The sequence below is a fragment of the Azolla caroliniana genome, unplaced genomic scaffold, assembly GCF_043228905.1.
Source record: "Azolla caroliniana isolate FFs.n. ecotype wild unplaced genomic scaffold, voAzoCaro1.0.p SCAF_10, whole genome shotgun sequence".
Classification (NCBI taxonomy): domain Eukaryota; kingdom Viridiplantae; phylum Streptophyta; class Polypodiopsida; order Salviniales; family Salviniaceae; genus Azolla; species Azolla caroliniana.
In genome coordinates, this window is record NW_028230445.1 from 2295190 (window position 1) to 2367278 (window position 72089).

The window sequence follows — 72089 nt, forward strand, 5'->3', positions numbered from 1 at the left end:
ATGGAGTGGGTTTAGCTTCCCGGCAAGGGGAGAAATACTATGGCACTTCTACAAGAATTTGAGAAGTGCTTCGCGCTACTCTCAGCTCTCGATAGGATGGTGCTTGACACAAGCAAGGTCCTACTATTCATAAAAGTTGTTGATCACGAGACCGAGAGAAGGTGGGGCTCCTCCTCGAAACTGATGATGGGCTCACGACGGATTGGGCTATGGTAAAGCGGGTTTGTAGTCGCTTCGATAAGAGAAGGGAATGGAACGATGGGTCTCCATTGAGCGGCCAAACATCCACGGGCTCCATTAGTGAGACACACGAACCCAAGGGTGGTAGAGCACCTCAAGAAAGAGAGCAAGCAAATGCAAGGTTCGTCCCCGAGAGAAACGTGGTTGAAGCACCATCGGGAGGGTCGTCAATAGACGAGCTCACAAAGATGGTGCGAGATCTCCAAATAGCACAAGCTAGGAGAGAGAGTGGCGGCCCTCAAGATCGACGTCCCCCATTCGCGCAAAGATGTATGTGGTGCGACAATCCCAAGCACCTACGAAGGGAGTGCGCAGACTTACAAGAGGACCTAAGAAGGGATATTGTCTATCTTTGGAACAATAGGGTCTATTCGTTGGAGACAAGGCGCCCCTTGGGATTGAATCAAGGCCGAGGGGGCATGAGAAGGCTAATGGAGGCCAAAGCACGACATGTTGAAGTCGTCCACTACTCGGCAACGGTTGGGATCCGAGTGGGGAAAGAGGTGAGAAGGCAAGAGGAGAAAGAGTTTGAATTTTGGTCGTCAATCCTTGGAAGCCTCTCTAGGGGAAAGTTCAAAAGAGAAGAAGCGGATGAAGCGGAAAGAAGGGTCGAAGAAGCAACCGGGTGGAAGGATCCGATGGAAGAAAAGACAGGCTTAGTGGAAGCCGCTTGCCAAAACTATGAAGTAATGGTAGAAGAGAAGGTAGGAAATGACGAGGGAGCTGGTCTATCAAGGAAATACGACACTCGAGGTGCACGAAGAAGGAAAGAGCCGAACCAGTCTCAAGCACACAACGAAAGATGGAAAGAGAAGGGGAAGCCCCCCAACTTCAAGCTTTTCTCGGAGATCGAACAAGCAACGGACTTGAAGAAGGTAATGGAGGAAAGGATCCTCGATAGTCATGTAGAGTTTACATTGCGAGAGGTCCTCGGAATTGCCAAGAAAGAATCTCACGAGATCATCATCGACCTAATGAAGAGGAAACGGTTCTCGACGGAGCAAGAACTGGCAAAGCCTGCGATTGTAAATGCATTGTGAACGGAGGTTCCCGAGGAAGACGAAGACTATGCGGACAGTCACTACACAAGGCCGCATTGGGCAAGAGCGACAACGGAGACACCGGTACAGGTCGGAGATGTAAAAGAGCCGGTTGTAGCATTGATCGACCATGGCTCTGAGATCAACCTTATGTCCATGGACTTTTATAAATAGGGAAAGTGGTCGATCAACACGAAGCACGGGTGGAAGATTAGAGCGGTGACTTCAGCAACCGATGAGCTATACAAGGCTTGCCCAAATGTACGTGTGAAGGTGGGATCGTAGAAAGAGATCAACATTTCTTTGTTCAAGAGACGTCCTCGCACCCAGTCATCTTGGTTGAACCATACATCACGGCGGCTCGCATGGAGACGAAGGTGCTAGACAACGGGTCGGCATATGCGAGAGTCAAGAGCCAAAATGGGAAGCATTCGGTCCAATTCCTTACGGTGAGGCCCAACCATGAGTGCAATCAAGCCTCCCTCAAAGGGGAGAGCCGAGAGGATTTTTGATACGGGCTATTAAAGAGTGGGGGCGCAATAGCCCGAGGCAAACTAAGACCCTAAACCCTTGCAAAACAATTGAATGTAATAGGAAACAATTTTGGTTCTCCGAAAATGGAGCTTGTAAAATTACTAGTTTAAGTGATAGAGATAAGCCTAACGCCAAGAGATACGAAAGGTATCTCAAACAATGTAATTTATTGGGGGAAGATGACACCATAAGCGGCGCCATGGAGGCGGTCTCATTCGACGACACTCTCAGAGAGATGGAGAGGATAGTCATTTCGGGCCTCAATGAAGACAAGGTAATTCCAGTCAACTCAGTTGACGTGTACACCGCCATCGAAGGCTTGGGCGGTTGATTAAGGAAGCGAGGACGGTCAAGGTGCAAACAAAGTACAAGACCATGGACAAGAAGGTGAAGCCTGTGGCTGTTCCATTGCCTAACGATAGTTGGGATCGGATAAAGGGGGTCGAGGTTGATCCTAGCTTGCGGGACCCACAAGGCATAGGGCACCGGTTCACCGACGAGACGCGACAGAAGCTCCTGATTGGTGGGGGTGGCTTCCTATTGCCTAGGGAGGAGGAAAGATTTACAAGGATGATCGAAAGCCACGGAAGGGCTTTCGCCTTCTCGTCGGGTGAGATAGGGTGCGTAAACCCTAAGATCATGGAGCCAATGGTGATCTTTACGGTACCGTATGTACCGTGGAACATCAAACCAATCCCGGTTCCGAGAGCTCACATCCCGAAGTTGATTGAGCTACTCAAGGAAAAGATCGAGATGGGTATCCTCGAGCCATCAAGCACCCCATACTCGAATCGGTGGTTCAGTGTGCCAAAGAAGAACGGCACCTTACCCTTCATCTAGGACCTAAAACCTGTTAATCAAATGACAATTCAAAATGCAGGGGTCGGGCCGAGCGTTGACGAATTCGCCGAGGCCTTCGCTAGAAGGTCTATTTATTCGATCGATGATCTATACTCGGGGTATGATCAATTCCAACTAGTTGTGGAGAGTAGGGACATCACGACGATGTGGGCCCCTATAGGCCTAGTGCAAATGTGTTCCTTGCCACAAGGAGGCACTAACTTTGTAGCCCACATGGTAAATTCAATGAACAAGGTATTGAGAGATTGCATCCAAGACATCACCATGCCGTTCCTCGATGACATCCCCATAAAAGGGTGCTCGGAAGCGGAGAAATATGAAACCTTGGACGAGGATGGGTGCAGACGTTTTGTGGCATATCACATCTCCGATTGTGAGAAGGTTCTACAAAGACTCGAAGATGTACGCTTGACCTTCTCGGGTGAGAAATCGTCTTTCGGCCAACCGAAGATCCTTGTGGTGGGACACTTCTGCGGGGCGTACGGACAGAAGCCAGGTTCTACAAAGACTCGAAGATGCACGCTTGACCTCTCGGGTGAGAAATCGTCTTTCGGCCAACCGAAGATCCTTGTGGTGGGACACTTCTACGGGGCGTACGGACAGAAGCCATCCCCAGCAAAGGTGGACGCCATCACAGACATGAGGGAAGAATGTAAATCGCAAACAGAGGTGAGGCGATTTCTTGGTGCCTGTGCATTCTAGCACATCTGGATCCCGCACTACGCTCACCTACCCTTGGATGGGCTACTCAAGAAGGGGCGGAAGTTCAAGAGGGAGGAAGAGCACACAAAGGCAATGAAGAGGCTCAAAGGAATGTTGGTAGCGGTGTCGAGGTAGTTGTGGTTCATGCGACGAAGTCGCGGGGACCAAGGTTAAGGGGAGTTGAAGAAACTTAACTTTTAATAAGGCTTGTATGGTGATGATAGAATGGTTAAGGATAGTAAGACGAAGAGTTACAAGTAATGTGTGTGTGTGTGTGTGTGTGTGTGTGTGTGTGTGTGTGTGAGAGAGAGAGAGAGACGAGCATAGATAAAAGATAGAGACAATGTATGATTCAAGAATTAAGAAGATTTAGACAAAGTATGATTCTAGAAACAAGAGTATATGATATAAACATGATGTATATTAAAAATATAATATTTTACCAACTTTACAATCCTTGATCGTAAGATGAATCTTTTCAATACCGACCCTTGATTTGAACCCGCGACTTCCACTTTGAAACGCAAGGCTCTTCACCGAATAAGATATCTTTAACACTTGCTTAGATTCCTCTTTCTTCCTCTTTCTCTTGATTGATCCCCTTTTGTTTTCCTATCCCCTCTTTTTATAAGTATTTCCATGCATATGGTAATGGCATGCATGTAATGCATGAGTTACATCTGATGCATGATCGCCATTTGGCGCACATGCATTGCATGTGATGCATGATAGCCATCATGCTCATTTGAGCTCCCATGTATTGTGATAAGTATAATGATGGATATAACCCTAAAACAAATAACCTAGCTTAGTGGTGTATGCTTTGTGCTTGATATACAAGGTTGAGGGTTCAAGTCCCTCAATTTTACTTAATACAATGTTTAAGTTTATTCTTATATAGTGAAGCACATTCTTGACAACATTTCTAAAAACAAATAGCCTACCCTAATGGTATATACGTTGTACTTCGTATATAAGGATGTGGGTTCAAGTCTCTCAAATATTATTAAATACAACATTTAAGCTCATTTTTTATATCGTGAAGCACATTCTTCACAATATCGGCACCAGCTTTACGAAAAGTCGTATACCAGGAAGGGGTGCCCATCTACGTGACGGTAGATACGAATCCAAGAGGGATTGGATGGGTCATCAACCAAGAAGGAGAGGATGGTACACGCTACGCCATCCGGTTTGGAGCCAAGGTCTTAAGCTAGCGACAACGAGGATACACCCAAGTAAAACGTGAGCTTTGGGGTATTGTGTCCGCAGTGAAGGTGGATAAAGATTACCTAATCGGGTCAGAGGTGGTAATAGAAACGAATTGCCTTCCAATCCTAGGGATGGTTTCGGGATGTGCAACACCTGACCTAGCTATGCTAAGATGGATTGCTTACATCAAATCAATGAACCCATAGATTCACCACATTTCAGGGAAGAACAATGTCATGGTAGATATGCTATCGAGGGCGAAAGCGACATGGTGTCTGAAGATGAGGATGTCACTCTTGACTTCTTTAAGACGGCCCAGGCGTCTATAGATGATCAAGATGTGTGAGTACTCCACACCTTCAACGAAAGTGAACACAAAGGGGAGTGGCTACACATTGGCAAGTTCTTAAGCTCAATGACGGTGGATAGTTCATGGTCGAAGGAGGAAGCATAGAGAGTCTGAAAGAAAGCGTACAAGTACTTCCTAGGAGAGGGATTCCTATGGAGGCACCCAAAGAGATGGACGGGGACGCCACAACAAGTGGTCATAAAAGAAGAGGACCATACAACATTGGTGTCTGAGTTCCACGAGAGTCCTTGGGCGGGCCATAGAGGAACGTGGGCCACATTTGAGAAGTTAAAGGAGAAGTATTGGTGGCCGGGAATGTACAAGGATGTCGCCCATTTTGTGGGGACGTGTGAAAGCTGTTAGATACACTCAAACTCACCATACACTTCAAATGGATGGTGGATTTGGTTTCGATGCCGATGGGAGTGGGCCAAATGAAATATTTGGTGCTAGCAAGAGAAGACCTAACAAACCAAGTAGAAGGGCGAGCCTTAGCAAACAAAACGACAGCGGGGGTGTGTAAATTCTTACTTGAGGATGTCATCTGCCGGTACGAATGTGTGGGAAAGATAGTGGCCGACAGAGGAGAGTTGAATGCTCGCGAAGCTACAGAGCTCTTTGACCGACTTGGAGTGAAGCTCTCTCTCACGACCGTTTATAACCTAGAGGCTAATGGAAAGATAGAACGTGGACACGGGCCTATCGTAAAAGCCATTGTAAGAGCTTGTGATGGGTGAGTCAGGAATTGGCCTCGGCTACTACCTTATGCCTTGTGGGCCGACATAACAACTCATTGCTCAATTACAAGTTTCATGCCAGCTGAACTCATGTACGGACAAAAGTCGGTGATGCCCATTGAAGACACGATCGCTTCATGGGTAGCGATGTCGTGGGAAAACGAGAGGAGTCGAGAAGAGCTTTTAGCCACAAGGATAAGGCAACTTGAGAGAAGACCCAAAGGCTTGGAGTTGGCAAAGGAGAGGTTCGAAGCGGCTAGGCTAAGTAACAAAGCCCGATTCGACAAGACACACCGACTACACCCTCAGAAGATCGAAGAAGGAGACTAGGTGATTGTGTATTATAGTTGTCTCGACAATCAACATAGCTCGATGCACAAATTCGCAAAGCAATGGTTCAGTCGTACGTGGTAACGAGTGCAAACGATAATACTACCTACCACCTCGTTGAACTTGATGGGACTAAGCTGGCAGTACCAATAGCAGGGAAGCGGGTCAAAATTTTCAAAAAGCAACACGATAGGGAGCCAAACCTCGATGACCTTGACGGAGATAAAGGTGAGCAAACAACAAGTCGCGGGGTCAATGAGGAGGAGGAAATGAACTATTGACCACCCTCAACCCGCCATTCTTGGCACATACCGGAGGATGTGCGGTTTGGTGGGGGTGGATGTCGTGATGTGGCGTGCTTGAGAGTGGGAAAAACCGGCGAAAGGGGGGGGGGGTCAAAAATGTGCATGTGCAACGTGTGTGCACACAAAAGCAATTAGTTGTGCATATGCAAAATAAAAGGGAAAAGAAAGGGTGGAAAGGATGCATAGAAGCCCGTGCAAAAAGTAAGAGAGAAGAGAGATAAAATGTAGAGCAGATACAGACTAAGAATTTATAGAGATAGAATTATATATTGTATAAGAGAGAGTTAATGGGCTAGTGGGTAGTCACATTGACTACTAGCTAGAGGTGCATGTTTCAAATCTAGTTGTATAGTACAACGTGATTTAAGGAATTTTATTCCTTTTTCATTGAAGACAAAATTGGCGACCCCCCCTTCTCTTTTTCCTATAAAAGGAGGTCGAGGGGGGCTCATTCGAGAGGATGTTTTGTGGAGGAGGAGACTATCGCCAATTTTCCTTCAAAGCTCTTCATCTTCTTATTCACCGCTTCTCTTCATCTCATACCCCTTTATCCCCCCACCGCCACGTGCTCGTCTTCTTCGCGTCGGGACTCGAAGTGCTCGTGAGCCCAAGCTTCGTTGGTTCGACGTTGCTCTACCCCGTTTGTCGTTGCAAGCTCGTGTTCTCGTCATTCGAGTGGTCGTGGTTCGTTGGGGTTGGCATTTTGGTGGTGCTCGTGTGTTCATCTTCGCAGTGGTCACTTTTGCTCTTATCTCTAAGGGCATTTAGTATTTATGTTTTGATTGAGCCGGTGGTTAGCTAGAAGTTGCTATTGTAATCAAACCCTATTTATAAAGGGGCCTCTTGCGTTGGAATCAAACACGTATTTACTCCTTTGGCCAATATCATTCGTGTTTGTGTTATCGTCCCCTTGGGTTCATAAAGAGGATTCGTAGAGAGAGTTCGTAGAGTGGGTTCGTAGAGTGAAGATTCGTAGAGTGTTTGAAGAGAGGATTCGTAGAGTGGGTTCGCAGAGAGGATTCGTAGAGTGAAGATTCGTAGAGTGAGGATTCATAAATTGAAGATTCGCAGAGAGGATTTGTAGAGAGAGTTCGTAGAGTGAAGATTCGTAGAGTGTTTGAAGAGAGGATTCGTAGAGTGGGTGCACAGAGAGGATTCGTAGAGAGAGTTCGTAGGGTAAAGATTCGTAGAGTGAGGATTCATAGAGTGAAAATTCGTAGAGAGGATTTGTAGAGAGAGTTCGTAGAGTGAAGATCCGTAGAGTGAGGATTCGTAGAGTGAAGATTCGATTCGTAGAGTGAGGATTCGTAGAGTGGGTTCGAAGAGTGCTTTATATTTAAATTAATTATTTATTTATTTATTTATCCCTTGAGTACTCCCTAGTCCAAGACCCCATGGTCCTGCCCAAGTAACACACGTGTGCGAAACTTTGCGACAACGTGCTCGTCTTCTTCGCGTTGGCACTCAAAGTGCTCGTTTACGGTGCTCGTGAGCCCGAGTTTTGTTGGTTTGACATTGCTTCGCCCCGTTCGTTGTTGCAAGCCTGTGTGCTCGCCGTTCAGGTGGTCGTGGTTCGTTGGGGTCGTCATTTTGTGATGCTCGTGTGTTCGTGCTCCGTGTTTGGATTTGCTCTTGTCTCTAAGGACATTTAGTATTTATGTTTTGTTGACCTTGTGGTTAACTACAAGTTGCCACATTGTAATCAAACCCTATTTTATAAAGGGCCCTCTTGTGTTGCAATTGAACACGTATTTATTTCTTAAGCCAATATCATTCGTGTTTTTCTTTCTTTCTTTCTTTCTTTGTCCTCGTCCACTTGTACGTTCGGCCACCTTGTGACGAGGGAGCGTTTCGGGCGTGCCCATGCACCTCTACTCCTCATAAAGGCGTACGAGCATTTTGTGCGTGTGCTTGTGTCTTCCTTGTACGTTCAATCATCTTGTGACGAGGGAGCATTTCGGGCGTGCCCATGTACCTCTCCTCCTCATAAAGGCGTACGAGCATTTGTGTGTGCGTTTGTGTCTTCCTTGTACGTTCGACCGTCTTGTGACGAGGGAGCGTTTCGGGCATGCCCATGCACCTCTCCTCCTCATAAAGGCGTACGAGCATTTGTTGCGAGTGTTTGTGTATTCCTTGTACATTCGACTGTCTTGTGACGAGGGAGTGTTTCGGGCGTGCCCATGCACCTCTCCTCCTCATAAAGGCATACAAGCATTTTGTGTGTGTGATTGTGTCTTCCTTGTACATTTGGCCGTATTGTGATGAGGGAGCGTTTCGGGCATGCCCATGCACCTCTCCTCCTCATAAAGACGTACGAGCATTTGTGCGTGTGTTTGTGTATTCCTTGTACGTTCGGGCGTCTTGTGACGAGGGAGCGTTCGGGCTTGCCCATGCACCTCTCCTCCTCATAAAGGCGTACGAGCATTTGTGCGTGTGTTTTGTGTCTTGCTCGTATGTTCGACGTCTTGTGACAAGGGAGCGTTCATGCGTGCCCATGCACCTCTCCTCCTCATAAAGACGTACGGACATTCGTGTTTGTGTTATCGTCCCCTTGTGCATTCATCTTGCGTGTTCATCTTTGCTTGTACCCGTTTGATCAGTGGCTCATGCGGTGATCTTGAAAACTCGACTAGTCGTGATCAACAAAAGCCACTGGCCTCACAAAAGGGGCAACGAGCAAGACCAAGACCCTCATGGTCCCGCCCAAGTAACGCGCGCACGAAACATCACAACGGGAAAGTGAGCATATTATGCATTTGAGAACACATGCAATCATGGATATATTGAGTGTTGGGTCCTCAAGAAATACCTTTTCGAAACTTTGGTGACATAGGTGCTTCTCTATGGGTTGGAAGTATGGGGTGATAGCATCCCTAAATCTACTTGGAAATAGTTTGAAAATGTCCAAAAACATTTTCTTACAAAGTTTCTACAAGTTAAGAAACAAACGCCATATATCCTCCTCCTCCTCCTTGAGATGGGATCACTTCCCATTGAGATCATGGTTATGGAAAGGGTTGTTGAATACATGCTTAAGGTTCAAAAAAGTCCCTCGCATCGACTTCCTAGAATTGCATGGGAAGTAAGCAAAAAAGACCAAAAAGACGCATAAAAACAAACTTTTGTGTTTTGATTAGATGCAAGATATGAAAAAGTGGTTTGGTAGATGGGATGCAACACATTTTCTTCATGATGCATCACTAGATTCCTTTGTAAATGAGGTCTTTTTGTAATGACAATGAATCATGACATGGGAAAAATGTGGAGGCTCACACTTCACACATTATATTGCACATGTTGCACTTAACCACAAAACCATATTCTTCGCAGAACGGGAAAACCGTACACATCAATACATGTTAGAGCTCATCCCGTTGTTTGCCATTCGAACCATTGCTTCTATGTGACTTAGCTCACATGCATTGCGATGTGAGATAGGGTGTTGGGGCACAAGTGATGAGAGTGATCAACCTTGCACACTTTGTGCTAAACAAGTTCGAGAGTCTGAGCATCATACTTTGATACAATGCTCTGCCTTTGATCATATTCGACAATGCTTTCCACACATCTTTGACCAAGCCCAATCCTTGCACGAATTTCTCTCACAACCACAATGTGCACTCTCGATTGCAACATTCATGGGTAAAGTTCTTGAACATCAAAGTCGCTACTCACTTTCACACGTATCACGTGAAATGTAATATTTCTGGTCTCATAGGTCATATTTAACCTCCGAAGATGATAATATAATCTATTTATCTATCTTGAATTTCTCTCAAAATCACAACGTACACTCTCAATTGCAACCTTCATTGGTAAAGTTCTTGAACATCGAGAGTTGCTACTCACTTTCACATGTATTACGTGATATGTAATGTTTTTAGTCCCATAGGTCATATTTGACCTACGAAGAGGGATAATAGAATCTCCATATCATCAACATTAACGTTGGTAACAAAATGGAACAAACCCTAAAACATCAAACACCAACAAAACAACCATACCTACTTACCTACGCATGCATGCACATACTTACACACACACACACATGAATCCTCAAATGTCCCTATTTTAGAAAGGATTGCACTAATTGGACATCATACATCCCATCCCCCTCCTCATAGTTATTGAGTTAAAAAACAACCCCCATTATAATAATCACTTTCAACAAACTCTAATCTCCATAACTTCAATGCACCTTTCCCCCTCCTCAAGTGAGAAACAAAAATGTAACCTGAATTGCTATTGAATACACGTTAGTGCGAGGTCTCTAAAACAAAAACACAAGAACAAAAGGAAAGGAAAATATAAAACTCTTCCAAAATTTCCCTCAACATCAACAACAAGATTAATTGTTCTAGACTCTTTATTATGTTTAGTTATCATGCTTTTGTTATATGCAAATGATGTGGTGCTTTCTATGAATACTTTAGAAGGTGTCCAAAAGATTATGAGTGTATTGGAAAACTTTGTATGCATAATAAGCCAAGTGTGAATAGCTCTAAAAAGAAGGTTATGCTTGTGAAGACTCAAAATTAAGGTAAACCACGCGTAGTGTATAATAACAAGTCACTTGAAGTCGTATAAAGATCCAAATATATTACGCGGGAGGTTCCCTCCAATTGTAGATGAAATGAATGTACTGCCCACTATTTAGAAGTGGGAAAGAGGTCTAATACATTGAAAAACATATGCAACATTTGGTGAAAAAGTAGAACATTGGGTTCTCAAGAAATAGATCATTCATATGTTGGCCATGTCATTGGTCTTTCCCTATGGTATTGAAGTATGGTATGATATTATCCTTAAGTTTACTTGGAAAGAGTTTCTAAATGTTTGAAAGGCTTTCTAAATTCTTATAGAAATGGTTTAAGTAAGCCATAAATACCATACATGCTTATGATTCTTGAGATCGTATGGTTTCCTTTTGAGATCATGGCAATCAAAAGGCTTATCTAGTATAAGTTCAAAAAAATCCCTCAAACTTCCTAAGCTCATATGAGAAGCAAGTGAAGAGATTCAAACAAAACACAAAAGCAAAATTTTGGGTTCTCGATGAAAATAGAATATGAAGAAATAGTTTTGTTAAAAAGGGTTGCATCAACTTGGTTCGTACTGCGTCATTAGGTTCCTCCATGGATGAGGTTTTTTTGCAACACCAAAGTATCACAACTCGGGGAAGGTGTGGAGGCTCATGTTTCACACATTACATTGTGACTACAAAGCTAGCTTCTTCTTCGAATAGGGAAACCACACCGATGCATGTTTGAACCCATCCTTTTGTCTATCATCCAAACCATTGTTCTAGTATATGGCTAACATTTTCATCAATGTGAAATGGAGTATTTGGGGTATAGGTGAGAAGACTCAATTATGATGCGTATTTTGCACTAAACAAACACAAGAATAAGAGTATCACACTTTGATTCAATATAGTGCATTGGACCACATTTGAGTTTGCTTTCTTCGCATTGTCAATCTTATCGACTCCCTACACACATATATTTATCTCACAATCCCAACAGGCACTCTCCACTGCAATATTTATTAGTAAATTTCTTGAGCATCATGACTCACTACTCAATTCCACATATATACTATGTCAAAATGATTCGTTTATTGGTCATATTTGATGTTTGAGGATGGTAATAAAGTCTTTTGGTCATATTTGAGCTTTTGTTATATAGGGAGTGCCATGGGCAACGAGAGTTATGTTTTGGCCACCGAAGTTGCGGCGTGGGCAAATAACATACCGAAACGATCCTCTTTGTCCATGGTGATGAGAGAGTGCATTTTTGGCCGCCCAAACTCACACATACACACACACACACACACACACACACACACATACATACATACATGGATTGAGCCATGCGTGATATTCTTGAGATTCGACATCCGTAATATTCGTGGTATTCGAGAATAGAAAATGGCCCTAAGAATATTATAAAACCATTCGTTTACATATACATATACACACATACATACATACACATACATATATACACACATACACAAACATATATATACATATACACACACATACATAGATACATATATACACATACATAGATACATATACACACATACATAGATACATATACACACACATACATAGATACATATATACACATACATAGATACATATACACACACATACATATATGTGTACACAGACATACATCAATAATTAATTAACTCATTAATATAATGATTAATTTACTATTAACTAATTAATTCACTTAAACATTAATTGATTCACTAATACATTAATTAATTTACAAATACATATCTTAATTCATTAACACATTAATTAATTCATTGGAAAATATTAGTTAATTAATTAATAATCAATTAATGCATTAATAATTAATTAATTAGGGCTTTGGCAAAACTTAGGGTTTCAGTGAAACTCTGAATTTGTAGCGGACAACAGGATGTAGGATTAGGTAGAGCATGAGAGGGAGTCGATGACGCAGGCCGAAAAGAAGAAATTTTGTCGAAATTAGGATTATGACAGAAATTAGGGTTTTCTGTCGAAACCCTAATTTCTGGCCGAGAACAGGATATAGAGGGAAGCGAGGGTGTAAGTAGCACGCAGAGGGAGTAGGGTGAGGCGTCTTTGCTTCCTGTTGGCCACTGTTCACTCGCTCGTAAATAAAACACAATTTTTTTATTTTTTTATTTTATTTTTTTCAAAAAAAAGAAGAAAACGAATATATTTACGTGTATTCGTATTCCTATTCGTATGGATTCGTGGGGCAGGCCCCACGAATGCGAATATTTCAATCTATGCATACATACATACATACATACATACAAAGCACAAGAAATATACTCTGTTTCTTACACACATCCATACAAAGCACAAGAAATATACTCTGTTTTTTACACACTAGAAATATACTCTGTTTCTTCTTCTTCTTCTTCTTCTTCTTCTCTCTCTCTCTCTCTCTAAGTAGAGAGGGGGGGGGGGGGGGGGGGCGCTTATTCAAGCATATCGAACAACGAAGATTTCTCAGTAACTCTCTCTCTCTCTCTCTCTCTCTCTGATCTGTTTCTTCTTTCCTTGAATAGCAATCAGAAAATGATGATTCCTTTACGTTGAGCTCTCAGTTCCATCCCGTCACACAATGCCGATCCTCTCTTCTATGCTGACCGAGATCGTGATCCCGCTTGTCTGCATTCATCGGCATTGTGTTCGCACTCCTGCAGTGGTACTTCGTCTCATTCGTCCCCGTTTCCATCACTGCCTCTTCTTCCTCCGTTTCAAATTTTCCCGACAACGATGGTAGTGGAGGTTATCTCCTTGAAGAAGGGCCCGATGGCCCCGACACTGTCCTTAAGTATGCAGAGATTCAAGAGGCCATATCTTTAGGTATGCTAATTTTCCATCACCCCGTGACTTTCTCATACAGTTTTATGAAGGCTCATGTATCTCAGTTCCCAAAGCATTTGCAATTGATTCAAATTATAACGAACTAAAACATCTTCTCACTAGCTACGCTCTCACTTCAAACCACTTGCAGGTGCCAACTCTTTTCTTCTCACAGAGTACCAATATATGGGGATTTTCCTTAGCGCTTTTGCAGTTATCATATTTGTTTTCCTGGGATCTGTGGAGAATTTCAGTTTGGAGCCTCAGGCTTGTGTATATGATACATCAGCAACATGCGCCCCAGCTCTTATAACTGCAGCTTTCACAACTGCTGCTTTTGTTCTCGGAGTACTCACTTCTGTGTTATCTGGATATCTTGGTATGAGAATTGCCACCTATGCAAACGCACGTACAACCCTTGAAGCTAGGAAAGGTGTATGAAAAGCTTTCATAACTGCCTTTTGATCCGGAGCGGTTATGGATTTTCTTCTTGCTGCGAATGGGCTTCTTGTGCTCTATATTGCCATCAATCTTTTTCAACTTTACTATGGTATGGAGTGGGAAGGTCTTTTCAAAGCGATTACTGGCTATGGACTTGGGGGTTCATCAGTCGCACTCTTTGGACAAGTAGGTGGCAGAATTTACACAAAGGCAGCTGATGTGGGTGCCGATCTTGTCGGAAAAGTTGAGAGAAATATCCCCGAGGATGATCCCAGAAATCCTGCGGTAATATGCTCATGGAATAAAATAACTCTGCAATACCCTCAAGTTTTTCGATATTTTTACCTTGGTCAACCCCTGAAAGCAAGAACTTTGGGATTACTTATTTGATCAGATAAATTTTCTGCTCAAGAGGGGTTGACCAATGGCAGTTCAGAAAATAATGAGAACGTAGGTACATTTGGGGAAACAAAGGTAAACACAGGTTGTTTTTGAGTTTCCAATCCTCATTTATCATTCATTGAATTCAAGCATCATGTTATCCATGCTTTGCCAATTCAAAAAAGCAATTGCTGCTTGATAGAGAAATTTGAAGATCACCCTTGTAATGATTTGGATTGCATGTCTTGTGGTTTGCTTTTACTCCCTATTTAGGTAATTGCGGATAATGTTGGTGACAATGTGAGCGATATAGCAGGAATGGGATCTGATTTATTCGGATCTTTTGCCGAGTCTTCATGTGCTGCTTTGGTTGTGGCTTCCATCTCCTCCTTTGGAACAACTCATGATTTTACTGCCATGTGTTTTCCACTTCTGATCAGTTCTATGGGTATTCTTGTGTGCTTGGTCACAACATTGTTTGCTACTGATTTCTATGAGATCGATGATGTGAAGCAAATTGAGCCAGCATTGAAGAGACAATTGATAATCTCGACCGTGTTGATGACGCTTGGCATTCTCCTTGTGTGCTATCTAGCTCTACCAACATCATTCCACATTTATAATCTTGGAAATACACCAAGGCTTGTGCAGTGGTGGTATATGTTCTCTCCTGTTTTCTTATATACTACCATGAGATGTCTCTAATTTATTTACCTTTTATTCCTCATTGTCATTAAATGTGGATCTTTTCCAGGGAGCTCTTTTTCTGTGTTGCGGTTGGGCTATGGGCCGGCCTCATTATTGGATACACAACAGAATACTTCACTAGTAATGCGTATAGGTAAGTTCTCGTGATGTCTCATTGTGGGAATGTTTCAATGTGAATTGAAATTAGATAGAGTTTAATAAGACTCTTCTCATTTGTTTACAGCCCCGTGCAAGATGTTGCTGATTCCTGTAGGACAGGAGCTGCAACAAATGTTATTTTTGGTTTAGCGCTTAGTTATAAGTCTGTTATAATTCCTATTTTTGCGATAACGATCACTATCTATGTGAGCTTTGCATTAGCAGTCTTCTATGGAATTGCTGTAGCAGCTTTAGGGATGCTTAGCACCATTGCTACAGGTCTGGCAATTGATGCATATGGGCCAATCAGTGATAATGCAGGTGGCATTGCCGAGATGGCTGGAATGAGTCACCATATTCATGAACGTACTGATGCCCTTGATGCTGCCGGCAATACCACTGCTGCATTTGGAAAGGTAAATGTTAGTATGTTATCTGTTGAGGCATGGGTTTTAGGGTGAGAACACCAAAATACTTCCTGAGGCTTCAAATATGGCAAGAATACAGCCATAGGGGCTTTCAAAAATTTACTACCATAGGGTTTTAGGGTGAGAACACCAAAATACTTCTTGAGGCTTCAAATATGGCAAGAATACAGCCATAGGGGCTTTCAAAAATTTATTACCATAGGGTTTTTTTGGCAAAGTTTCCAAACTTAGGTGTAATCTGATCAATATCCAGAAAGTTTGGGGTATTTTGGTGTTTTGACCAGTTTTTATTGTAAGGAATATTGATTGAGCGAAGTCATTGGTGAAGTCCCTGAGAAAATATTTTAATAATATTCCCTTATACTCATCAGGCAGTGGAACAAACCAATATTGTTGATCAAACCAAGCCAATCAAATAGATTGTCTCACAACTTGCCATTGATAGGGAACAGGGGTTGCTAATCCCTACCATGCATTGCTCCAGCTGGAAGGGGGGGAGAGGTCTAAGGCACCAGCACCCCTCGAGTTAAGGGTGGACCTCCCAAGGATATATTTCAGTAATATTTCCCCTATACTCATAGGGTAGTGGGAAGAACCGAGACTGTTGACCAGAGCAAGCCAAGCAAATAGATTCTCTCAAAACTTGCCGTTAAAACTTAATAGGCGAACAATGATTGGTAAACTATACAGATAGTGGAAACTTATGTGTCTACTGTTGTTCTCTGACCGGACAAGGCCTAACACAAGGTGTCGCGGAGACACTTCACCAAAGGGTGATTACGGCATAGGATTATGACTCAACGATTACACCGACTTAAGTAGGTTACACGATTAGAGCACTTTTGTTAATTACACGCGTAAGATATAACAGTAATTACAGAACGGAAATCAACACAGAAGTATAAACACTATACGCTCTATTAATTATCCGCTGCGATTACGATGGGGTCCGGGCCTTTAAATAGGTTTCCGGCCCGTAGTACAAAACGGTGCCTATCGCACCTATTCGGGATCCGTCCGGATCTGGAACGGCATACCGTTTCCAGTCCGTCCGTCCACACTATGCTTATTTACAACCATACTTAATTAATTCCTTCACTCCGTATTTTGGACTCCTTGCCGGCCGGTAACATCTACCCACCAAGCACATGCTACATGATGATTGAGGTAGGAACCTTGAGTTATATGGGAATCTTTGCAATAGTTTGAAAGATTATTTGTAATGGGTCCTCATTGAATGTTGATGGTGCTACACCACGATGCCTTTGTATTCTTCACAACATATCGATGGCCTCTTGTGAAGGTTTTCAAGAATCATACCCTCTTTCTTGTTGGACATATGTCAAGATACTCCACTACCTAAGATCTAGGAACTTACGTGCAAGTAGTAAGACATACATATCTCTTTCATGACAACCCATAGCTTAAGTGTCACTTAATCATGGTCGGCTGACTTCACGGTCCTATTTTCTCATCTGCGGTCCATTTTTTGGCAGTCTTTGATGGAATGACACTTCTTGTCACACTCATAAGAATCTCCATTTAGCTTCTTTGGCTTCATCTTCAACACATTTGAAGAGGCCAATGCGTTGTCCTTTCAGTTTGCCACAAATGCAACATAACTTGCACTTTCTCTTGTCTTCAATTATACCTCCCCTCACAGCATTGCACTCAATTCCTCGAAAGTGAGAGTCAAATGAGCTTGAATGTTGCGTGCCATCATGTAGCCATCATACTTTGCCAGAAGTACCTGAACTCAGGGTTGTGGCAAGTCTTTGGGAGAAATAGCCACACCAATGGGAGCTAACTGATTTTGGAGATCCTTAATCTTCTTGATAAAGGTCTATAAGTTCCCCTTCATCTCCTGGTCTCTCAGCTATAAGTTGATTCTCCAGATTCTGGATCTTTGTATAGTTCTTGGTACTAATATTGGCGAGCCAATATGCTCCATGCTTGATGTTTTTTAGTGATGTGTTGAACTAAGATAAGAACAAAATCACTCACAGCTATGACTATGGCACACAATGCATCTACATTTCTACACTTCTACGCTCAGTCCATCCATGACATGTGTAACAGCTTATTGGAAACCCAATCATAGAGAATTTGAACTTCCATAGAGTATAGTTCACTCCATTAATTTGCTTTCAGTGGGGGCGAGTAGATGAATGCACCGATACCCTAATTCGTAAACCATCAACCCCCATTGTGATAGGGAGTTGCTTACAACCATCTACATTCAAACACATCCTCACCAGCATTCAAACCAGAATGCACCAATAACTTCTCACATGGGGGCCATTCAAAAGTGCAATGTAACATGTTATGTTAGTAAGTTGCTAATCGGAGGTGATCATTGAGTATATTCCAACATTTTTATTGCTTGCAATTGTCCATGTATGGGCACATTTAAAAGCACTACTCATTGTTGAAACTGGCATTTGTGAAAGAAAATTTAAGTTAATTGTATTCCGTGTATGAACTTCAATTTTCTAAGTCAACAGAGATTTTGTAGCCAAAGAAGTATGATTGAGCGTCTTTAGAGATGTTTATATTTAATTTCATCGTTTCTTCACTGTATTAATATATTTCATATATTGCAATGGTTTTGGAAAACTTACTTCTGTGCCCATATGCATTTGCCATATGGTTCACGCATGATGTGCAAAGGAAATTTCTAATCCAACGCTTCTTACTGATGATCAAGTATCAAGGAAATGATCATATTTGCTAGTGCCTTCCAGGGATTTGCAATCGGCTCCGCTGCTCTGGTGTCATTGGCTTTATTTGGAGCTTATGTGAGCCGTGTGTCACTATCCTCAGTGGATATTTTGTCTGCCAGGGTGTTCATTGGATTGATTGTTGGAGCTATGTTACCATATTGGTTCTCAGCTATGACAATGAAGAGTGTAGGTAAGGCTGCTTTGAGCATGGTGGAAGAGGTCCATAGGCAGTTCAACACCATTCCTGGCTTAATGGAAGGTATAACAAAACCAGATTATGCCACATGTATGAAGATATCAACTGATGCCTCCCTAAAGGAGATGATACCACCTGGTGCCCTGGTCATGTTGACACCTCTTATTGTTGGTATCTTGTTTGGTGTGGAAACTCTAGCTGGGGTCTTAGCTGGTGCGCTGGTCTCTGGTGTACAGGTTTGTCCACGTAATCCAAGTGTGTTAAAAACTGTTTACGTTTCATTTGATATGAAAGATGAGATCAAAACATTGGTGTGTTAACCAGATGCTTTAAATTATTCAATTCATTGTTGGCAGTTTACCAACTGCATTAAATGATTCAATTAATTGTGTCAAAGTTAGGATGAGATGAAATGATTGATGTGGTATCCATTTGATGTGGAAATTTGAGATCAAATGATTGATGTGTGTGTGATTTGAGTTTCCATCATGTTTCAGATTGCGATCTCGGCTTCTAATACTGGCAGTGCATGGGACAATGCCAAGAAGTATATTGAGGTGAAATCTTCTGTCTTTTAACCAATTCACATTGAAATCAATGTGGTGTATTTAGCTTAAACATCAAAATACCCTTAACTTTTTGAGTATTTACCAGAATAACCGCACGTTTAAAAAACAGACCAGAATACTCTTCACTGATTCAAAATGTAGTATACAGGGGTAATTTGGTAAATTATGATATTTTGGTTAATATCCATCAAGTTCAACGTGTTTTGATGTTTTTGCCCTTTGTATTTACCTGTAATCTTATGTGAAATGTTCTATAAAATGTTGTAGGCTGGGGCATCTGAACATGCACGGTCTCTGGGGCCAAAGGGCTCAGATGTGCACAACGCCGCAGTGATCGGTGATACGGTGGGAGACCCCCTTAAGGATACATCTGGTCCTTCCCTAAACATCCTTATTAACCTCATGGCTGTGGAATCGCTCATATTTGCACCATTTTTTGCAGCTCATGGAGGTTGTTCAGGATCTAGAAGTTGAAAATTTTTAAATGAGAATCTATTTGTTCATTCATATCATTATTGAAGATATAGATGGCATTTTGCTTGATCATTGGTTGAAGTTGTTAGCTTGTTTGGTGTATGTAATTATCGGGGAACGTCGTAGGATTTTTTTTTATGAGACCTTATCGTTGGTGCCTTTTTTCCTGTCTTTTGCTAATGCTAGTTCAAACTGAACCGTTGTCGATTGTTACTAACGGGGGTCACATCCTCCTTTGGAAGATCTCTGTCAATCCATTGAGCTACCTTGATCTAAAACAGAATAACCAAGCTATTCAACTTCTGTTTGGTCAAATCCGTATTTTTCGAGCTTTGCTTACATACCATGGACAGTCTTTCGGGGACAAGAGGATGTGAAAATTGTATTGCTTATATTTGGAGAATATTAGGATGTTGACAAGATAGCATATCATAAACAGATCCAAATAATTAAAAGATGACATTTATAAGTGTCAAAATCTAGTGGGGGCATTGGTCAGTTGGAAAGGCACTACAACATTCAAAATGTTTGTACCGAGTTTGAAACATGAATTTCTGTTCATCTTCGGATCGGATGTGAACAAGACTATATGCACCTTGTATGTCGATTTTGGTGAATCTTATAGTGGAGCAAGCTGATAAATCAAGTTACCAATAAGGGAAAGTGGGTATCAATTTTTAATGGTAATGCAATTCAATCAGCTATTTTGCACACAATCAAAGTTTGTCATCCTTTTTCTTCAAAGAGAGTATAGCCATGTTGTCAGGTGATGTGGAGTGTTGAATGAAACCTTTCAGCGGATTCTCGATGAGGTAGTTTTAAAGTGTTTCTAGTTTGTTTAACTTCTAGATGGGTATGAAAGTGGAACTATAACCTTCTTGAAGATTGACTGCATAGTCGTAAGGTCTCTTTTCTACAAGCATATTTGTGTTCTTTTCAAAAATAGTAATATAATTTTGGGATCTTTAGAAGAAAGTGAGTGCTTTTCTCTGTGCTCTTTGGAATTGGATTCACAAAGGCCAAGCACATTTGATCATATTTGCTTGCATGGACTATGGTTGTTGCATTGACAAATGTGATTATAAGAGAACTAGAATGGATCCTTGGAGTGGGTTGTCTAGGAACTTCATGCTCACAATGTTTCTTGAGATTGGAGATGTAGTGGACTTGAGTTTCAAACTACAAGGAAGTCAAATGTGGCTATTCTAGTACTCTAGGACAACTCATTTTCTCCAATCAATCTTTGGATTGTGAATCTTGAACCACAATCGATTGAGGACAATTGGATGCTTTTGGACCGTGGATTTTATTGAATGAATTTATGAAATAATGCAACCTAGGTCACCAAGAACTACACAAATTTTCTCCAACTCTATTTCTCCAAAGACATTAGGCCAATAACAGTGATTATAATAGATGTTGGAAACTCAACTTTTTCAAGCAGATTTTATGTGTCACGGAAACATTTTGGTCCATGAAGCAAGAGTTGCCTTGTGAATCTAAGAGAGTAGGGGCAAAGACCCAATAACACATAGAGGTACTAAGTTCAAGTAGAGTCGCAAAAATCCTACTAGCTGGATTGATGAAATGGAACCATTACTTTTAACTTTTAACCAACCCTACCAATTCTAGGTTCCTATTTTGGCTAGACCTAGTTGTTGAACACTTCATCTAGATGGCTAAGAACATCAAACATATTTGATGGTCTATGGCTACAATGGTTGCAAGATGTGATTGGAAATTTAAGATCAAGATTATCACAAGCACTTGGATAAAGTTATCGATGTCCCAAGCTACCACAATGTAGACATAAAAGGTTTTCCCTATGGCATTGGTTTTTAACTTCCATCATGGGTCCTTGATGACATGCTATATTGATATCCAACTATAACTATATGGTAGTATTGCCACCAACACATATGTTTACTTTGATTTAGGACAAGACCATTGATGATGCTTGGAGTTGTCACACCATGCAACTTGATTTATTGCCTCGGTAAGTGATTAATGATCTTCATAAAATGTGAGAAGTTGATCCTTCACATCATTATGAAACCCTTGTCGAAATTGATATATTTATGCTTCTACGACCCAAGGGATTGTAGAAACCCAATTTCAAACTACCTATATTTTCAAAACCATTTTGAAATTACTTAGTAAACACATCAAAAATACATATGATATAGGAGACCTTATCTTGAGTAATGACACAAACCAAGCTATCATTATACTAGTCATTAGAATTCCGCCTAACCCTACTCGTGTTGCATCAATTAGATATCAAGTGGTATGCATTTTTAGTACTAAACGAACTTGATTTAGGAATCCTTGAAATTGTGCTTAAGTACCAACAAACTTCACCTGAAGACTTTTTCTGGCAAACTTTGTTGCAAAGTTACTAGTGTCACTTCAAGTTGGTGAACTCTTTGATGTAATTCCTCATGTTGTGCGTTTTAGGCATTCACTTGTAAATCCCCAAGAAGTCATGTTTATTTTCTTGCTCCAAGGCCATGAACTTGGTTATGAAGCATTCTTGATCGGTCAAACTTTGTATTATATTCCGGTTTAATTATTTGTTATGAGAAGATAGGACAAGAAGTTCCTCAAGAAAAAAGAATCAAGAAGAAGAGTTTATTTCGTATTCAATCTGTCAAGGCCATAACCGAGAACAAAATCAAATTGACAAACAAAATAAAAAGAGGGAAATAATGGAAGAATGTTAGGCCATAATTGAGAATAATATTAAATAAAAAAAGAGAATAAGAAGAAGGAATAAGAGGAGAATAACAAGGTGTTAACAATTAGCAATGCGCCCGGTTTCAGGTCAAACTGAACCGAACAATTAAGCCATGGTTTAAAGGTTTATAACTTCCAAAATAATTAAATGGTTTGGGTTTTAATTCGGTTTGGTTCTAAAACTAGGGTTTATTGGTTTATGGGTTTAAGTGGATTGGTTTAAAGGTTTATAGGTTTTTGGGCTAATTTTCTTTATCCCTTAAATGTTTATGTAATTTAATGGTTTAATTAATGTTTTTATTGATTTAATTCACTTAACTTAAATGTCTATTTAATCTAATGGTTTAATTCATGTGTAATTAATTAATTAAACATAAATGCTTATTTAATTTATTATATTTTTATTTATTTGATTTTTTAATTAGTTTGGCTTAAATGTGATTAGGTTTAAACTTTTTATTAAATGGCTCAGTTTGGTTTCAACTTTGCCTCAAACGGTTTTGGTTTAAATAGTTTGGTTTACCTTTTCTTAAATGGTTTGGTTTAATCGCTTGAAAGTTCATAAACTGTTTGGTTTGGTTTTTGTTTTATATAAATGGTTTGGTTTAGTTCGGTTTGGTTTCAAAGGCAAAGAAACCGAACTGAAACTAAATCGGACCCATTGCCATTAACAATAACAAGATATATACAACTAGAATACGGGCTTGGTTTATACGGATTCAACAATACTAGAACACATGTTTATATATAGCGATGGGCTTGGTTCGGTTTCTGTTGGGTTTGGTTTCTTGGCCTTGAAACCAAACCAAACTATTTATGAAACCATTTAAACTGAACCGTTTAGAGACGAACCGTTTAACAAATAGGAGAAACCAAACCGTTTAAAACCAAATCATTTACGAAAAATTTAGAACCAAACCATATTTTATTGATATTGATCATTATACTTATTATAAATTTGTGTGAGAAAATTATCATACTTATCATAAATTTGGTCATCATACTTATTATAAATTTGGTCATCATTCTTATGATAAATTTGGTCATCATACTTATCATAAATTTGATCATTATACTTATCATAAATTTGATCATTATAAATGAAAAGAGACTCTACATATAATGCATATAAAATTTAATAAATTAAAACTAGGGTTTAAAATTAAAAGTTGAAAGTTAGAGCCTATATGAAAAATTTGGGAGTATTTTTTAACCTTTAAACCGAACCACATAAATTGAAACCGATAAACCGTTAACCATAAAATTCAAAACCGAACCGAACTGAAACCAAACCGATTAGTAACATTTGAAACCAAACGAAACTATTTATATATCTTCGAACCTATAAACCGTTAAGCCACGGTTTAACGGTTCTATTCAATTTGAGCCGAAACCGGGCCCATTGCTATAGATATATATCATGCTTTAGAGTCTTGGACACATGCATAATCTCCACATCACATCCTGCATGCTTTTGCAAGGTTATGGTATTTCAAAATATTATATATATACTCAAGTTTACTTTTGGATAATAATACATTTTGTGTATAATATGATATATTTAATGGTTGAGGGTATTCTTTCAAGAAGTCATAGGTTTAAGTCTTTGCTATTACTATGGAAATTTGTATATATTGCCCATGACACCCAATGCACTCGTCTTCAATTTGGACAATTCATCTTTGCAGATGGTAGCACCACCAAGGAGTGTGCACTCATTGAGTTATGGTTATTAAACATTTTCATACACTTAGTCGTTTGTCATAAACAAAGGACAATTGTAATAGTAAGGACAAAGATAAAAGAATAAAAACAAGGACAAGGGAATAGCAAGATTTATAGATAAGTGTGAAAATGCCCCAATGGCATTGTAGAGCTACAGAAGACATAATAAGTTTGTTAGCTCCTCCTCAACATCATAGAGGACTTAGACTCACCTTATAACTCTTTCTTAGTAAGTTATGATCACTTTCTTAATCTATTTGCTAGTATAAGTAAGACCAAAGCTTAAGCTTCCACCTTAAGCATTTCAATCGATTCTCAGTTGTTAAGGACTACCAGCAACACCATTGATCGTACTCATTTTCAACATTCTTGTCTCTTTCCTTAATCATCAATCTTAAGTGGTTAAGAATAACTTAGTAGGTTTAACTAGTCCATGAGCATTTTATATTGGATTTAGTGCTTGCTTAATTTGTTCGTCCAATAGTAGTAGACATAGGAGTGGATTGACACTTAATATGGAGTAGACGTTATCCCAACCCCGTAGTCCTAGGATCCTAGATTAGTTAGGTAAGACTAAATACGATGACATGTGATAAGTCCCTAAACTTCCTCAAATTATAACATTATTTCAACAATCATGCATAAAAATCATTGTCAAGGATTTTGATTAACTTTGAAGTTTCAACCCAAACCAAAATGATTCTCACATGTAATTAAATTTAAAGATCAAAATTAGTGACCATAAACCACACATCATCACAACCCCTCTTGTAGATATCAATGGTATCTACAAACAAATACGTGGTTCCTTGTTATATGGAAACAACGTGTTTGGTGCCACCATTCTTATAACTATCAGTTACACTTCCATCCATTTCATTCGGAAATAATTGTCAAGAGTATGTGATCGAAATATTCAAATGAAGTCACTACACACATTTTGCATGGAAACAAAAAATGACGGCTCAAGAATAGATGGTCTAGATATTCAAATGAAGTTGTCACACACATTTTGTACTGGAAAAAAAATGAATATTTAACATATAAACAATATTACCCCCAAGAACTCAAGGATTCGACAAACAATTGTTGACCAAATATACAACATCGATGTATATAGGTAAATTATGGTCAAAACAACAACTTAGATTGGCATGTATCGTGACTTACCTAATAAGGTAACATTTTCAAATAATGCATAAGATATATCAACATGTTTTTAGATGGAATCTAATTTGATTTGTTTCACATAAGTACTAATTAAGATGATATCCAATAGGCAATTACACAACAAAAATGATTGAGCGTTCTTTTTCAAATTGTGGAATGAACATACAAAATTAGCTCAACTAATAGAATGCAACCTTGTCTTGTCGTTGACAAGGAGAAACTCCAAACCGATGCAATGCATGAAGTTGTTCAATGAAGATGGGAAGCGTTTGCCCAACAGTGAACAAATGTCATAGAAGAAGATCACACTAGTGTTTTAATCTTGATCCAACCTTCTTGCCAAAAACTCGAGTTATAACATATGAGTTTCAAATCATTGTTTATTATGAGGTCAACACCTTATGGCAAGGGCATGTTGTGATGTGAAATCATTATTACTATGTCAATGAGTTTCATTTTAAACCATCTCATGCAAATTTCTTTAGCAATACATGAAACTAAATCCAATGAAGTCTTTGTGTTAGATGGTTGTCTTCAAATAAGTGCCAAAGCAAAAAGCCATGTATGTCAAGTATGTGACTTGAATGGAAACCTCAAGCATGATAGATTCACAATGCAACTGTTAGGGAACATAAGGAACCTGATCCAAAAGAAAAAATTTGATTGACTTACTTACTGTACATGGTTGTGAGGCTAATTATCAGCCTTTGAGAGATCGGCTATGCTAAGACATATCAGTTATGATCGACCCCTTTATTCATTATGTGATTTTGGTTAAGATTTCCCATTACATTGATCCTACAATGTGGGACTCATTTTTGATGAGGATCATACCCATTATCCCTTAAGACATATCTTTGTGTTAGATGGTTGTCTTCAAATAAGTGCCAAAGCAAAAAGCCATGTATGTCAAGTATGTGACTTGAATGGAAACCTCAAGCATGATAGATTCACAACGCAACTGTTAGGGAACATAAGGAACCTGATCCAAAAGAAAAAATTTGATTGACTTACTTATTGTACATGGTTGTGAGGCTAATTATCAGCCTTTGAGAGATCGGCTATGTTAAGACATATCAGTTATGATCGACCCCTTTATTCATTATGTGATTTTGGTTAAGATTTCCCATTACATTGATCCTACAATGTGGGACTCATTTCTAATGAGGATCATACCCATTATCCCTTACGAAACAGAGTCACACCTTTCGATGGTGGTTGGGCCTTCTATATCATTGTTGATCACGGTAAAAGACAAGATGAATGAGAATCATAATCAAATGTGGGTCTTAAGTTTTTGAAGCATCCATCCATATAATAAGATAGTTTGTCATATGCAATGTGCATATCATTCATTATGTTATGTTATCCATGGTATGTATTTAGTAGTGAGGTTTTATGAGCCCTGGTTTGGTTTTGTGCAGAAAGAAAGGTCAAGAACATCTGATACATACTACATACTACATACTATGGAGAACCAAGCTCTCACATGGAGCCTTGTGAGAGCCTCTCCCTTTCCTTCGCTGTCTTCTTCATGTTGTTTCAAGGCTTTTCCTTTCCATTACCCACAGAAACGAGTCCCTCTCAGGTATGTCAAGTCTAAACATACTGATCTCATCAATACAGAACATATGTCCTCAGAACCTTCGTATATCAGTAAGACCTTCAGAAGAAGCTTCCAGAAACATGATGAAAACAACCCAATTCGTGGTTTTGTGAGAATTCAGTGTAACGTGAGATGGGCGGTCTTGCTACTCTACAGAGCTCTGTTGGTGGGTGGTATTAGTTTCACCATGGCTTCCCCAGCTATAGCAAATACGAATTCCCTTTCTTCACCGCCTTCTGCTTATGAAGTAGTGATTGAAAAAGAGGAGGGAAAAAACAACGAAAATGCAGAAAAAGGAGAGATAAAACCACAAGATTTAGACAACATTTCACAATGTGAAACAATGACATGTACACATGCATATATATTAGGAGATGATTTCTGGAAGGATATGCCTTTACTTAAAGGTTCCACTGAAATGATGTTGAAGAGCATACTTGATAAAGATCCAAAGAGCATTTCGGCATTGGAATGTTTAGCGAAACGATTGGTTGAGATTGATGATTCTTCTCATGCCCTCGTTGTGATTGAAAAACTTGAGCTTTTACAGCCCAATGAAATTGAATGGAAATACATGAAAGCTGAGGCTTATGATTCAGATGGTCAATTCCAATTAGCTAGGCAAGGATTTGAGGATATATTGAAAATTGAACCTCTTAGCTCCAGGGCATTGCAGGTTTGTCTTATAAAGACTCCCTTATTTATTTATTATCATAACTTTTATTTTTAAGCCTATTATTATCAACTTTCTTTTGCACTATACTTTGCCTAATTCAGACAAACCCATTTTTCTTTATCTCACAAAATGCGCCTATGTTTTCCTTTTTCTCCCCATAAGGCCCATGCCAGTTTTGGTGAATTGGGGATGCATTAACCATGATTTCTTGAATTGCTCATACAATTGGGAACAAGGGGATGTGACAATCGCAATTCAGTAAATATATGATACTTTAGCCTTATATAATTTATACATTCAGTAATACATTATATATTTCTGGTTAGAGAACTAATCTGAGATGAGAACCCCACAACAAGAATGACTATTTAAAAGGAAGTGTCAAGAAAGTCACCATGAATGTCTTAACATTAAAAACATTCAATACATATAAACGTATGTATGTGTGTATAGATATATATATGTATGTCATAAAGAGATGTATTTGCCTAGAAACCTTCATTCAAATATATTTTCAGTATTAGACTAGAACTTAACATGTAGAGCCAATACACTAGTATGAGTACTTTTGAACTTCTTCTTTTTTGTAGGGGTTGATAATGACGATGGATCAACTCAATGAGTCTGGACTAGCATTGAAGATAGCAGAGGAGAGTATGGCCAAAGCGAAGCAGGAAAATAATGTGACAGAAGCTCGCAATATCGGAATCCTCATCGGACAGGTTTACACTTTAAAGGTACAAAAATTGAAGAAAATCATCAGCAACTTACAAAAAACGATTCTGGTTAAATAATCACTTCCACTCAGGAAAAAGCAATATTGATATCTGTCAAAAATGCTTTTCTGATATTTTTATATAAACCAACAAAATTAAACCTTTCATCTCCTTTTGGTCCAAATCCTTACCAATGTCCAAATGCGAGTATATATGCAATTGCTTGCATTTGAACTTGAATGCTATTTACTATGAATATGGAATATGTTTCTGTACTGTTGTATGATCAATTCATTGTTTAATATATTCAAACATTTTTCCAGGGTCATTTTGAGGAAGCATTGAAGCATTACAAGATCATGGTGGAGGAAGATGGTAGTGATTTCCGGCCCTATCTTTGTCAGGTATGCATTTTTACAATCGGGGATCTTTGGTTCTATTTTTATTCAAAGGTGTCCAGTTTTTCTTTGCTGCACGTAATCTCAGAAAACTTCTTTCTCAGAGTGTGACTGGTTTCTTATATTGTAGGGAATTATCTACAGTGTGTTAGGGGAGAAGGAGACAGCAGAGTTACACTTCAAGAACTATGAGGAATTGTGCCCTAAAGAACTTCCAGGTCGAGGCTTTCTCGACAGACTCATGTTCCGAGCTAGGAAGGAGGGGCAAAAGACTTATGAGCATAAATTAAAAAGTAAAAGTAAGATTTCAGAATAACATTTATTCAACGAATAACTCAATGGGTGAGAAATCAAGTATTAACTTGATTTTAGGGGCATTTCAATCTATGGTGGCCACTATACATAGCTAACGTTAGGAAATAGAAGTCTTGTATTGCTGCGTCCAATTTAGCGAAATTTTAGTACATAATGAAGTCGGCATTTTTAGTCGATAGAGTCCAATTTGAGCAGCATTTTAGTAGATAATTTTGGCAGTATAGACAATAGTTTTCTGAAATTTGTAGGCATTTTAGTAGATCAAATGAATAATCTAACAATGGAAGAATTAGGGGGATACTAGTAAATAATGGAGATGTTTGAGTTACTTATAAGCATTAATTTATCTGAAGAGACTGAGGTTTTGAGACATTTGGTCTGAAATTTTCTGTTGTGTTTTTGCACCTCTTTGCTAAACCTCGTCTATTTTTGAAGAAACATAGTTTGAAAAGTTATGTTAAATGAACTACAAGCATGTAATTTCCTTGTAGAAGTCCAATTGTATGTTCAATATGTACTTCATTAGCACTGAGAGGATTGTAATCATGAGACATCAGGTTAGATGTCAGGCCAAAGTTATCATTGGTCAATTATTGCATAACCATTTAGAGGTCATACAAGCTCGGCTGATTGGATTATTTTTTCAACATGGGATAGGCTGCAAGATTAATTTGTTGAAGTAACATATGTTCATCAGATAAGTCTTTTATATTCTTATGATCTCTCTTATGAGTTGGTTTGAATTCTTATATCACAAACTCTTATGTGAAGATGTGGATCTGCCTTATTAGTGGCACTATGGGGTTATCTTTGCAATTGTTTGAAAGAAAGAATCGCTTGTAGATTAATAATATGGTTCAAGCATTGACTTATGGTAACTTATTGAATATAGTTGTTATGTCACATTGCCTTGTAGTTGTCAAAGCACCCTTAACAATGTATTTGATCAAAATAATAATATTACCAGAAGTAAGCTTGTCATGAAACTGCCACAATGCCCTACAATGCCCTCACATTGCAACGTGTGCTTAAGTTTTCATGATATGTAATCCTTGAAAGGGGTTTTCAAAATGATTGAAATGTGTGCCTAAGGCCCTTCCTAATACGTAGGACTAATTAAAACATAAGATGGGGCTATTCAAGTAATTAAAATGACAAGAACTTTGTAGAGAATGATATTTAGCCATGTGCCTAATTGGAACCCCATGATTCCTTGGCACATGAATCAATGCAGGGTAAGTACTCTTTATACATATGCTATTAAGTCCTTCATTAGAGACCAGTAGAGACATTGACTTTACTGTATATTTGAGTCACGAGACCTTTCATTTTAGAAATTTGTTTTCCTATACACATCCACACATAATAGCCTTTTTAAATGTTGCCCATTTCCAAGTAGTTTCGGAGTACATCTTAGAGTATATGTTCATGTTAATAAATTTATTTGTGTTTTTTTTATTGATGTAATTTTTAACTGATCTAGTGCACGTAAACTATACTTATTTGGTATAAGTAGTTAGGTGATTTTGGCGAGGATACCTTGCCCACCTCAATACTAAGGTTATGAGCTTGATTGAGAGTATTGAGTGATGAGTTTGACATTCACTTAATTCTAGTGGAGATCATGGGCACTAATAATTTACTCATGGAACTTGCAAGACTGACTTGACATTGAGTCTCCACTATCCAAGGAGTGAAAATAATTCAAGTATAGTATGTGGTTAGCACCAATACATTCACAATAAAGTGTTATTGTTTAAAATAAAGAAGAATTCCTTTTCAACATGTAATATGCAAGACTCTAATCTCACATGTCCTCTTCACATTGTGTTAACTTGTACATACACCCTCATATGCCCATGTGCACATTTTGAGCATAAAGCATATAAGTCGCAAATCCTGTATAGTTTCGACTAGTAAAATGGAGCGAACTTACACTTGTCCCTATTATATGGCTGACACCCTCATTTAGATCATGGTTTTGTAATAATTTCCTTTTTGGTGTCAAATTTCACGGATATGAATTGTTCTCGATGTGAGTTGTCAAATGTTGAGGTTTGAGTAGATACTCTTCCATTTTATTTCTAAAAAATGGATTGAGATTCAGACACCTTTTTGCTCTAAAAGGATTTATGACTTCCCTCTAATGTTAGATATATGTTTGATTTATTGTTATCCGCCTTTAGTATGTCGATGTGTTCATTAATTGCAACACCCTCATTTCTTTTCATTTCGTCACATGCATGATAGATATTGCATGTGTGTAGCATTGATGTGTGTGTTCTTGCATGAATTCCAATGTCACTTTGGTACTTGGTCCCACCCTTGATGCCAACACCCAAACACTCACACGATTCCTTTAAATTGTATGCAAACAGTAAGTGTGACCCTATCATAACATAACTTTTACTATGGCATTCCTACTTTTTGACTATACCAATTTCATATCACGTTGTTCAACGTGTGTGAGTTTCCAACACACAAATGGTGGCATCACATTGATTGCTACATTCAACTACATATCTTAGGCAATCGAGTCAACTTTCCAAGGCCAAATGGGTCTCTATTTGCAAGATGAAAATATATGTTTTTGCCAAGTTCCTTATAATGAAGAAAATTTTATCATAGTGTACTCTTATTTCATTCATCTTTTCACGATTTTAAGAAAACTGACTTCAGTAAATGAAGCAAATTCTTCCAAACACTCAAAATCGAACTCTTGAGAATCGGCGTCATGATTTGAAATTGATGAAAAAAGAAAATCCAAGGCATAATTATTTAAATTTGGAGCATTTCAAAAGAGAAATGCATGAATTAAAACATGGAAAAAGATGCGTGCATTAATATGATTAATGAGGAACGAATAATGGGTTATCAAGGGTAGTCTAGATAAGAGTAACGTGGAGCTTGTATGAACGTTGACTGTAGCAACTTTAACTAGAGAGTTTTAGAGAAGGTTCCAAACAAGATGGATAGTGTGACAAATCAAGAAATGGGCGGTCTCATTCACCAAAAAAGCCATTTCAAATTTTGAACTTGAGAGTCATAAATTTTCTTAACAAGAACAAATACAAATTGAAAAAGTGTACATTTCCTCATAACTCCCTAGAAGTTTGGTGTGAGATTTATCGTTCCATACATGTAAAGGAATATACGGAGAATTATGGAAGAAAACCTCCCCAAATTCTTAGACAAGGTGAAGCAATGAGCTTAGAGGATACAACTTTAATAGCTAGATTTGGGGAAGTTCCAAAACAAGATAAATGAGATGAAATAGTAGGGAGCAATGAATTTGACCTACCGCTCCTGCAATGGAATGAACACATTAATGGGGCTGATGTGGTATCTTGTATTGTTTCGTGAAACATTAATGGCCGTTTTCTTTCAAGGAGATCTTCTAAAATTGGTGAATATGAAAAATAGACTTGGCACACCATTCTTCACAAAACATATCATTTCGTTAGTTAAGTTTATTTTGGGCTTTTCAAAGTTTTGATGTCTCTAGTTAAAATAGAATAGTTTTTTATGCTCTTCGAACTACGGTATCTCTCCAACTTATACATATTATGTTGGTTGTAATGTTTTTGTGAAGGATTTTGATGCATATTCTACAACGCATCACCATTTCATGAAAAGTTCAAATTTGAAGTATTAAGTTGACAAACATTTGTGAGGTTTTTGCCCAACGACTTCTTAAAAGTTCCTATTAATTGCACAAATTAATGGTCAAGTTTTAAGTTTTTACTCTAGCAAAGTTCCTAGTTTAGATATGGTTATGATCGCAAACCATTTACAAAAGGATACATATGAGCCTTCTTCAAACTTGGCAAAAGGTTCAATGTTTAGAAATAGTAAATTGCAATTAAATTTATTGAGCAATATGCAAATTGATCTAAATATGTTGGTTGATATGTGTATGATTGAACATCAAAAATCTTTTATATTTTTGCAATATCTAGATTTTTATGATGGCTTTTAGAATTATTGACGAATTGATATCTATTGATTATAGTACCTTCACCATTTCTCTAGGACCTATGTCTTTGTCTAAGCCAGTTGGTAGGGCCACAACCTCATGTCTTCATACACTTATTCGTACATCGTGTGTCCGTTATGATGATGAGAAGAAATCACTCATATACATATGTTAAGCTATAGGGCTCAATATCCCCAACAAAATCTTGTGTATTAGATTATATCGGCTTTGAAGAGCCTTTGATGCGTCTAGATCATAAAAGATGAAAGGCTTAGATATAATGACCGACAATGGAGCTTTCATGTGTCTTCCAGGCTGACATATCAGTTTAGATCTACCCGTAAACAAATAATGATCCAGTCTAGAGATGTGTCTAGTAAGACATGTAGCATAGTGAAATGTGAGTGTTTCTCATGCCACCATAAAGGAATAGTAAATGGATATTGCATGTTTTAGCAATAGGTATTTGTTCGCAACATGTCTAGGTTATATATTGATGCTAAAACAGAAAAAGTCAGTAGGAAAATGTGTATATGTACAAGAAAAGAGTAATATGTGCTTGCTTGTTTTCAAAACTACCTATATGTGTAGATCAAAATTGAAGATCTTGATCAAATGAAAATTAATACTAACCACATAATGAAGCAATACGGGCATTTAGAGCATATACTAAATAGGTACAATAATTAAACAAATAATGAATATATGCTCATTTAATGAGCAGAATAATATATATAGGTTATTTTCTTTTTTTACATACAAGCATGTTATGGTAAAGTTTTGTACTAAAAATATGTTGTCTTATTATAAAGTGTGTTAGTAGGAGCACATGTATCACACTAGACATGCATTTAGATGGTGCTTCTGTTTATACATTCCCGATTCACTAAATGGCCTTCAATTGTGTCATCAATAACTTTTTTATTTTTGAAGCCAAACGTTGAAATCTGAAACTAGATCCCTATTCATAGTCTCGAGCAAATCATTTTATTTCACCATTCAACTAATTTCTTAATTCCTTAAAGCACTAACTTTTTCACTTTGGCCATAACATCACCTACAAGTCATGCCCATTTTCCTTGTCGGGATAATTTTATTGCAAAATCTTATTGTAATAAGAAAAAGCAAAGGCTCAACCTTGTCATAATGTATCCACGACCACAACTTTAGTAGAAGCTGTCATGCCACAAAACATTATGCATACATACACATATTTTAAAGCGTTGCATGTTCGTCCATGGTACAAAATAGACCTATAATTTGCAATAGATTCTCAAACCACTACTAGCTGTTAATCACGGTTTGATGAAAATTGACAAGTTTTGCATAGAGTGCAAAGTATTTGACATGTGTGAATATGGATAGAGAAAAGTGTGTGATATTTGTTGCAACTTTCTATAACATGTGCTTATATTGCTTTAAGGTTTGTTTTCATTACAAACAAAGTATTTCCTCATTCGAATAATGAATATGCATGTGATATTTTTCTAGTATGGAACAATAAGTATACTTTATTATTATTATTATTATTATTATAAAAACATCTTATGACTTTGACTATGGGTGTAAATTTTAACATTTCGTAACTTCATATATACAAAGTTACTGAGTCATGAGAACGTCTTCAACGAGTGTTAGTTCCATCGTGGGACGTGATAAATTAGTTTGTACGCCTATAGTAGAAGAGATGTGAAAAATTACCCCTTCAATGAGTAAGGCTAGCCAAGCCCAAGTGGGGTGACCGTGGAGGGTGTTAAATAAGAAGGTAGCATGTCATGTGTTGACGCGCCATTATGATGTTGGACCCTCATAGTTGGAAATATTACCAAATCCTACGAAAATATGGAGGCAATTCCTCATAAAATGTTGTATCATGAAAAAGAATTTGGGCCAATCGATAAAGTGTGTTATTGGACCAAAAATTATTGCTCTAGCATGGTCCAAACTTAATTTCATCAATCAGAGGAACAGTTTCTAAACATGTGTGTGAAAAATGTGGAAAATGTTGTGCAATGTGGACCTTGTTTTCTGTGTATAAAATAATTGAAAGGAGGTGCATAATTCCCAAAGGTACAAGAAAGCGAGATTTGTTGTGAGTAACTTGGAAGTTGGCGCACTAGTTTACATAGTCACATAATAATATAGGTAAACAAGGGGCTATTAACATCTTAATTGGATAACACATAAAAAAGTTGCGAAAAAACAAACATCAATGAGGGCCCCAGAAAACAAAAAGATCGAAAGGAGAATAAAGCCAAACATACATTATATAGCTTGTTCCGAGAGTATGGAAATGAGCACGAACCAAATAAAGTTACAAGGGTGAAATTGGTCATACTGATTGACCCATCTCGAAGCCCCATGAAGCGGTAGTACAATTGCTCCATTGTGTACTACTACTACAATTACTATCATGGTTGAGGAGTCTCGACTCTCGACTCAAGCTTGCGATGCTTCCCCCATGATGGCTTCCGTGTGCCATATTCACATCTTATGCGGCCTAGGCCCCCCTCTCCTAATCCCAAGTTCTTTAAGCTCTCTCTGACATACTCCCTTAAAGTAAGCTCATTTGGCCTCTTGTGAAGGACACACACACACACACACATGTATATAATATATATAAATAAACATACATACATGTATATATATATATATATATATATATATATATATATGTATGTACACATATAACAAAACAGTACTTGATGGCAAATGGCTTTTACTTAACTAACTAGGCAAAAATGATATGGGCTAGGGCTTAGCTAAATAGAGTGGGGGAAGATGTTCCATTGAAAGATGTGTCCAACCAAAAAGGAGGAGTAAAACACATGTTTAAAGGTCCAGAAGATCCCCCACAAAAAACCATGCCAAGGGAGTTAGCTAAATATAGGAGGACATCTTCCAAAGGAGGATGTGGCCAAAGGGGGGGGGGGGGGACCATACAATATATTATTATATAACAAATATATAAATAGAGATTTGGGGGGTCATAAAGGGGACAGCTAAATATAGAGGGGGCTGTGGCCAAAAGGAGTAAGCGGGCAAAAGGAGGAGTTTCTTTTGGAGGGTGGGGGCTCTAATGATAGGCCGGCCAGAAGAAGAGAAGAAGAGAAGAAGAAGAAGAGTGGGCACAGGGCAATTCTTTCATTACATGACATTTTGTGGGCTAGCTAAATATAGAAGGGATAGAGATACCCAAAATATAGCGGCCCTCTAAAAGCAGTAAGGGCTGGGGCTGTGTGTCACGTGTGTATGTTCTACAGAAGAAAGACATAAAAAACGCGTGTGAAAAGTGAGGGGACAAAAAAAGAAAAAAACCAAAACATAAAATCTCATCATGAAAAGCAAACCCCCAATCCTCTCTCTCTGTCTCTCTCCGCCCTTTTTTCTTTTTTGAATCTCTTTTTCTTTTTCTTTTGTTATTTGTTATTTATTATTTCTTTCCCGAAAGGGTAGTAGACCAAAAAAGCGACAGTCCACGTGTCCGGTTTTCTTTGGATATCTCAATCACGGAAAACCATGGTTTCCCACAAAACCACCTCTCTCTCTCTTCTGTGTCTCAGAGGAGAGAGAAGAGTCTTCTTTCTTCTACTTCCCTTCTGTCTCTTCCTTCTTGAGCTTCCATCGTTTCTTCTATTTCTATTTCTGTCTCTTCTTCATCTCTTTCTCTCCCCCTGTATGTATCTCAGTTTCTTCATCCATCGCCATCGCCATCACCATCATAATCTTCTTCTTCATTCATCTCCCTCTCTCTTCTTTTTCATTCGCTCGCTCCTTCCTTCCAATACCTAGAATTCCTTCCCTGCCGCCATATTACCTCGGTATATTGTTACCATCAAATCACTTCCTGTTAATCTGCCTCTCTAATCCTGGTTTGGTTTCTCTTCTTTGATCTCCGTATCCATTTTACAATTTGATCATATCGATAATTTTCTTCTTGTTTTCTTGAAATTTTAAGAGCCGGCCTGCTAAGCAACCTACCGTGGATATGTCGTCCGGATTGAAGAGAAGAGCTCATCCAGATCTCAACTGCACGGCGCCGACCACCGAAGATGAAGATGATCAGTTAACAGAGCTGGATCAGCGGAAGAGCAATGATCATATAAGCAAAATTAATGGTACTGCAGATATGAATGAAGCGGAGCAGGAGGAGGAGGAGGAAGAAGAAGAAGAAGAAGAAGAAGAAGGAGAAGAAGGAGAAGAAGTGTTAATGGATGATGATGATGAAGAAGAAGAAGAAGAAGACGAAGATGATGACGATTACGATGATGAAGAGGAGGATGAAGCAGATGACGAAGAAGAAGAAGAACAGGCGGACTTGACCACAAATGCTGAGCGTAATAACAGCAATGTCGCGAGCCCTGCAGACACAGACAGTAACAGGACGCCGGTGGCTGTGGTACCAGGCGATGCAGTCAAGTCTCCAAAGAAGTTCAAGAAGGCGAAGGATCATGGCTCGTCGGCTGGAGGGAGATCACGTGGCTTGGTGCCGTCAGCAGCCAAGTCACGTGACTTGATGATGCTGCCGGCGGATGGGGGGAGGTCACGTGACTGTATGCCGTCAGTCACCACGACCGCCACGACCGCCGCCTCGGACGTCACGGACCAGTCACGTGAGAACTTGAATGGCCCTCTGGGGAACAGTGGCTACACCAAGACTGCCAATGCTGGGGCCGGGACTGGGGCCGGGGCCGGGGGCATGGTCCCATTGGCCAATGACTTCCCCGTGTTGCCCGCCACGGGTGCAAATCACGTGACCTACAGCAGTGCCACCAGCAGGGGCCATGGACACGGCCAGGTGGCGGGCCGCGGAAAGGTGCAGATCCGTCGCATCGAGAACACGACCAGCCGGCAGGTTACATTCTCCAAGCGCCGCAACGGGCTCCTTAAGAAGGCTTATGAGCTGTCCGTGCTCTGCGATGCCCAGCTCGCCCTTGTCATCTTCTCTGCCACCGGAAAGCTCTTCGAATTCGCCAACCCCGAGTAAGTCATCCTCCCTTGTTCTCCTAAAGGCTAAGATTTTGTCCGAAAGCTCTTATTTCCCCCCTGGATCACACCCCAAACCCTAAACATCTTTGTGCGGAGGGATCAGCGTATACCTCTGTGCAAGGTGTGTTGCAGGCCCGGGTTACGTGTGGATCCTTTGGCCATAAAAGCTCATAATCTTAAACATTGTAATGAAACTGGGCTCTCTCATACATGGAAGAAGATTTCCATGGGACAAGAAATGTTATTCACTGCCCTATGCCATCGTCCCTGCAACCGAGATAGATAAGCTCTATCTTGCCATTGCACAAGTCCATATTGTCAAACAGTACGTTTCATTGGGCGCATGACACATTTGAAAATTGTAGTGATTACGATATTAAGCTCCCTCAACACATTATGAATTAAGCTCCTTTCAGTTGGCATAGGTATTAAGCTCATGGTTGGAGGTTTGATAGAATTAGGTAATCATGGCACATTTTCTTTCCTTTTGTTGCATGATGATGGTCATTGCTTGTATTTCATGCATTGGCCATATGATCAAACGTTTTCGCAACTAGCACTATGTTTTAAATCTTTAGATTTGTGATAGGGACTGGTAGAATAGCATTTGAAAAGCTCATAAGCTCCTACGATTAACCCCGATATTCTACTGGGCTATAAGCCACTGTTATAGTTTTTTGGTATCCATTTCATCAAACTGGTTCAGTGGGAGTCAATTGCATAGAAAGTCATCATATCACATGCATTTTCGCAACCCTAGTGTGATATGCGTATCTCTTGGGCTGTTTGCTGTTTACTTTTTTATAACGATCATACTTACTATGGATCATATATGAAAAAGAAGAAGCCAAAAGGAAGTTTCCCCCCTCAAGTTTCAATGATGATCATGATCATTATAGGCAATAGAGGCATCACAATCGATATGAATCTAGCCTATATTGGACATATATGATTGATATGATCCTTGCAAGCCACACTAATAATATGACTGTCATCATCCAAGGATATGCACACCTAACGATGATGAAATAATGCTAAGACTATGCCATTCTTTACATATAAGCACAACAAATGTGGTGATGCACCAGACTATCGGACTGACTTATATATGGGGAAAATAGGAGTAAAGTCTCTAGTTGCAGGAGAAAATAGCAATATTCAAATATAATTTTGAGAAATAGACTCATATACAATGATAGGGAATATATATGTAATCTATAAGGGAATTGGACTACAAAACAAGGCCTAGTGCTATTTACCTATGATTTCTAGTTTAAGTTTCTTAACTTTTGAGCGGTTTTGAGTTCCCGAATCTCGAACAGGTTTATTGCTGCCTCTTTTCTTCTTGCAGTCGTCGGTTGCCTTTGGGCACGGTTAATCATTCATTGTTTCCAGAGTTGTGTCCTCGTCCTTCTTGACTGTTGTTTCTAGGTCCCACTGATGCTACAATCCATGCTTTAACTTGGCGTTTTGAGAAGTTCTGAGTTAGGTGTTGGTATTTGTCAAAAATAAGACATCAGGAGATTGTTAATTTGGGCCATAATGGCTAGATGTTCCTGAAATCAAGAAACAAAAGAGGTTTACCTTTGTTTCGAATTGTGCTCGCAAAAACTTGCAACCCATATGTATATATCCACACACAACACTCATGCAACATATGTTTTAGGCGCCTTCCAATGGTAACATGATCAACATGACAATATTGTGGGGTTTTGGCATGAGGCGCTGTGGCCACCCCTTTTGATTCTAGAATCCCAAAGTAGGTCCTTAATTGTTGTACTTAACTGTCATACTTAGCTTTTGTTAATTGTTTGGAGTGAATATCACATTCATATATACACTGGGATTTTATCATTTCTCTTGCATGATTGATTTTATCTCCTTGGTGTTGATTTTTTTCAAGCATTTATGAACTTTCATTTCTGATCAAGCAAGAAAACAAGCTACACAATGTATATTGTTTTTGTGTGAATGATGAGGCACCGATTTGACCTCTTTAGATACACTTATTCTATACCAATTAGCACATGGTGTGTAGCTTGTGATATTGTAGATATCAAGACTAAACTTTTACTTTATTACTTATCCAAGTTAAAGTATGATAAGCGCAATAACTACTATGAGGAGCTTACATATATGTGATAGAAAGTTGAATAGATTTATGATGCTTTTGAAGTGAGCATCAATACATGTACGATTAGTATCGATACACACTATTCTCACACTTATCGGCTTCAGATTTCTTATCATGTCCATGGGGTCCTCCAAATTCTCCAAAAGATCTCCCTTAAACTCTCTTTCGTTGATTTCTTCATATACAAATTATAAAATGCAAGCGATGTGTTAGTATTTTGACAATATCTGACCACCAATAGATCAAAGATGCTTCTTATATTGGAATATGATTGGGAGTTGTGACAGATGTAATAATGCACATTGGTAGGAAAGGCCAATTAATTGAACCAAACGTAAAACTTACAGCCCTTAATGTAAAAAGATGCAAACTATGGTTTAGAAAGGTGCGTCTTCAGACATTGCATATGTTATCACACTGAGAGAAAAACTTTATGCCAGAATTTTGTCACCATTTTTGATGTCTTATTTCTTCATGTTCCCTTCTTCTTTCAGAGGTTTTTGTATATGAATCCATGTTTTCTTTATTGTAGTTTCTACATTCTACAGAAAAACTACTTAACCTTTCAAGCTTGCATGTAGCACCATTGTGCATGGGTGGTCACACAGAGCATGTTCGAAGATATGGAAAGATTTTTTGGTGCTTTCACGCACACATCCATACATAAATGAAGAATAGGAGACTCGGACATATAATTCATCATTGTGTAGAAAACACACGTTTTGTAGACTTCAAGAGCACAAACAAGAGTTCCACTTTGGTGGAGCATGGCTTCTCAAAGATTTGGATACATCCACCTGTACATGCTGCCCAACAATACATCAAATGGTAATATCGATGACATGCGTGGACTGGCACGCATGTCTATTTTGGGGTCCTAAGCAATCTTCATGTCATCCTAATATCACAAGATATGTTTGCAAGAAGGGGAACCACTGAGGTTTTGAGCTGAGGGCCCGTGAGAGGTGCAATAAGAATCTGGCACGTGTAGACAACAAATACCCACAGAAAAAGATATATGGATTTAATAAAACAAAGATATTAAGAATAATAGAATCATGAACAAGAAGATTTTAATCCTAAGATTAAGAGGCTACAATGGAACTTGTAGAACTCATAACCAATAGTTTACAAAGAGTTAGAGAGGATGTATTCTTTTAAGGTGGTGAGTAAATCTCTAAGGTTGCATGATAATTCATGCGTGGTTTATCGAACGGTGGTCTTCATGGTACTTGATTCCCAAGAAGGCATCACAGGTCATTGAATGCAAACTCAGTGTTTTGTTCCATTTCTTATTTCATCTCAGTTTGATCTTCTTATTCCAGCTTCTTGTGCAAGTACTGCCATGTTGAACTCTGCTACCAAACTCAACCATAACATGGAGATCCTTTGGCAATTTCAACTGAAGAGTAGCGTTGTCCAAGTGTCCCTTAGTAAGGTCTGAATAAATACACCAATGACATCAACTTCCAGCATCAAAGAACCCTAGAACCTAATATCTGCAACTTCGACACATTTGACAGCAATTAGGCCCACCTATTGGGATTCCTCAATCAGATCCGGCTGGTTATCCATCTACAACTTCGATGATACCCCTACGACTTCAGGTGAATCATGCCCATTGGCTCCCTGCTGGCCAGTTCAACACAAGCATGGTGCATGCCAGTCATAGGAAAATCGTTGCCCCATTTGGAAGCTTTGTAACCCATTCTCACTAAGTTTGAAGAGACATTTGGGGGTCCAACGAACACTGATCCTGAGTGGTGTTGATGTATTCATCAAAGTTCCACAACTGTTCTGTGACGTTAATTGGAATGACCAGATTGTCTGGATCACATAAAAAATGGCATCACTCAGCATAGCTGAGCTAGTTGCCTTTGGTGAGGCAATTACTCAAATGCTATGATATGACAACGGGCTATACAAATTTCACCAAGAAAATGCGCAGCACATCTGCGGCAACCACTGGTAATGTTAATGTTGCCTCTAACGCTCACAATGACCTGATGGAGATTGATAAGGTTTGGTTCCAACTGCTCACGTATACACAACGAATTCTATCACCGTTACCAGACAAGCCTGCCTATAGTTCATTGTGAATACAAGCTTCTTTATCTTTTCCCTATAGTTGATTGTGCCAAGATCATCACAGGTCATTGAATACAAGCTTCTTTATCTTGTTTCGTGATAGGTATACCATGATTAAGGGAGAGAATTGTAGAGATAGATTAAAGATAACTCGATAATCCTTAATTGGAGCATGTGCTCTTTAATCCCGTGGGGTATCTAATCCTTTAAGCCCTTTGTGATTTCTCATTAATCCCCTAGGACTGGGCCATTGATAGTTATTTCTCAACTTGGGAAGAGACCTCAATTTCATACCACCCTTTTCTAAAGCTACGCTCATTTTTACTTCTTCTCCTCAATAAATGAAGCTTTTTCTCCCCTTTTAGGCATTCTACTACCTAGTCATCGCCCATATGGTCTGATTCCTATGTTTTGCCAATTTGGTTGATTCCAAGTCTCAAAAGGTCTTTTATAAGACCTTGATGTTGCAATGCTTCCTTCTCCTTCAGCAAATCTTGTAAATGACCACTTCTAGCCCATATAGGATCGAACCTACAACCTCATGTTAATGCCTAGGATACAATGTAGGAGACTCATAGAGTAAGAAATCTGAACAGAGTTGAAGAAAGCATATGACAATACCCACAATTAAAACCAATCTTGTCTAAAGAACATGGATTGCTATAAGTGTCACCAAATGGGCCATGTTCAGGAGCATTATTGTACTACCTATAAGGAGGCAAAGAAACTTAGTGATATGCATGCAAAAGTGTTGCTAACACCTTCCTGGGTGAAGATCAAGGAGATCAATGTCCTGTCAACAATGACTGGCTACACAAATCAATTCGATGTCCTCAACTCAATGGCCAGGGATATCTCCATGGTGGATGAGATAATACACATGTGGGAGCTTGATTAGGGCGAGTGATTCCATGTGGCTCTACACAAGGAGTGTTCACATCTAATGAAGCTCATTGTTTGAGATGGATGGGTGATTCTAAAAAATGCACGATGGTTGGCATTAGATCTGTCACCTTACAGTTGGAGGATGGGTAGCAGCTGTTGGAAGAAGTTGGAGCTTCATATTGGTAGGCTAGAGGTTGGAGGTTCACCTTACAGGAAATATTATAGGTGCTAGAGGCAATATATCCTCTTCTTGTTAGTTGCTCTCTGTTTCTCAGAAGGAATACTTGTTAGATAAGTTAATCGGGCAATTACAATGATATGACACGGCAGCTGGTTCCACCATATGTCTAAAACTAGAATGAATGTGACATTTAATTTTGATTATTTGTCTCCCTCTCTTTTTCCCACTTTTTATCCTATGAACATTGAATATATTGAAGGAATGTATAGTTTTCCACAATATGCATATAGAATCGACCACCAGCTTCCTTGACCTAGTACATTGAAATTCATGTGAACCGATGCCAACCTGCTTGCAAGGTGGAGCACTATATTTTATTACCTTACATGGTGAGGCTACGAGGAAGTATGAGGATATCCCTTGAAGAAGGATACATTAATGTCTTTTAAAGAAGCCAAAGTGACCACACAAGAGATTAAATTTTAAAATTTTGCCTGTCTTTGAGATTAGCAAAGCAGAATAAATGTAATTAAATTAAAAATACAAGTATCTCAAGAATCCCATTATCTACACATGTAAGATTCTCAAGTGGGAAGAGAAAGGATAAAGTGTTAGCTTTGAAGGTGTGAAGGTGTGGCTTGCAACTATTGAGACGGAGAGTGAATTGAAGTTGAAATATTCAGATGATAGAGGGAAATGCACTTCCTGTAAATTTTAGACTTGCTATAAAGCTCGATGCATCCAGCAAGAGCATATTGCCCTGTCTAGTTTTAGTTCAAAACGTGTGTTGGAGAGAATGAATCAAACTCTCTAGGAGTGGATAGTCTTGATGGTTCAAGATGCCAAGTCGAACCACTAGTTTGAGGCAGAAATGACATTGAATGCTGTCCTCGTTGACAACCTCTTTCCAAGTAAACCAAAGGGTTTGAAGGATCAGAGAGCTTTGGAGTGAACAGTTGCTGTTCTAGAGGCACATTCATTCCGACATTTACCTACGATGCATATGATTATGTACCTAAGGAGTTGTTTCAGAATTTGAATCCAAAATATGAGGAAACACATTTTACTCTAGAGCAGTTCAATGCCAATTATCGCTTTCAATTGTGGGATCTGGGATCATGATTCTGGCTCACAGCAGTGGCATGATCTTTTGTGAGGAGAAGATGCATCATCATTTGGTCAAAGAGTAGAATTATGAAGGGACGTTTTATTAGACCCATCATTGGATATGTACCTGTTGAGGAGATCTAAGTTTGTCAAGGATATGACGTTTTATTTTAGATGAAAATAGGTGGAATATTGTGGACCTGGAGAGAATGATGGACAAGCAACTACCCATCATTCAACCGGCCATACTAAGGTCAAACCACAAACCAAGCCTGTTGTCAAACGGGTAGGAATGGACAACAGTTTGGTAGTCTCAAACTCAAACCATTTAAAAGTTTTTGAAACATAAATCAAAGCAAACTAAACCTAAAAAACATTGAAACCCAACTCTTCAAGAGAAACTCAAACCCTAATAATTTAAAACCAAACCATATAAACCATACATTCTTCCAAGCTTGATAAATTGTAAACAGTTAAACCAATATAATTTCAAAACAAACCAATCCAAAAACCGTTTTCCAAAATTTAGAACTTAAACCAAATGAAAGAAAACCATTTAGGCCATTAAGTTGTTAAATCATAGTTTCATCATTTGGTTTTGGCTCAAACCGAGCTATTTTTGTCAATTGCTACCAACAAATTTGTTTCAAGTGAGGATCACACAATGTGGATAGACATAGGAGAGCCATCTTGTTAGAAAGATGCTATGTAGGCCAAAGATAGAACTAAATTGGCACTCAACATGAAGAGTGAGATGGAGTTGTTAAGTATTTGGCACTCAGCACACCGGTTGTGGAGATTGTGGTGCCAACAAGAAACCTCGAGCTCAACCAACATTAGAAAAAAAGGGGATACAAACCAAAGAGGAAACAATGTAAGCCAATGGACAATCTAGCGTGAAAGGGACACTTGCCTTGTAAAAAGGCTATAAAAGCCACCATTCGGTGACTTTTGAGCCTCTTCTTCATTTTTGAGAGTTTTGTTCCCATTATACGGTAAGCCCTTCTCTATGTCCTTAACCTTTATTAGAGCTAAAGAAGATTAGAGTTAAAGACTACTAGAGACAAACCCTAATCTTCTTCAGATTGTATGGTGCTAAACCTCTTTGTATCATGAAGAATGGTGATTAATACAATACTTTCTTTGTGTTTACCTTGTCTATCATTGTGTGAGAGAGAGTAAAACGAGAAAGAAAGATAATGTCTTTTACGAGGCCAAAATGGCCTATAAGACCAAACAAGAGATTACATCTTCGGTGTTGTCTCGTGTTTCAGAACAACAGATCAAAATAAAGTAAATATTACTTAGTAAATATAAAAGTAAATAAGATAAAAAAAGATGAGGGAATCTGGTTTTTGGCATATGTGAGATTCTCAAGTTAGATAAATTGTAACTTTTGTCTTCGAAAGATCTCTAGATAGGTCTATCCAGATTGGAGAGGTCTCCGAAGCGAGGGAAGCTCCTACGATGGCGGGAGAGAATGGCCTTTATCTGTCGATGACAAGGGTGCTGAGGATGGGGCTAGGGCCTACGTACACGACAAATTGTTATTGCCCGATCTATTGTAACCCCTTTGTTATGTCCTGGTTGGGAGGCCATTTGTATTTCTTGATTGATTTGTAGCATTAGTAGGAGTGGTGGGGCTAAAGAAAGTTGTGATTGTTCTTTGTGGATGAGCTTGTGTGGCTGTATTATTATCCTTCAACAACTTTTCCCTATGTCTCTTGACTTCTAGCAAGAAAAGTCTGAGGCATCGTTGGTCCTCATATTACATTACCTTGCGTAGCAGGCCAAAGCCTTGTTTAAAGAGGCAATGGTATCTCTCTCTGATTTCATAAATGACACTACAGTGACAAAGTGTTCTTTGGATTCCACTCCTTGATGATGCAATTGACAAATTCTTTCTTCTAGAGGTATTCGTGTATATTTGCCTACCTCAATTTGTAACTAATGTGATGAAGTTCACAACAGCCCTATCACACTTCGTTGCGCATAGAATAGACGTATCTCCATATAAGGTGGCTTGATGATGAATCCTTTCATGTGTAAGAAGTGTGTCTTATAGTGGGCTAGCTTTGTACCAAGTGATATTTTGGGGTTGATCCATGTTATCTTGTTTTCTAAGTTAATAATATCAGTTCGGAGCACTCTATTCTTTTCCACTTTGGTCATATTTAGATGGGGATAGTCCAAGCTATATTGGAGCGGGGGTAGTGTATCTATACTCATGCCATGTGACTCTCGAGAGCACCAAGGGCTGCATATCCACGAGAAAGTTGGGCACAAGCGGCCTCTGTAAGGAGAACCTAGGCCCTATAAATGTTACTCCTAGGTATGTGTAGGAGCGTGTGTATTCCACCTTTTCCTCTCCCAAGAAGAATTCCGGTTTTGATCTTGTTACCCTTGCTTGAGTGGCGTTAAACACCATCACTTTAGTTTGTCCATGTTGATTGACAACCTTGTCCGTACAAAATAGTTTAAAGGCATTTAGATGTCTTTGTAGTCCCTCTGGAGAGTCAGAAATCAGCACATAGTAATATTTGTATAGCTATACTTGCTAGACGTGCTCCCGAACCCCCGAATCTCTCTATGTAATGTGATACCTCATCCATATAGAGACTGAAGAGAGTGGGTGATAGTGGGCATCCTTGCTTCACTCCGATTGTGCTAGCCACCACCTCTGACAAACCCTTGTAAGACCGCACTTTTCTTGAAATGGATTCATAGAGTGCATTGATTCCCCATCGCATATCTCTAGGAACACCAAGGGCTTCTAACCGTTGCATAAGCCGAGCACATGGCACAACATCAAAGGATTTCCGGAAATCCACAAAGCAACAATAAATCCTCTTATTATGGACTCTGCCCTCCTCAATAAGGGCCGAAAGGGTCAATATGTGATCCAAAGTAGTGGACCCCTTCCGAAAGCTTGCCTGTCCAATTGAACGGTAGCAATTCCGCTTTGCCCATATACTCATTTCTGATTCTAAAATCGAGCCATATAGTTTAGCCAATTAATGGCCAATCATGATTGTCCTATAGTTGCTTGGTATCATGGGGTCTCCACTCTTTGAGGAATTGCACAATGGTATGTTAAGTCGATCTAGTAGGGAAACCTTCACACGTGGCTCTATTAAAGATGTGTGCTAGCAATGGGAGCAAGGTGTCATGGGCATAGATAAAGTGCTCACCCACCAATCTATCATGATCTTGGGCCTTCCCAAATTGTAGCTGATCGATGACATTTCTTACATTTTGTGGAGTAAAAAAGGTTGATTCATGTGGGCGTGAGCCATGTGGGTGTGGAAGAGGAGGTTGCCCCGGGATATCATATAGGACCTTTGCATATTCATGCCACACCTGAGGTGAGGTTAGTTGTGTGGTAGGTTGCCTCTCATTGAACATTTTCCATGCTCTTTTACTTTCTTGTCCTAGAAACAAGTGATACAAATGATCTTCAAATTTAGTCAAATACAATCTCTTCTTCTTCCTTGTGAGGCGTTGGAAGGTTGCTCTCGCTTGTTTGTGTATAAATGCCCCGAGTTACTTCACGTTGCAAGCATCTCCTTGTATCATGAGAGAGAGATGAAGTGTTAATCCTAAGTTAAGTTAGTTAGTAACTCGTGGGTACTTTGACAACTACTCACGCCTGGTTCGCCCACCAAATAGGAATATGATGGTCTGGACTTAAGGCCAATGACATCAACGAGAGGGTAAAAACTCTATCGATCTATAGATACGTTTTGTGAGACACACGAAAGCGACACATGAGTCAATTCTTGAGGATAAATCTTTGGAATTGGTACACTTCGCAAAATTAAAGTGGGTATTACCATGTAAATATAACCTATGCTCGAATCCCTTGAAAGTAAGTCACTCTTTATACTTTGGAGTGGGCTATTGGAAGTAAATTCTAAGTTTAATACTGAATATAAAATGAATGTTATCCAAGTTGAAGCTTGCTTTTGAGAGGCCCAATCAAAGATATAAAATGCAACTTTTTTCAAGGGATTCAAGCAGTAATGGAGAGTAAAGTTAGATGAAAAGTTCTCTAATCTTGAAGATGGTGCCTCTACAACTATAAAGATGATTTAAAATTAGATCAAGGGGGTGTGGTGGAAGCCACCTTTCTACATGGTGCTATAAAAATGCTCATATGTGTGAAAGTGTAGCAAAACCACACATGTTCTGAATTAGGAGAGACATCTAGTGTTTGATAATTTGGCTTCATTCCTAGTCTTCTTAACTCTAGGTTTCTGTTGTGTACGCATAATGTAGGTGAGGGTAGATCACCAATATTTACAAAACATTAGTGGAGGTATATTCACTAATGTTAGAAAGGGACTAATGTGATTTGATAAAGGGAATCATAGGTGCATGTATTGCCATGATCTTGACAACCAATCAATGGGAATATTTTAGAAGAGCACATTCATTAAAGGGACCCAGGAAGAAGTATAAATATGAAGCCTAGCTACCTTCATAAAACACATTATGTGGAAAGGCTGAAGTCTTGAGACACCAATAGTGCGGACCATAGATTGACACATGAGTGATATTCGCAATATTCGAGAATATGAAATGGCCCCAAGAATATTATAAAACCATTCATTTTGTAAAATAAAATAAATAAATAAATTAAAATTTTTTATTTAAATAAATTTATTTCACCAAAAAAGAACAATCATTATGGAGAGTTTATGAACCTTTATTTTAATTAATTAATTAATTTTAAAAAAACGAATAATTTTATATTTATTATAAAAATATGATTAGTGTGAACTTTGAAGTCCCATTTTTGTGTCAAGATAAAATTATCCATAAATTTTGAGGTAATAAAAAGTGAAAAATTAATGAACCTTTATTTTATTTTATTTTATTATTAAAAATAAAACGTATACTTATACATTTATTATAAAAATTTGTTAGTGTCAAGTCCCTCTTTTATTGTCCCTATTTATTGTCAAGTCCCTTTTTTTGTATCCTAGGAAATTAAAAAGGAGGGAGGTCATGTACTCTCTCTTTGTTTTTTTGGGTTAAATGAATACTTGACCATGCATTCGTATTCGTATTTGTTTGCATTCGAATGGGAAACCCCACGAATACGAATATATCAATATATGGTGCGAACTATGTGTTCGTTGTGATTATTGTGTTATCTCTTCCAAGGTACTATACATTCTAATATCCACTAGTATGGGACGTCAGTGGTATGTTGGCTATGTAGCTCAAGGAGCTCTGGAGGATCAAGTAACTTCTTCTATTTAATCTATTCACTTTTCTTTTACTTTTATTTGGTCTATTGATTATTAAGAGATTCGTAACAATTTTCTTCATTTCTAGCTCTCTTCACAACTAGGTTCATATGCATCCATGCTTATGTGTGCTTTCATCGGAACCTGTCTATGAATAGATGAAGTATGCCTTTCATCGATATTGTTGGCCTAGGATTCAGACTGGTGTATACCCCTTTGATGGCAAGCCAAGTGAAGGTGATTACATCAAACTTAATCTTGCCATATATCCCTTTCAAGCTACTAGTTTTCTTAGCTTAACGGTTAGTACTTAATCTTTCCCTCTCTCTTTCACTTTACTCTCTCTTACACTTACCTATAGATGTAAAGACAAGAAACCATAAGAAAGAATGCATCACTTCTTATTACAAAGAGGTTTAGCACCATACAAGAATAGATTAGGGTTTGGCTTACTTAGCTTTTAATTCTAATCTCTCTTAGCACTAATGGAACATTACAAGGATAGAGCAGCAGCTCTAATGCACTAATGAGAAGGAGAAAACCTAAGATTAGGGAAGAGCTACAAAAGTCATCACTTATAACTTTTTACAAGGTAGGTGGGTTCCATTTACACTAAGTTGCCCTTTGGCTTACATTAACTCTTTAATTGGTTTGTTCTATTTCCATTTTCAAACGGTTAGTTGAGTTCGGTGTCCTTGTTGGTGCTCAATCTCTACACCTCGTGTCTCAGGTGCCAGATACTTAACATCATGCCTCCACATTAGGCTCTTGTGTAACTCTATCCTCTCTTCACTAACAAACTATCGCTTCAATGTTAGCCTCTTTTCATTTACATCTCTCTTCACAACTAACATCTCTTCAGTGCTAGCTTTATTTACTCTTTAGATTCTTCTTTTACCACAACCTCTCTTCACTTGTAGATTCTTGTTTCACCCTTAGCTTTGTTTATTGCTAACTCTCTTCTCTTCTAGACTCTCATTTTACTGTTAGCCTCTCTTCGTTAGTAGCTATGTTCATTGTTAGACAATTCCTATACCAGTAGCACATGTTAAACATAAGATTAATCACAACACAAGTTGAATTAATCAAGTATGTAATTAGAATTAGTGAGCTTTCTCTCTTTCTCATTTTCTTAACCCTTAAAAATCACATCACCAAGAAATGAGCCCAATCCTTCTTCTAGCTCAAGAATTACTATTTTTGGGGATTGGTATTCCTTTTGTTTATAACTCAAGATGTATTATTTTTGGGTTGGAAGTGTACGAACAAAATAAATTATTACATACGTCGATCTCTACTTAACACAAGGTTTGAACCTACATCCTTTACTTTAAGAGTCATACATTTAATCCAATTGAACTATTGTTGAATCATATGTTATCTAAATTATATCACTTTAACTACTTTCTTTGCCTATGTATTGTCTTTGGTTCTTATAATGCAGCAATATGGAGATGGCATCAAACTCACACCTTTGGCACCTTTTTATTGTCATCTTAGAAATTCCTAGACCTTCACCTGATATAACATGAGTTGCATTACCAATTGTGATAGATAGATAGATAGATTATATTAGTTTTCGGAGGTCAAATATGACCTATGAGACCAAAAATATTATATTTCACGTGATATATGTGAAAGTGAGTAACGACTCTCGATGTTCAAGAACTTTACCAATGAATGTTGCAATTGAGATTGCACATTGTGCTTGTGAAAGAAATTCGTGCAAGGATTAGGCTTGGTCGAAGATGTGTCGAAAGCATGGTCGAATATGATCAAAGGTAGAGCATTGTATCAAAGTGTGATACTCAGTCTCTCGAACTTGTTTAGTGCAAAGTGTGCATAGTAAACCACTCTCAATACTTGTGCCCCAATGCATCAAGTCAGGGGATGAATGGAAAACTGCATTCCGAACATGGTATGGGTATTTCGAATACAAGGTAATGCCTTTTGGTCTTACTAACGCCCCAATAGTTTTTCAACATATGATGAACGATATATTCTGGGAATATCTCAATCATTTTGTTGTCATTTGCCTTGATGATATTCTCATTTTCTCACCAAACATGGAGGAGCACACTCGCCAAGTCCGATTAGTTCTTGCCAAACTTTGCGAGCATGGCCTTTATGCCAAAGGCAAGAAATGCGAGTTCCATTGTACCTTGATCGAATTTCTGGGCTACATCATCTCACCCATTGGCATCACCATGGATATGAAGGTCTTTGTCATTCGGACATGGGCGACTCCAAGACGACTTAAAGATGTGCAATCCTTCCTCGGCTTCGCGAATTTTTATTGTCGCTTCATCAAGGGGTTTTCCACCCTAGCACAACCTCTTATCGCCCTTACCCGTAGCCTCTGACTTCGCCATTGGCGCCATCTTATCCCAGGTAGACGACACCAACCTAATGCACCCAGTGGCTTACTACTCCCGGAAATCAATTATCCCATATACGACAAGGAGCTTGCTGCTATCATTGTTGCCTTTGAAGAATGGCAATCCTACTTGGTCGGCGCACAACATCGTGTCCAGTGACTGATCATAAAAATTTAGTTTATTTTTCCACCACTCATACTTTGAATCGAAGGCAGGCCCGTTGGTCAACATTTCTCGCCGATTATGATTTTGAGATCATATTTCGACTTGGTGGCCAACATGAGAAGGCCGATGCCCTTTCTCGTCGAGCGGACCTTGCACTCCGCCTTGGGGATGCTGCTGAAACCCAACCAATTGCATCTTTTTGCCACTTGTATGTTGTAGGATGATTCATTACTCCAACAGATCACCAATGCATCCACAACTAATGAGTTTGCCAATGAGATTCGAGATAGTCCACTAAATCCCTCCAAAGCGACCAAAAGGAAGGATCTTGACACCTTCACCATACAAGAGGGTTTGCTATTCTGATATCATCTCTTATACGTCCTAGAGGGCCCATGTCGCACCCGAGTGTTGTGGGAATGCCACGATGACCCACTTGCAGGTCATTTTGGGGTCGCAAAACCCTCGAGCTAATCTCTCGGGGGTATTGGTGGCCACAACCATGGAAGTTGGTCAAAGAATACATCAAGAGTTGTGAGGTTTGTGCTCGCTCCAAATCCGCTCATCATTAGCCATACGGCTTACTCCAGTCGCTTCCATGCCCCCGTCATCCCTGGGCCTCTATCTCTATAGACCTGATAACTGATCTTCCCTTGGTCAATAGCTATGACTCGGTGTTAGTCGTCGTTGATTGGTTTACGAAGATGGCTCACTTCACTCCATGCTCCAAAACCATTTTTGGAGAAGGAATGGTGCATCTACTACTCAACAATGTGGTACGCTTGCATGAACTCCCTGATGATGTCATCTCCGATCGCGGACCCCAGTTTGCCTCTCACTTTTGGCAGCTCCTGCTACAAACTTTAGGCATCTCTGTCAAGTGTAGACAGAGTGCATCAACCAAATCCTTGAGTTGTATCTTCGGTGCTTGGTTAGTTACCAACAAGATGATTGGGTCAACTTACTTTCACTCGCGGAATTCACCTACAATAATTCTTTCCATACATCAACTGGCGTCACTCCCTTCTTTGCAAACTATGGTTTACATCCTCGCTTCAACATTTCCCTTCCTACCACTTCTATGAACCCTTCGGTGGAGGATCGCGCACGCATTTTAGAAGAGCTACATCATGATTTATCCTTGGAGCTTAGCCTCGCTAGTGAACGATACAAGAAGCAAGCTAATCACCATCGATCTGCCACACTTTGTCGTTGGAGACATGGTCTGGTTGTTACGCCGACACATCTCTACTACTCGTACATGTGCGAAACTTGATTACAAGAAGTTGGGACCATTCCGTATCATTGAGTGCATCAATCCCGTCACCTTCCGCTCGCCCTTCCATCCCACTTCTGGATTCACGATGTTTTTCATGTCTCCCTCGAACCCCATAATGCTTCGCAACTCCCATGATGTTAGGCCCACCAGCACCACCTGTGCAGTTGACGACAGGGGAGGAATACAAGGTCGACCAAATCCTTGACTCGCGTTGGCACCGTCGACACTTGCAATACCTTATCTTGTGGAGGGGTTACCCCATGTCTGATGCCACGTTGGAACCATTGGAAAATTTACAAAATGCCCCGGAGGTGGTCAAAGATTTTCATCACCGATATCCCCACAAACCGGTAGCCGATTTGGGAAGGCGACGTAGGAGGGGGGATAATGTCAAGATTCGAACTCTTGACATGACCATGTTATAATCAAGTATTATGGGTTAACCAACATATCTAGTATACAATTATGTATATAATTGGTCCTTGTTGTTTTGGCTAGCATCATATGCATAGTTGTTCCCTTGTAGTATTTACACTTGGCACATGCATGTATACCTACATGCTCTATTGTACATTCACATGTGTGCAACAAGTATGCATGCCGTGTATTATGAATAGTTGAGTTCACCTTGAAGGAATTCAAGGTGAACAACACCAGTTACAGAGTCTTTCAGTTAATACTATTCATCCATTTGGTTATCTTCTTTCTTGTCTCTTGAGCTTATGATCTATCCGTGACACCGTCTCACATCGCAATGCATGTGAGCTAAGTCGCAGGGAAGCCATGGTTCGAATGGAAGCCAACATAATGGGCTCTAACATGTATCGATGTGTACGGTTTCCCCGTTCCGCAAGAGAGAGAGAGAGAGAGAGAGAGAGAGAGAGAGAGAGAGAGAGAGAGAGAGAGAGCAAATGCATATGTATTTATCATTACTAGTGTAAAAACGGTATTGGAGAGATATCAAAGATACTCAAAGTCATTTCAAGCTGGACGTCCAATCACAACCACTGCATCACAAGATCTAGAGGTACTTGCCTTTAGCATGCACTCCAAACAACCTATTTTGCATTATCATTTTCTTTTGTGAATGTTTTCATGAAAAAAACTGTAATAATTTAAAAAAATTATGAGAATTTCTTAGTAAAGATTGATTAGAAAACCAAGTTGTAGACCTTTGATTTAAAATCAATTCCCAGAAAATTAAAACATAAAGTATAATCTCTTGATAATTTCACATGTTAATATCTTTGTTTTCCAATATAGGAAGACAAGTGCATACCGCCATTAGTCCTTGCATATGTCTTATTCTTCTTAGAGTCATTATAAAAAACAAAGTATAAATACATCCTCAACTTTATAATAGTATCTAGTAGAATAACCATTAAATGGGGACACTTGGGACACTTTCTTGTTCTAGTGTCATGTTATGATAACTATTGGCTAGTATTGCACGTTCATTCATCGGTAGAATGATAGAATTAGCAAGATTTTGATTTGTCATGTTATTTACATTTTGCATGCTATATATTTCCTAGTATTGGAGACACCAAGCTACACAATGTAAGGAGAAGTTGGCATACATGGAAGATAAATACAGGTAATCTTATCAATTCAACTAATATTTTATATTTTCTGTTTAACAATCATAAATATGTTTTAATTTTGTAACCAATTATCATTTATAACTATATATCAAGAAAGGTTTCTTTCCCTTCTAATTATTCAGCAAAAAACTATAATCTATCTTATCGGATCTATCTTGTGGAACTAGCAAGATTATCAATCATGATAGTATGGTGGTCACGTTTAGGTAGCCCTGGACCTATGAGACCTGGACCAAATTTCATCCTCTTCTCATTTTTTTTGGGTGCGTATCTTGCCATCTCCTCTCACAGATCAGTGGAGTTCCCTGAGGGATTCCATCATGAAACACTCCCAAAATTACAATGAGTACATGGTGGAGCTCGCAAGAGGGGTGCCCCTAAACCACGTATCACTCTTCTCATTATATCACAATAAATCTAGCCTATGACCACCATCCTTCCATTATCATCAGAACATATGACTTAAGTTACGAAGGCGGGATCTCTTCATGTTGTGGTGTCTCCCTCGTTTCTCTTGCATGGTCACATTTATACAGGCTCTCCTAGTGCTTGTCTTCCCATGATTGATGTGATGGCGAGGAGATCCCTTTACGACACATACCTGGGTTTTTATGCATTGCACAATGAAAGATGGGACCATTCTATGGATTTCCCATGTTTGATTCACCTTTGTCACATCACCTGAAGCCTCAAGATTGCATGCATTGATTATCATATATCCTTATCCTTTGCATACTTGTCTCTCCTTAAAACATTACACTCTCTGCTTTTGGAGAGCAAGGAATTGTACTGATCAGAAGGGCCCTCGGTTTTTAGTTTGTTTCCACATGTTGCACCCAAGAGGGGTCCTCCTATAGATTTTAGGATGTCCCCATATGCAGTAGTGTATATGGAATAATGTGGAACATGACAAATTTGGATGGCTTATTAGTTTTAATGTTTAGTCAAGTAAAATTTGACCAATATTGATTATTTCCAGAATTAGTATCATGAGAAAAGTATTAAATGATATTTATTCATAAATAGAGAGAGATGCTATACAAATGATTTATGTGTATGCACATAAATCATTTGTATGTAGTCTTCTTAAAATTTGCTAGTTCTTGTGGATGACATGAGTTTTTATCGTGGGTTATGTGAAATATATTGTACGAATATCAATCTAGAGTGGCATACAATAACAATTTTGCAGAAATCTCCTTGGAGAAAATCTTTTGGGATTTAATATCAAAGACCTTCAGTACCTTGAAGGGCAACTTCAAGTTGCTATAAGTAGAGTGAGAGAGCGAAAGGTATGTTAGCATGTATGTTTTAATACAAATGTTAAATATAAGACTATGTTGGATGCCTAAACAATCATCACGTTTGGTTAATATTTGTTCTAGATGCAAATTTTGACGCAACATCTAGAAGAATCTTGTGTCAAGGTATACTTATCTTATCACTTTGTCAGTAAATATTAATGCACAATAATTTCCATATAACCTAGGAGAAAATGAAAGTTTGATATTGTTTTTCAATGGTTAGGAACGCCGACTTTCAGAAGAAAATGAGATGTTGAAAGCAAAGGTCTGGATTAATTACAACCAATACTCAAAAACAAAAACACTTTGTTAATTATGGATCATTTGACCAAGTTAAGTTTTACTTCTTAAATTCATGTTTATTGCAAAAACACTTGATCATTAGTATGCATTTTTGTAGATCCTTGAAATGTATGGGACTAATACACTTCTACAAAATCCTCAAGATATCCAAGATAGCACCAGTATGAAAGCATCCTCTACGCAAATTTGCCATAGTCATCAAGAACAAGACTTGGCAATATCGGCGGAAACCACGCTCCAACTTGGATGCCGACCCAATATGTGAAATATATTTACTTAGATAGATGAATTGATATTGATTTTTCAGGTGAATATTTTACACATTATCTAAATTTGATATTGTAATTTCTACCATACGTTTGTGAGTCTTCCATCAAGAGAGCAAAAACAATATAATATCAGAAAACCATTAACAAGTAACAATAGTAACTCACAATGAGTGCTTATTGCAAGCACTCGAAACTTTCATTCATATTCTGTACATTTTAGTGGAATGAGTTAAACTGTTGTATTTGTTGATAACCTAATTTAGACTACCTAAGTTTGCAACATAGTGTCAATAAACACTATATTGAGTTTCAATAATACATTATAATGTTTTTTTTAATTGTTTTAGATCATTTGGTAAAAGTTGCATATATCAAGGATATCTTGATTAAATGGAGGGGTTGAATGGGCCCTATGGAACTTGATTATTGAACATAGGATGGTGACTAGGGAGCAAAATATTATTATTTTGTATTATACTTTGTGAGCAATGTTGTCCAATCTTGCACCTAGTGGTGATATTGTGGGTTTGCATCTTCTTTTTGGTGGACAATTAGTGGCACAACCTTGATTGATGATCCTTTTATTTAGCTACAAGCCTCAAAAGAAAAATTTGAAAGGAGAATGCAATTTTGGGATCAATATGCTTTGGCGTTAGGGTTTCATATAAATTATAAGAAGTCTTGCCTTATTTCTTGTATGAAGAGTGATTTGGAATGTTTGGGATGTCAAGAGTCAATGGTTACATGAGGATCAATTTATCGACATTTGGTAATATCCATTAGTTGTTGATTTTGCAATTTGCAAATGTTCAACTCAGTGATTGCATTGGTTGCAAATTGAATGACAAATTTACATATTGTAAGTCTCAATTATGGCCATTTCATGTACAATTCGAAATGGTGCAATGTATCATGATACCTATGCTATTATATTTTTTACCATTGCTCCCTTGGACTAAGAAGGCATTACAAACATTGTTGAACCTCTTCAATTCATGTTATGGCAGAAGAGAGAAAACATGGGAGTTACAATATTAAATTTGGGAATGCGTTTGATGGCCAATAGATTTACATTATTACAATATCTATGTTAACAAGATTAATCATGGATATTTATGATGCAATATTTTATCGAGCATGAAAAATTGGTGCATGGGAAAACTAAGATTCAAGCATCGTGGTGACCATTGCCTAATAGATGTATTTCTCTAAAGATTCAACAATTTATATTTGCACAATAATTGGTAAGGTCAAGGCAATATGCGTTATCGTTTTTTGAGTGGGCACCATCAAGTAATTGAGAACTTTGTAATTCATTTGTAATGAATTGCTTGTTTCTTTTCAATTATTGCATTGCCATGTAAAAGAGAAGTTGAGATTTCAATTGAATTGTTTATTTTGATTGGGGGTTGTAGGCTTGAGGAGTGTGGAGTGTGGTTGATAATGAATCTCAATTGTTATAAAAAATTGAAGGTACTAAACGATGGTTATGTATTCCCCCAATCACCGAATGACGCGGATTGCGTAGAGGGAGCAGATTCAGCATTCATGAGTCAAATGATTTGATAAAAGGTTCATGACTGGAGAGCGGACCCATCAAAAATTTCTTGAGATGTTGGTCCTTCCATAATTTGAAGTAGTCCAATCCAATATATACCATTGTCGTACGGGTATTTGCCAATGAAAACAAATTGTGTGCCTTGGGTAGATTGGCAGTTAAAGGATGGTACACTAGTTACATGATGTATGTAACTTAAATGTAAGGTGATGGCAAATATTGCAATGTGGTTGGCATTCCCATTTGCTATTTCATGCAAAGGTATGGGTCATGATTGATAGGCTCCCATTAGGTTCAACCTTAAGAGACGAGGACTAGGGTTAGGTATGTGCTTCTTTTGCACCTTTCCATCGGAGGACAATACACATAGGTTCATAAAATGTCCTGTAGCGCATATCATTTGGAAGTATTTACTGAAGATTTGGCAAGTTTTAATCTCTTGTTGTTTGAGGCCTCAACAATAGGTTTTTGCTCAATATGTTCAAAATGGTTCAAATGATGAGCTAGAGATATTGTTCAATTTTAATGATATTTGGGACTACAACACAATTGGAATATGCATAATACTCATGTTGAATGGTAGACATGGGGTGAAAGCCTATGTGAAGAAGTTCAAATGCATTCTCATGTGGAACTTTCGGATGTTAGAGCATGTGGGGATCATTTACTCAACATTTGTAATTGAAATTCTTGAACATTTAGAGCTACTACTCGATTTCATACATTCTATGCTAGAAAAGTTTCACCCTTTGGTCCTACATGTAGGAGTTGGCAACAACTCATCTAAAGCAGGAACCGAGCCATTAAACCATTTTTAAATTGTTTGGCGGCTCGGTTCATGCTTGAGCTTCCTTAACATTTAGAGCTACTACTCTATTTCATACATTTTATGCTAGAAAAGTTTCACCTTTGGTCCTACGTGTAGGAGTCAACGACAGCTCATCTAAAGCGAGAACCGAGCCATTAAACCAATTTTAAATTGTTTGGCAGCTCGGTTCATGTTTGAGCTTCCTTAACTAGATTGAGCTCGGTTTTATTTGGTTTGAGCCAAACCGGTTTAGCCTTATATAGTTTGGCCCAAACCGATTAAGCCAAGTTGACTAGTTTAACTAGTTTAGGGATCATATTTGTTTTGGTTGTTATAAATAAAGAGGCCATGGAGGATCATGATTGAATCAAATGGATGAGACACATTGCACTTACATATTCTTCTTCCATCACTATTCGCTCTAGAATTATGATCCAACATATGTATCCATCCATTTATCCATCTATATGTTGTATCGTTTAATTTTTTAGCTTGTATAGATAAAGATGCCATGGAGGGTCAGAATTGAATCGAATGGGGTGTCCAAATGGATGAGACACATTGCACTTACATCTTCTTCTTCCATCATTATTCGCTCTAGAATAAAACAAAAAATAATTTTCTCACCAACACTTTGATCTTAGACAAAAATGTCAAATATGGCATCAATATTCAAGAAATCTAGTTGGTCACAAGTTACAAAATAATAAGATAAAATAATTTCTTAAACTTCAATAATATGTACTACCATATGGATGAGGAATATAGCTGCCCAAACTTGCATGATCATACTAGCACTAACCAACATAGTAGTGAACCGTGGTAGCAATAGTTGTGATTATTGTAGTAGTAATGCTAATCAATATAATCACATGAAGAGAAGAAGAGTAACTAAAGTAGGATGAGATGAGCAAGTTCATATTCAGGGAAGTTATGTAGAAGAAATTGTATTTATCTGAATCGATCACATCCTCATCTTTGTGTTAGCAATATGTGCAACCAAATAATTGAAGACAATATATCTAGCTCATTCCATGAGAGTATGGCATCAACTATAATGACATGAAGAGAAGAAGACTAGTATGTAAAGTTTTTTTTTTTTTTTTTCCAAAAAAAACACTACTTCCCATTAGTTAGCAAAAGAATTACATCGAAGAACAGCCATAATCAAAACAGCATAATCCTCACCTAACTATTTACAACAAGAGTAACCCACTGCCTCTTTTTACATAGTGACCACCATTGTGACCACATATTCACAATGAAGCCAATGGCGGAAACAACCATCTTGGTGCTTGGTAATTCCATTTAGGACCAGACGTTGAATTAACCATCATAGGAGAGCGACCCCATTTCAGCAAAAACTTTGAGCGAGCCCTGTCTGCTGCATCCGAGTTCCCTTCAATTGAGTTGTACTGTCCGCGCAGCCAAGATACCAGCTCGAACCAAATGTTTAGCAACACCTCACCGCTTGGGAGTTTTCGTTGCTGAAAAACAAACATAGATCGTCTGGTCCAAATGTGCCAGACCGAGAAGCATGCCACCAACATCCATATCTCCTCAAAAAAACCAGAGTTTGTACCAGGTTCTACTCCAACACTTTTGAATACACTGCCACCCTGCAATATAAAACCATGACCATGTGGATTTAATTGTTCCGCCCAACCTTCCTTAGTTAGTTTCAAACCCTGTAAGGACCCCCACACAACTCTCCCATTCACCCCGCATGCTGCCACTATCCTGAGACTTCGACCCCAAATGCTGATTACCTCTGCACAATTCCAAAACAAGTGAGGTATCGATTCCAAAGAGTGACCACATAACATGCAACCAGCCTCCCCACCACGAGACCTCATCCACTCCCCTACCGGTAACGCCTTATGACTAAGAAGCCAAAACCACACCTTGATTTTTTCTGGCATATCAGATGCCCATAGTCTCCGCCAAAACGACTTCAACAAGTCATCTGATATGCCTTTATCCCTCCAACTATTGCGAGTTTGAGCAGCATCCACTGATTTGGAGCCAATGATTTGCCTTCCGAGCTTAGTACTATAATCAAAAAACCCCACCAGTTTGTTCGTTCCCGGTTTTTGCCACCATACCTCTAGTGGATCCCACTCCAAATCATGTAGAGGCTTGTTGTCCACTAGCCATAGTTTACAATCATTATCTAGCTTCCCTGGGTCTGGGTTTAATTGCCACTTCTTACCTTCCAACACTACCACCCGCACTGCCAACCACTGACCATTGTCGGACAAAGCACTTAGGTTTCCCCACAAACGATATTCATTAGATGGACACTTGCCATGGATAATTTGTCCATCACTCTCACCTACAAACCACCCAGACCAGACCCCCTCTTCCTTATCCAACCTATCTAGACCATCAACAGCCTTATTTATCAGTTGGGTCACCTTCTCAAGCCTACAAGAAATGCTACCAAACTGACCCTCCCTCCTCTTCATTTTGAAAACATCCCACTCTCTTACTGAACTAACATTGTACCCTAACATGCGGCCCCATGGCAAATATTTTTTCTGTCCAAGCATCATGCCGTCCTCGTTTCTAATCCTAGGGTTCCAAAATAACGGTTGTCGGAGTTGTTCCTCCAATGTTTTCGGTTGCATTAAGACCAACCCATCTCTTACACTTGACCAAGCCATCATTATGGCACGGGCCACCCTGTCCTCCATGCTATTTGGTTGTTTCAGCTTTAAATCTGGACTGAACAACCACCACATCTTTGCCTTCCAAGGGCTGCCATTCCTTGGACACCAAAGGTCAGCTCTATCCCTAAGAAGCAACTTCCACAGTTCAGGACCAGGTTGTAAACTTCGCACAAGTAGCTTACCTAGTAAAGCTTTACTTTGGTGAACTGGATCCACCAACCCAAGTCCACCTTGGTTTTTCGCCTTGATCAAACAACTCCACGCCACTTTAGCTGATGCCCTCTCATGGTCTCTACCCGACCATAGGAACCCTCTCACCATTGCCTTAATATTTTTTATGCAAGTTTTGTCTAACACCCAACATGCCATCGAGTGCCACATGGTGGCTAACAAAATGTGGTTTACCACGACCACCCTACCTGCAAGAGAGAGCTTTACTGATGCCCACACCCGAAGCTTTTTTCTGATTTTGTCTTTCACTTGCTCAAGTTGCTGATTTTTGGGTGTCTCAACACCCACCAAAAAACCCAAATATTTAACAGCCATTCCATTGGGGACCCATTGAAAATCAGCATTAGGGCACCAAAGAGGCCATGGGTTTGAACTTACCCAAAATCCCTTGCTTTTGTTCCAATTGATTTTCCCTCTTGATGCTCTACAAAACAACTCAATTCGAATTTCAGCAAGCTGTAAATTATCATCATTGCCTTGTAGATAGAGCATAGTGTCATCTGTGTATGATGAGTCCAACAACTCCTTGCCCGCTTGTGGGACAACTAACCCCCTTATTCCTGCATCTGGTTTGTTTAAAAAGAAAGAGAATGCCTCTGCAATAAATAAATAAAGGTAGGGGGCCAACGGGCACCCTTGCCTGACAGACTTGCATAATGGAATTCGTGGGCCCCGATGCCCTGACACCATCACCCTACTCAAACTTCCTTCGTAAAGGGCTAACGCAGCCGATCTCCATTTGGAGGGTAGTCCCAACCTCTCCATCACTTTATCTAAGAAAGGCCATTGTACTCTGTCATACGCCTTCTCGAAGTCAAGCATGGACATGCAATATGTTGATTGGTTTTCTTTGCCAAGGCAATCGCCTCCCAAAAGGTCAACACATTATCAATTATGCATCTGTTTACCATGAATCCTGTTTGTCCAACATTAATTAGTGCATTCAAGTGGGGTTTGACCCGCTTGGCCAATATATTGGCAAAAATCTTATATATTGTGTTGAGCAATGTAATCGGTCTCCATTGCCTTGCATCAGCTATTAGGCCTTGTACCTTTGGAATTAGAAATATCAGCCCCTCTTTAAAATGCTCAGGTAAACGGCCAAGAGCCCATGCCTCATTAAGACCATCAACCAAGTCAACCTTAATCACGTCCCAAAAGTTTTCAAAAAAATCTCTTGATAATCCGTCGATGCCTGGACAAGACGTTCTACTTATACCCGCCAAAGCATCTGACACCTCCTCTTCCAAGATTGGCCTTGACAAATGAACTTGTGCAACCTCTGAAATTCTTTGTTGCATACCCTCCAATACAAATTCTGTTAGATTAGGTTGTTCGGGGATACTAGAACTGTATGAGAGTAACCCACGATAGTGAGTTGTGATTGCCTCCATGATCTCTGACACATCCTCCGATGCTGATCCATCCTCCTTAATCAGCTTAGGATTGCAACTACAGTTTGATCTCGGCTTTTTATACTTAAAAAATTGATGATTTACCTTGTCCCCATTCTTGCTCCACCATGCCGCGGAACTCCTGAATAACATCGTGGTGGGGATCAACAAATTTATAATTGAGGAGTTATGGAGAACAGATTATGTTTATCCTAAACCATAGGAACCTCTTCCTCTTAGTGTTAACAATATGGGTGATCCAATAATTGATGCACTATGTCTAGCTTAATCCATGAATGCATGGCATCAACTAGGGTAGGTTCCTTGGGCATTTCAATAAACATAAACGTGTTTGTTAGAGTTGCACGCAAACATGCATTAAATGTTTTTGCATTATAGAATGGAGTTTGTGTGTGTGTTCATTCACACATGTATTATTAATGTATCTTTATCACATTTTGGGCCCCAAGTGAAGAATGATTTGTTTGGACTATTGAAATAATTTTAAAGATAAAGAAGATCACCATGGTCCATATTACATAATCACCTTCATTATGAGGTCTAATGTTGAAGGCCTTCAATAAGGGAAAGGTAGAGTTATCTCATAATCCTTCATGGGATTTAACTCTATGTGTTGTCCTTAAAAAGAAACATAAAACACAGTGGTCAATGAGTAGGGTTGTTGAGGAGTTAATACAATATGTGAATGCGGTTCTTAGATTTGTACGCCTAGGCATAAAAGCAACCTTACTTGGATGAGCTAAGGTTATCACATCGCCTCAAGCCATTATGGTTGTAACTTGTACATGTCAACTTCCTTAGAAGTACATACACTTACAACTCTTTTGTATTATTGGCAATTGCACCGTGCTCATGTGCAACAAATGGTCGCTAAATGTTTGTTCCATCGTGAGTATAATGGATGCTATCTTTGAGTGCTTACATACTTTCACATCTATACCTTTATGTGATGTTCACCTTTCATCGAATTGATTTAGAAGAACCATATTTAGCAAACACGTGACTTTTTATCAACGTTAATAGCCATTGTGTTATTGGGAAACAACATAAAGGTTATCTCTACGGAATAATCATTTACAAAAACTTTGTTCGATTGAAGCTAAAAAGAGTTACAAATTTCATTGTAACACCAAATAGCTTTCTACTTTGTTTTGGCATGCTTCTTAGACAAGTGTATTAGATATCAAAATCAAAGATGTAGACCTTTATAAATCGGATTGTGAGACAAATTAATTAGTGTGGCATACACTTATGAGCCATATTTTCGTCGTCTTCTTCAACAATCACAATATGACATGAGTTATTTCATTAAACTTTTTTCATCATTCCTTTTGTTAGAAATGGTAAATTTTAACAAAGTCCCAAGTAGCTTTGTTTGATTGGTGACCTTTTCTTCCTATGAAATACAATTGTGTTGTTGTGAGTATGGGGTGGGTGAGAATATACATGTTTGTTAAGCTTTTGGGGGCTCCTCCTAGGAGACCCAACTATGGCATCGTACAAGATTACCAATGTTGGAAATCGGAGAATATATATGCATCCCGGATCGAGTAAAATCTAACACGAGATGGTTCTTATATAGAGGGGACAAGGATGCTTGAAGAGAGAGGGTCCACACATCTATTCTAACCATTACTACAACATATTTTCCCTCAAAGCTTTCTCACTATCATCATCATCATTATCACTATTATCATGAAGTGGTGAACAAGAAGGCTCCTTAATTGAGGAAGTTGTATGGTGAACATCAGATGGTGGGATAAAGAATTCCCATGCCAGGCCAGGCACATTGAAAGCCACTTCTTCAATGTTCCATGTCTCTTCCATCTTCATCTTTGTTCGGCTCGTGACATCCTTTTCGAATCCAAGTAATGTTACGACCGAGTGTCCAGAATGTGCCAGAGTTAGGCCATCCACGGTTTGATAATCTCGTAGTGACGATTCGATGAAAGTTTCCCAGAAAACGGGCTCGGACCCGGACACTTGGATACGTGTGAGGTGGGTATCTTCGAGGCGAATAAGCAATCCTGTCTTTTGGCTAAAATACCCAAAGAGGACATGGCTTATTACATCGGCAGTCCCATCGCGACGGCTGCTTAGTGTGGGCTGGTCGGCCGCAACTTTTAGGATGAAGCAATCCTCTTCGTCAATCCGCTTTTCTCCAATGCAGCGCGCGGTGATGAAAAGGCTTGCTATTGTCAATGGGTCAAGGCCCTAACCAACCACAAATACAAGAGGTAAAGTTAGTGTAGACTCTAAAGAAGGGGTTGGACAATCCCTCATAACTAAGAAAAGTTTGTTATACATACATACCACAAATGTGTTTACATACACTTGTTTCTTAGACAACAAATTTACTAGAATGCATGACATGATATGTTGGAAGGTTTATATACATATAGTGACCCTCCCAGGATTGAAATATTTCGTTCCCATTGCAAGAATATGATGGGTGTTTCTTCTTTTGTCATGGGAATGGCATAACATGTCACATTAAACAATTTCAAAACTCACTTGCAAAGCTCTTCTCAAAGGCCGGACGGGGCCTTTGGCTGCGTGTACACCGAGCCAGGGAGCGTGGCGCCAAATTAACTTGCCATCACATCCAGCTTGAATTGTGCAATCTTCTAGAGCAAGCTCCATGTACCATTTATCTGGCATCATTTGCCAAAGAACAAACCATCCATTCTCGGCCGATTTTGTCGGGGTCTTGATGACTTTTTTCGCGGTTTCATGCTCAGTGGTGATCATCTTTACTTTCCCTGCAGCATATGAGTTATGGATTAGGCCCCCCTGTGCCTTTGCAGCTCCAGTTGCCGCCATATATTGCCGCACAATGTATTGAGCGGACGATGTCTCCTGTCATGGGGTACCATCCATAAATGAAAGCATGTTAAACAAAACATTACATGCACATTGTCATGCAATTTCCGAGAACTTGCAGAGATTTGATCTTTAGAGGGGAGGGGGCATTATTGATAGGCTGTAAATAATCGACAAGAACTATGAAAGTCATGTGGTCTTCATGAGAAGAAATTGGTAAGGAGGATGGGAGGTGAAATGTACATGAAATCACTTATTTTTCATTTTCAAAATATGTCATACAGATTTTCCCACCCATGTGAGAAAGAACCCATTTTTTTCCTTCCTGCATCGTATCCTTATGTGAAAATTTTTCCGATGTGCGAGATGACCCACTTCCTCTCATGTTTCCTTCTCCTTAGAGTGTTTAAGAATCAGAACTTCCTATGGGAAACATCCCCACTTTCCCTTGCCATTTTCTCCAACTCTGGAGGTAAGTTATTGTGACCAAATCTCTACTCCAGAAGCTTGTAATATTAGGTCACATTAATGTGGGAAAGATCAGTGGGCAATCGACATGAATGTGGGAATTATAATGGCAAATTCTAATGTTTAGGTCATGGGCATTAATAATGGTGGAAATGCACCTGAATGTAGGAATTATAGTGGGAAAAATCGAACATAATAGTGGGAAATCATAACATTACTTCTTAATCGACATGAATGTAAGCAGGAAACCATAACCTTAGGTTTTGTGGTCCCCATCTATTTGGGAATCATAATGGGAGATCTATGTCTAAAGGAATGTTATACAAAAGTCTGATGCTTATTGAGACCAAAAAATTAGGGGAACTAATATTCAAATGAACTAATAAATCTATGGCTTGTTAAGACATTTAATTCAATGCAAGAAAATAAATTGGGATTCCTGTAGGAAATTCATGCATTCATTTGAGGGAAAAATCAACTGTATAAATCCATTGAACTTAGAGAAGAATAATGTAGGTGAATTATTTTTTATTAAAACAACTATATTTATAATGTCGTGTACGAGATCCCTAATGCTTATCGAGAGAAGAATGGGTTGGAAAATCCGATGTACATATGGGACATGAACACCTAAACAATGTATATGAATCCATTTTCTACAGAATTTCTGTGTGACAAGAGATTTTGTGAATGTTCGGACATACCATTGAAGAATGCTTGATGGAGATAGAGGGTTGATCTGATGACAGAAGCAAGACAGGAACAGGAGAAAGGGGGCACCCGAGAATACCGAGAAGAATTCGAGGATCCGATCGTTTCTTCCCACTGATTTTCATCCAAGATCTCATATTCACCCACCATGAGGATGAGCCTTCATGATGCCTTACTTCATCTAGTAATTCATATTCACTCTCTGGAATAGGGCCTTCCATTAGAGGAGCCAGAGCATCTCCCACCATGGGAAGAATTCCATGTCCATTGAGCCTTATCTTCCCATAGTGACTAGTAGACTTCATCCTTTCTGTTCTCTAGGGTTAGTTGTGAAATAGACCAATGGTGATGGGCAATGGTGTTGATCTTGTGAAATGATGAGTTAGACCCCCCATTAGAGGAACAGAGCAATGAGAAGAAGCAGGGCAATGAGAAGAAACAGGGTAATGGTAAAGAAGGTAACGGCGAGAGATCAACAAGAAAATCAATGAAACGCAGAGAGAGAGAGAGAGAGAGAGAGAGAGAGACAAAGAGTCAACTCATCCCATTATGCTCTGCACACACCTCATCAGAAGAAGATGAAATGACAAAAGAACTAATAACCAGAAATTACAGAATTAGTCTCTTTCTTTGAGCACTATTGAAACTTCCCATTTTTAAGCATATAAAGGTTTATATACATACTAGATTAGGTTATAGATGATAGCACTATGTGGGTTATATATATATATATATATATACACTCAATATCTATCACGTAGGAGAGGCATCGGCACATGCATCTACGATCTCTTGTACCACCACCACATAGAAGATTTGTGTGTGAAAACTATCCGATCTAATGACACTCGCATGTAGGATCTCTCTCGTTCCTATATGTAGCATGGGATCATAGATTTTTTGTGTGAAAACCATCTTATCTAATGACACTTGGCTTGTAAGATCTCTATCCTTCCTATATGTAGAGTGGGATCATAGATTTGTGTGTTAAAACTATCTGATATGATGACACTCGACTTGTAGGATCTCTCTCCTTCCTATATGTAGCATGGGATCATAGATTTGTGTATGAAAACAATTGATCCGATGACACTCGGCTTGTAAGATTTCTCTCCTTCCTATATGTAGCGTGGGATCATAGATTTGTGTATGAAAACAATCTGATCCGATGACACTCGGCTTGTAAGATCTCTCTCCTTCCTATATGTAGCGTGGGATCATACATTTGTGTATGAAAACAATATGATCCAATGACACTCGGCTTGTAAGATCCCTCTCCTTCCTATATGTAGCGTGGGATCATAGATTTGTGTGTGTAAACTATTTGATCTAATGACACTCGCCTTGTAGGATCTCTCTCCTTCCTATATGTAGTGTGGGATCATAGATTTGTGTATGAAAACAACATGATCCAATGACACTCGGCTTGTAAGATCTCTCTCCTTCATATATGTCGTGTGGGATCATAGATTTGTGTGTGAAAACTATATGATCTAATGACATTGTTGGGAAAAAATGAGCTTTGATTTTCAGCCTCGAAATATATGTCAACACGTGAATATCCCATTTAATCTCCATGGAGATCTACACTACTTGCCCGCTACACATGGCAATGACAATAACCAATGGATGCAAACAAATGGCATGACTTTCAATCTGAATGGGTTGTAAAAAAAAGAAATCTACTCATTACAACATCTCGTTTATTAATCACTCTTTAATTAGGAAGTGAGAATTTCCTAATTGGGTCAAATAAAAAACTTGAATTGCTAATTAAGTCTATTGTACAAAGTGGGAATTTGATGTTTCTTTAAATTTTCTTAATTTTATGATTAGGAACCTTAACTTTGACAAAGCATACACCATTAATTTTGAGAGCAATAAGCATACAGTTTGAATTTATGATACATATATTAAGCATATTTATGTAATAATAATACATAAGTTTGTCACATTTAGGCATAGGGAAGACAACATGCGAAACGGAAAAGTTTATAATGAAAAACATGGATTCAATGGACTCATGGAGTGTGTACAAACAACATTATTTGAAGGTATGCATACATTGTATGGGGTTCTAACCATTGCAAAGAAACTCTATTTTTACTATTAAGCTTCCGTAATGCCCTTGAGTTTTTCTTTATTTCCCCAAATGTCGCTAGCTTTTGGTTTTTTCTAGGGATGTTAGTGGTCAGCCCTGTCATTTGAGCATTTATAAATTCCATCAGTCCTTTTTTAAAATTGTTATTTTAACAACTATAAGTTTCGGTTCATCGCCGTCTCCATTTCTCCAAATTGAATGGGGACATTTGGGGAAACAAAGAAAACTTGATTATGCTTCGAGTTTTCACAGTAGTTGAAAGGTTTGATTAATTTACTTGTAATATTTGCCCAAAGAATTGAAAGAATATTTCATAAGATAAATATTATCCCATACAATTAGTTGTCCTTACCTTTTAACCTTGCATATTGCATCTGCCCAGTTACAACATCTAAAGAATGATTCTTTTATCTCATACTTCAAATTGCATGCCAATGGTGTACCATTGTGATGGAGAGATCGTCTCAACTCACACACTCCTCTAGGGTGGGGTCTTAGCTTTTTTTAAAGTTTTTTGGTCCGAATGGATCAAAGATTGGCCGACAATGATTTACAAGCAATCCAATCTTTTGCCTATATGAAATTATCAATGTGTGGGCCACTAGTGTTCGTGGAAATAACTTGAATCTATGCTCTAGGAAAATGCATTAAATTCATGAACTTTTTTTTAATATTGAAAAACATATAAGCTTGAACATAAAAGGTTCTAATTTAGTTTGTATCATTTTGATGTGATCTACACTTTCCTAACATTTCATGTATGAAAATGCTAATGAAATTGATTGCCCAAAACATAGGGCCAATCAGTTTAATGTATTTAATTGTCTGCATGAATAAAAGATAGATTACACATTTTATTTGGTCCGCTTTGAAATCTCTTAGACCACGATGACTTCCTTCTTTAAATTAAACTGAGATTAACCTAAAATTATCCATGTTTTTTCTCTAAAATAACCTAGGTACAAGTTAGCTCCTTGAAATTAATTAGTTGTTGTATGGATTGTGTATGTTTGTTCACTTCATATCTTTGGGAAAAAAATGATCATGAGCTACAAACGAGAGATTGTCGACCTCAACTAGATTGTTGGTTGTGCAAGGTGTATTACATGCTATGTATATGAGTGGTTCAAACCACAGTAAAGACAAAAGTAACTATTATAGTTCATATATGTGCACATTATACATTGGCCATGTGCTCAATGGTGAACCCATGCACGCTTAAAATGTGAAGAATCCATCACTTTTGAAAACACTTCCCATCTATCAACGTAATACAACTCCAATTTAGCCACCACCATACCAACTTCTAAGGATGTGCATTCACTCCTTTAAGCATATGAAGACTCTCACCTTTCCTCCATAAAATGGACATCAATATCCACTACACTACTTACACAACTCATCAAATAGAGTCATTTTACAAATTTCAACAATTTTCCTATTTATAGATTAATGTTATGCCTCATGCCATTAACAATCACGTGTTACTGTAGCATGTGATCAGTGCTAAGATATAAGAACATTGTACAGAAGCTACATTAGGGTGGAGCTAAATGAAGAACATGTATAAATTCTACATGTTGACTTTGTTGCCCAACTTGCAATATGTGGTAAAATTTCCTATTGTTAGGTGACATTGCACCTTACTACGGTAACAATCAAGCTCTAAAGCATAATGCATGATGTGCTAGAAGCTAAGAAGAACCTTCAAGATCATTGATTCATTTTAATGTCTCTTTCTCATGTTATTCATGTGTTGTCTCGTTTATTAACCATTCATAGTTCTAGATAATATCACACTCCCTCTTGACTCTCTTCCTTCTAATTCATCCGTCAGTTTGTTAAATAATAAGGTGTTTATTATCACACTTCCTCTCACTTATTCTAAGTAGAACTTTGCATTTCAATTTAATATTTACATCTTAATTTGACATCTCTTAAAATAAAGATAAAGAAGTGTATTAACGAGTGATATATATACATACCATTTTGTTTGTAAAGAGTGCATTGTGCAATAATCATGTGATCTTGTCATCCAATAAAGCATCACCAATCTCAACATTATCACAAAATTACTAACATGAGCATTTTGTCAAGTTTGCATTTCATTGGATTCCAAACATTGTTTGTATGTTTGTGTTGTGTGCATACATTCAATACTTTTATTGCAACAACTTACCCGCTTTCTTATGGTTCCAAGCTTATCAATTCCAAAATTGATTTAGGCTCGTTGGTTATTACCATTAGCCATTGAGCCCTTTGCATATTTTTGCATTGATCCATTATTGGAGCCTATA

The 72089-nt window shown here is 38.7% G+C and overlaps 3 protein-coding genes and 1 pseudogene across 4 annotated transcripts; 3 read left to right on the forward strand and 1 right to left on the reverse strand.

Annotated features, from left to right (window-relative positions):
• Positions 1 to 13327: 13327 nt before the first annotated feature.
• Positions 13328 to 19909, forward strand: LOC147858668 (pyrophosphate-energized vacuolar membrane proton pump-like; annotated as a pseudogene). Its single transcript, XR_015530333.1, has 8 exons — positions 13328 to 13688; positions 13840 to 14414; positions 14784 to 15166; positions 15265 to 15351; positions 15442 to 15772; positions 18529 to 19014; positions 19201 to 19260; positions 19540 to 19909. The product of XR_015530333.1 is annotated as a pyrophosphate-energized vacuolar membrane proton pump-like (transcript).
• Positions 19910 to 26813: 6904 nt separating this feature from the next.
• Positions 26814 to 29316, forward strand: LOC147858669 (uncharacterized). Its single transcript, XM_087326423.1, has 4 exons — positions 26814 to 27659; positions 28250 to 28396; positions 28699 to 28779; positions 28904 to 29316. Exons 1-4 carry the CDS (start codon positions 26847 to 26849, stop codon positions 29087 to 29089), a joined length of 1227 nt encoding a protein of 408 aa, XP_087182549.1. The 5' UTR covers positions 26814 to 26846; the 3' UTR covers positions 29090 to 29316.
• A 7393-nt stretch (positions 29317 to 36709) lies between these two features.
• LOC147858670 (uncharacterized) lies at positions 36710 to 57256 on the forward strand. The gene is made up of 8 exons (XM_087325644.1): positions 36710 to 36936; positions 37023 to 38047; positions 54462 to 54552; positions 55061 to 55122; positions 56322 to 56421; positions 56515 to 56556; positions 56657 to 56698; positions 56834 to 57256. Exons 2-8 carry the CDS (start codon positions 37053 to 37055, stop codon positions 56999 to 57001), a joined length of 1500 nt encoding a protein of 499 aa, XP_087181770.1. The 5' UTR covers positions 36710 to 36936; positions 37023 to 37052; the 3' UTR covers positions 57002 to 57256.
• Positions 57257 to 64980: 7724 nt separating this feature from the next.
• Positions 64981 to 68308, reverse strand: LOC147858671 (uncharacterized). Its single transcript, XM_087326325.1, has 3 exons — positions 67685 to 68308; positions 66204 to 66548; positions 64981 to 65903 (listed from the first exon to the last, which is right to left on the reverse strand). The coding sequence occupies exons 1-3, from the start codon at positions 67994 to 67996 to the stop codon at positions 65325 to 65327; spliced, it is 1236 nt and encodes a 411-aa protein (XP_087182451.1). The 5' UTR covers positions 67997 to 68308; the 3' UTR covers positions 64981 to 65324.
• Between the last annotated feature and the right edge of the window lie 3781 nt (positions 68309 to 72089).

What these genes read in the sequence shown, in the direction of transcription:
- LOC147858669 (XM_087326423.1), top strand. Translation starts at nt 26,847, where the DNA reads ATGGAGAACCAAGCTCTCACATGGAGCCTTGTGAGAGCCTCTCCCTTT. An exon ending in TTAGCTCCAGGGCATTGCAG is followed by an intron (nt 27,660 to 28,249) that starts GTTTGTCTTATA and finishes TCTTTTTTGTAG; the next exon opens with GGGTTGATAATGACGATGGA. An exon ending in TCCGGCCCTATCTTTGTCAG is followed by an intron (nt 28,780 to 28,903) that starts GTATGCATTTTT and finishes CTTATATTGTAG; the next exon opens with GGAATTATCTACAGTGTGTT.
- LOC147858670 (XM_087325644.1), top strand. Translation starts at nt 37,053, where the DNA reads ATGTCGTCCGGATTGAAGAGAAGAGCTCATCCAGATCTCAACTGCACG. An exon ending in TAGAAGAATCTTGTGTCAAG is followed by an intron (nt 56,557 to 56,656) that starts GTATACTTATCT and finishes TTCAATGGTTAG; the next exon opens with GAACGCCGACTTTCAGAAGA. An exon ending in ATGAGATGTTGAAAGCAAAG is followed by an intron (nt 56,699 to 56,833) that starts GTCTGGATTAAT and finishes GCATTTTTGTAG; the next exon opens with ATCCTTGAAATGTATGGGAC.
- LOC147858671 (XM_087326325.1), bottom strand. Translation starts at nt 67,996, where the DNA reads ATGAAGTCTACTAGTCACTATGGGAAGATAAGGCTCAATGGACATGGA. An exon ending in CCATCAAGCATTCTTCAATG is followed by an intron (nt 66,549 to 67,684) that starts GTATGTCCGAAC and finishes ACCCCATGACAG; the next exon opens with GAGACATCGTCCGCTCAATA. An exon ending in CTTTGAGAAGAGCTTTGCAA is followed by an intron (nt 65,904 to 66,203) that starts GTGAGTTTTGAA and finishes GTGGTTGGTTAG; the next exon opens with GGCCTTGACCCATTGACAAT.